The following is a 72089-nucleotide window of genomic DNA, read 5'->3' as shown; positions in this document are numbered from 1 at the left end:
GGGTATAGCCGATGAGGGGGAGCATATCCCTAGCATAATTGAAGAGATGGAGTTGGAGGATCAAGAGTTGGAGGAAGGCCTTGCCGATGGGGATTCATCTGACAATGAGGGTAATGCTCCAGTGCCTACAGAGTGGAGAGATCATGAATTTTCAAAGCTGGTGGTTAGCGAGGCTGATCGGACACCGTGGCAGTACCATGAGAACGAGGTGTCTCAGGGTGCTATGTACCCTACAAAGGAGGCAATTATTGATGCATTTAAATTCTGGTCGCTGTCTCTTCGGAGGCAGTTTAAGGTTGTTAAATCCAGTAAAAGGGAGTATGATGTGAAGTGTTTGGTGCCTCAATGTCCTTGGTGGGTGCACGCATTCAGAGGGAAATGGGTAGACTACTGACAGTGCTCAATAGTCAAGGAACATAATTGTCATATTGAGGAAATAGAGTTCTCCCACCGGAACCTGTAATCTGCCTTTATTGCTAATGTTATGTACAGGGAGATTGTGGATAACCTAAGGTATGAGCCACGATCAATAATCCGTGATATTGAGCAAAGGTTCCAATACACAATAAACTATGCGAAGGTATGGAGGGCGAAACAGAAGGCTACTGAGATGAGGTTCGGAACATATGAAGATTCATATCACAATCTACCTCGTCAATTAGCCACAATTTGTGGAAGGAACCTAGGCAGCTACTATGATATCAAGCATTATCCCTCGACTGATGCGGAGTACAGCGGGAAACGAGTATTGCAGCGTGCTTTCTTTGCATTCGCTGCAACCATGAAAGCATTTCGGTACTGTCGACCCATCATTTGTCTGGATGGAAACATTCCTGACTGGGAAGTACAAAAGACAGATATTGTCTACAATTGGGGTCGACGGTAACAATCAAGTCCTGCCACTAGGGTTTGCTTTCGTGGAGAGTGAGAACGGGGACAGCTGGTATTGGTTCCTTGAGCGGGTGAAACATGTTATTGTTCTTGACCGGCCAGATGTGTGTCTGATTCATGATAGACATACAGGGTTGTTCAAGGCTTTGCTGGATATGCAACATGGTAGTGTTCGATGGGGTGTAGCAGCACAGTGGCTTGACCTGAAGAGCATGTAGTGCATGCGCCATATGGGTGCGAACTTCTACAGACAATTCAAAAGCAAAGGGTTGATGAAGCTTTTCAAAAAGTTGTGCAGTCAAAACCAGCAACGGAAGTTCAATGCCCTATGGGCAAGACTAGACGAACTAACTCTAAAACAGACAGCGGGGGCTGCACCCACTGGTGATGAACCAATAGCTCTTGGACCTCTCCCAACAGATACTCCGCAGATAGTAAGGAGGTCAGGGTCAGCTATTAGGAGCTTTTCACAGTGGATACGTAATGAGCCAAATGAAAAATGGGCTTTGCTGTACGATAGTGGTGGGGCAAGGTATGGAGTAATGACAACAAATCTTGCTGAGGTTTATAACTGGGTCATACGAGGAATGAGGTCTCTCCCACTTGTTGGAATTGTAGAAGGCATATTGCATGGGACTTGTAAGTACTTTATTGATCGGTATGCAGCTGCTAAAAATGTAATGGAGGATAATCGTATGCTCTATGGACGGATGCTATGTGAGTATATGGAGAAGGCCACAAAGAAGGCCCACATGCATCGCGCAAATCAAGAGGGGACTGTGGAGCACAGGTTCAGTGTCCTGTGCTAGGATAAGGGTCGGAGGGGTGAAAGACGTGAGCGGCATGTGCAAGAGTGCGTGCTAAGGAGTGGGACATGCATTTGTACTTACCAGAAGCCACAATTACTCCACAAACCTTGTACACACATCATAGCTACGTGTGCGGAGCACAATATGATTCCCAGGCAATAGGTTTCAAAGTATTTCATGAAGGATCAAATACTGAACACTTGGAATCATGAGCTGTATAGTTACGACATTGTTGATACTTTTACAAGTAATCCAGGACCTTCATGAATTTATGTGCCTGATTTTGAAAAAGATGAAGAATGCACCTAGCCGCCGACAAACTTGCCGGATTCGCAACGATATGGATGAATCCGAGGCGGGTCCTAGGGTCAAGCGATGCAGTCAGTGCAATGAAATAGGTCACACGTACAAGTATTGTCCTAAAAATGCACCTATTGTCTGACCCTGCAGTGGACAAGAGGCACCGCAGCTTCTTGTCCGCCGAGCACCAGACGGAGTTAGTAGTGTTCCGATCACGTGGCCCTGGAGAGCTACTTACGATTGATGATCGGTGGAAGCAAAGGTACTTCGATACTTTCATACGAATTTGCCATATCATTGATGTATTGCATGCCCCTGTTTATTTATATTCCTAATTATTCAGGTTGGCAGCGGTGAGACTCCTATCGCTTTGCCGTTTGGTTGAAGCCTGATTGACAAAGAACCCCGAGGTAGTGGCGCGTTGTTTCTATTTTGATCGCTCACTGATAGCAGCATTGGTTGACCGATGGAGGCCGGAGACACATACGTTCCACCTCCTCTGCGGCGAAATGACCCCGACCTTGCAGGACGTAGCCTACCTCTTAGGCTTACCTTGCGCAGGAGCTGCAGTTGGGGTCATCGACATGGATGCTGACTGGATTAACGTCATGCATCAACGCTTTGGCCCGGTTGAGCAGAAGGCCGACGCACCCCCTACGTGCCTGAGTTCTTGTCCGATGCACGAGGGCCAACGAAGAAGTGGATCCTACAGTTATAGGTACCGTACAATACATTTACTATTCGAGTATCTAGTTATGATCCTTATTGGCACCTGTCATACTTGCAGCCGGCGTACATGCACCCGCAGGCCAACGCAAACTCAGTTTCCAGGCATTTGGAGGCCTATCTGCTTTGGCTGTTTGGGTGGGTTATGTTCACTAGCACCCAAGGCCACCTGGTTGCAAGGACCCTTGTGATGTACGCCAGGTTGGTATCGGATGCTGATGGTGAGGAGGTACCGCAGTTCAGTTGGGCATCTGCTGTCCTTGCTATGACGTATCGGGCGTTGTGCGACGCGTGGACGAAAAAGGAACCACTTGCCACTTTTACTGGGTGCCCACTTCTTCTGTAGTTGTGTTCCTACGAGTGGTTTGCCATAGGCCGGCCGGTGGTGGACCACTCCCCGTACTCTGAGGAATGGTACGGTGAGCCTGAGGAGGACACGCCTACCATGGCCTCGCTTTGGTGTCGTCGTCGGGTACGCACTTTTTGTTAACACTTTAATTGGCACATGTTATTTCTAATGAATTCTAACGATGTTTGTCACACAGCCACACTGGGCGCATGAGCAGCCTCGCAATGCTTATGAGCATTTTCGGTCGCAGTTCGACATGCTGCGTCCGGACGACGTGGTCTGGCAACCATACAGCTTCTTGGCCATCCAAGGCCGTGCGGGTTTGGGTCTGTCACTGTTGTGTACCTGAGACGAGGACTACTGGCTTACGAAGGCATTGCTTGTCTTCGACATCTATGTCAAGGAGTACTCACCGCACCGCGTCATGCGGCAGTTTGGCCGCCACCAGGCATTCCCTCTCGTCCACATTCGTACTGTTCTCGTGCATGTCCACAGGTACATATGCAGAATTAAAATTTTCGTAACATTCGTCTTACTGTGAATTATATTTAATATGGTTCACTTGCAGGTGCACACGCAAAGGCCAGCCAGCTAGCAACCTCTGGGCAGATCGCTTGGCCTCATACGTCTCAGCATGGGCCCAAGCACTTCAGGATGTCGTGGAGGAGGCGCATCCCTTCGACAAGCGAAGCTTCGATGACTACCTACGGTGGTACATTCCACGTACATGCACATGGGTCACCTACACCCCAGAGTGTGTTCGGTCCCACGTCGCGTCGACTACGGAGGCGTACTCGGTCCATTGGGACGGGGACGCTTTATTGGCGGTATGTGTAACTTACAAGTCAGTACTCCATACTCGAGGAACAAAGATTGTAGATTTAATTTTTTTTTCTTGTTTGTATCCACAGGCCGATATCATTTACGATGTCTATAGGGACGCAGCTGGTACCATGGACCGCCTTAGGCAAGGGGTGCACCTCAGTGCGTCGGATGTCGCGGGCTTCGTCAAGCGGGTTTTCGACAAGACCGCGCGGGCCTTGAAGCTTACCTCATGCCGGTCCACCACAGACGTAGCTGGAGCGCCTCCCAGGTCTAGTGGGGTCCACATCGAGTCGTCCCGAGGTCAGATGTGCACCGCCGTTCATCGGTGTCGACACCCACACGACCCTTTTTACCACGTCATGCAGGCTCGGAGCAAATAGGTACGAATTTTTAATTCGTACGGCGTTGAAATATATTCGTCTCTTACTGGTGCAATGATTTTTAAACAAATATTAGGTGCACCTACACACGCCTCGAAGCAAACCTCGTAGACCGAGCCCTGTGCCTCCACCCTCAGGTACTGGGCACCACTACATCCCCGTATTCAATATATTTAGCAATACATCTAATATTGTCCATAGGTTATTTCGGTGATGAGGCCAGCCCGTCTTCAACTACTCCGCCCTCGATCCCACCAGCACCGTTCGAGCCCTACTATGGCACGCCCGCCTGGCCATCTTCTGCTACACCGGCATACAACGCAGGTACAATTGTGCATTTTGTACTACTACTTTCATTTCCACATTGTCCATATCTAATATAATTATTTGTTCGTAGGCCCCTCCAGCCAGTACACATGGATGCCAACAGATCCTTCACAGTCCTCATACCCTAGTCAAGAGGATGAGGCTGGCTCGGACCCCGCTTACGACCTCGCTCGGGACTTCTTCAGGGGCACACCAGACTACGACGTCATCCAGCGGTCCCAGGTACCCAGTGCTCCACTTCGGACACAATCCATCTAGGACGAGGCCTCGACACCGGTGCTCCCTACTAGGCCTACCAGGTAGGTCGGTCCACCTGACCCCCTCACCTACTCCAGGGGCCACGTTAGGGTCAACCAGCGGCAGCGGCAGTGGGACCACGATGGGGGGAACGGCCGACGGTAGCAGGAGAGACAGTAGTAGGATTTTACATTTGTTTTTGTAACTTACATATGCATATTCAATTCGCGATGTACTCTTACGTATTCGGACGCGTGTAATCTTTATGGTCTCACTTAGCATGTCGTAACTGCATTTCTTATTCCAATGTGATGACATGCTAGTTGCATTTCTTAATCCAACATGACCACATGCTACATTCTATCGTCCTCACCCATGTATGAACCATTCACGACAGACCTAGAAAAGTATATCTTACAAAGCTACTTATACACGAAGTGACCGCTCGATAACTCTGTCAGGAGTCTAACTTTAATCACGAAGTGACTACACTACTGAACTTTAACCATGAAATGACAACACATGTCTCCTTGCGCAGGCTTTAGACAAGAAGTGACAACATCGGACAGCTTTTACCACAAAATAAATAACAACACAGGTACCAATACACATGGAATCTCTGTCCATCATCAATACCACAACTTTCCTATTCTTCAAGATGGAATCCAATGCTCCTGTCACCCTTTGAGCAATTCCATTCACTCCTTTCTTCAAGAAGGAATCCAATGCTCCTGCCTTCCCCCACCATAAATAGCCGAACCTCCATACGTTGATGCACCACTCATTTCTCAGATCTCTCAAGTGCAATGTCTTCCTCAGCTCCACCAAGCCCACCAAAGAAACATTGGGGGATTTTCATCCCTCAAGGTATCGAACCACCGATGTGCTTCTGTGGTGACCGTTGCAGGCTCCGCGAGTCGCAGGACATCTCATACACCTATGGGTTGCGCTTCTTCATGTGTGCCACCTACGAATATGATAAGCCTCAACATGGAACATATGAGTATCCACCGGTATAGCAACAAATATCAGCCACATCTTTGCCGATTTCGCACCCTGTTTTACTAATCGCTTATCTTGTTCTATTTGTTCAGTCCCCTCCACCGCTCTGTGATTTTATTCAATGGTTCGACAATGAGCAAAATAAGGAACATAAGCAGTGGGTCAATATGACCATGAGGTGGAGAAGGGAAGCTTACGCACGTCGGGAGTATGAGCAACAGCAAGAGGAACTTCGCCTAAAGCGGCAGGAAGAAGAGCGCATGAGAAAGGAGGCACACGACCATACTGTAGCTCAAGCTCGGGAGGCTGAGAGGGCAAGGAAGCGGGAGAGAGCCCGCCGTGCTAAGGCGGCACGTCCCGATGTCCTTCGAAAGGGAAAATATCCTAGATGCACTCAGTAGAGAGTATCTAATGTAACCCGACATATTTCCACTCCCTAAGGCATTTTATGACTAGGAGCGGCGCACTAAAAAGTAGGTCTTTGTGCGAACTGTACATGCCACCTTCTTTTTCTCGTCGTGTCATCGTGGTTACAGTCTCATGTAATGTTTTCCACCATATATTTAATCTTATGTTTGTCGCTGTTCGCAACCTCATACCCGCGTAATATGCTGCAAAAAGTGCTTTACATATACAATTTGTTCACAAATACTGATTTTTTATCTTCCAAAAATTACGTAACCTACTCCAAATTCTCGTTTCTTCAGTATACCGTTTTCACTACTCTTCAACCTTTTTAATTCGAAATTTTGTAAATTCCCTATTTTAAATTTTGACCAAAAACACAAAATTTTGCAACTTTCAGAAAAAAAAATGCCATTACCGCCCCCTTAGAGAGCGGCTAGGCTGCTAACTGCTCTCCCAGGCCCTACCCGCCCCCTGAGAGGGCAGTTAGCAGCCGTAGCCGTCCTCTGAGGGCTACAGCCCTCTCAGGGGTTGCAAGCGCCTAGTTTTACAATTTTTTTCACGAGGAATCTATTTATTTAAATTTTTAATCAAAAAATATAAAAATAAAAAAGTAGAAAACAAACTAGGTCCAGTCTGAGTCCGGCCCGAAATAATATTTTACTTATTTTTACATGTAAAAATAAATGAGTGGCCTGGCCCGGTCCTGACTTTTGCTGTCCGACAAACTTAATGGGCAGGCTTGGACACAATTCTTAGGCCCTAAATAAACTAGTCTTTTTGTCAGTCTAGCCCGTAAAATGCTCGGGTCTACTATTTACACACAAAATTTAGCGTAAAAATATGATCAACAACTACACAAATTATTTGTCTTTTTTGTATAACTCACGTATGATCCCATTTTTGACACATTTTTTGTGTTACATTTGTGTATTTTTTTTCAAGATTTTTATGAAGTGCACAAAGATTCAAATTCTAAAGGTGGTGCCGGGTCTGAAAAATACATACTCGAAAGGATGTGGTGCATAAAAAACAATGAAACTATTACTTGGCACTATATTGCCTTGAAACCAAAACAGACGTGTTAAATTTTGACTTAGGAACGCCTCTTGTTAGGTGCACATCTGCTTGTCAATCACGTAGTCTAAACAAAGTGCAAGAAGTGCAGGCCCATTGTTAGCTTTCACGAGACAAAGCGAGAGCAAAATGTCAAGGGAAACCAACACAGCTAGGCAGGCTCGTGAGTGTACATTGTCGTTCGATATGCACATAGTTGATCCAGGGCCAATTTCAATTGATTATCTCGTATTACCACTGACTCGTCGTTTCTGATCGGGATTGCGCTCTGCTTCTTTGTATGGAAAACAGGCAAAGAAAACTCGTGCAGTCACAATTTTCATTCCGTCTTAATTAGATCTGCCAATTATAGCCGGGAAAGATAACTGCAAGCACCGGTGGCTGATCGAGCATCTATCGATGTTGTGATGATCAACCCTGGAAAAAAGGTAAAAAAGGATTTTCCATATATATGATCACTGACGAAACAAAGGAACACATGGAAGGCTTAAAACTATCTAGGACGGATCGATCGACAAGCTTGTCAGGTTCCTACATAAGGATTTTTATAGTACACCTAAATGAGTGCATACCGTCCATTTTCTTCATCCGGTGGCTTAGATTGGTCCAATGATACTCTATCGCCTATCAGTATCATAGGTATCATTAAAAAGTATCATGGGTATCATAAGGGTAGAATTGGAAAAAAAAACTATTATAACCTTGTAAATTATATGTTTAATTAGGGAAGATCAAAATGTTAGTTTATTCTTCGGATAAGCTTTCACTTATTCTGTTCATTTCATTTATTAGGGTTTCCACCCACCGTCGGTCGGTCGATGATGGGTGACGAAAGTCCGAAGTCCGGTCAGTCAATGACATAATTACTCCTAAGGGTATCAAGATAATTACAATAATACTACTAAAATGGACGGTTAGATCACAACAATAATACTCTATATCATCTAGTATCATGGTGTACTGTAAAGGTTCTCTACTACATAGGTATATCTTATGATACGACCTTGACCAGCTGTAGGCTCTCCAGTTGCATCCTCCTCCTCGTGTTGGCGATGAACTCCTCGAACCTCCTGTCATCTGCTAATTCCACTTCCGCTGTCTCCTCCCGCGCTGTGTTCCTCACGTCGTCGTCGGCAACGAGAACACGACCAATGTCCAAACGGGAGCTCTCACTGCCGTCCACCGCAGTAGCCTGTTCATGTTCAACAACAGCTGCGCCGTGATGGTCGAGGAGGTAATTATTCCTCCGTTCCTCCACGATGATGATCTCTCTGGTGGCCACGTGCTTTTCCCCGTGTTCTGGTTCCGTCAATGTAGGTGCGGTGCATCGGGTTGCCGCAGTCTCGTCCAGCATGAGACGAGCGCTGCCGGTGACGGCCGCGTTCTTGGAGCCAGACGACGCGGCTGGGGCGGCCCTGTTCCGCGGCCGCCACACGACGATGCTCCTGGCGTGGGGGCGTTCCCGAGCGGCTGCTGCGTCGGCGATGTTGGTGGTTGCCGCGCCCGCGCGGCGCCGAGCAGGGGTGCTGAGGATGCCGGTGTCCTTGAGGATGACGAGGACGATGACGTGGCAGAGGAGGATCATGTTCCTCCGGGTGGCGAGGTCGAGGAGGCTGCGGCCGTGGAAGCGATCGAGCGCGGAGAGCAGGAGGCCGGCGAGCGTGGCGCCCGGGCTGCGGAGGCGCGACGGTTGGTGGAGTTGCAGCGCGTGGGCGAGGAGGAGAAGGGCAGTGACGAGTGAGATGAGAGCCGCGACGCTGAACTCAGACAGCGCCATGAATGCCGGCCGCCGTAGGCTTGAGGTATGGGCGGTCGCGGGCAGTGAGTGAAGCTCGCTGAGGCAGTGGAAATAAAGGTGGCACGGCAGGGTGGTGCTCAGCTAGGTCCCTTATATATTTGCACTGCACTAGTCCGTCCGGAGTAAACCGTGGGCCCGGGGAGGAGAAGAGAAGACTGACCGCGACTTTGACGCTTTCGCTGGATGGCTCCTGGCAATCGTTATCTGGGGAGACCTGGTCGAGTCCACGGCCCGGCGCAGGCTTCTCGTTCACACCGTCGTACCGGCCGGGCTACCTGTGCGTAGAAGACTCTGTACTGACATGGGGCGGGCGTGGAAGACGGGAGATGGGAGATGGGAAATGGGCCTTCACCTCTCCCCTTCCAAGTCAGCCTGCTTTCAGTGAGCCAGAAATGACCATGTCATGTGCGTACTTGGCGACTGGGCCGGACGATCGACGCAGATCCGAAAAAAATTAAAATGGCATCTCGTTGGAAACTTTCCGACGAGATTCTCAGCCTGAGCAAGGTGGGAACGCATGCACCCGAGTGAGAGTGACCCACTACTTCACTTGCTCACCTAGGTAGCCAAGTCATCTTTTTCGTAGTATCTCACTCTTGGACTTGACCTGGCTTCCAGGTTATAGCCAATTTCCTAATCTTTCTTTTTTGTCAGGACTCGAGATTTTTCGGGGACTCAACTTCCTAAATCAAATCAAAGATTTCGGTCCACGGCTCAAGCTCAAGCTAGCCAATATATTAATTACTTACTATTGGGGGATAGGCATCGGCCCAGGTAACACATCAGCTCATGTAAAGATTCAAGAGTCTCTTATAATATATGTACTCCACCAAAAATTAGAGAGTAAGATTTACCTCTCCTCCATCACCTATATAAAGTATCCAAAAGGTCAAACGTAGGAATGAACCCAATCGGCTACTGTAGATGAAAATTGTTTCAACGTAGATCCAGAGAAAATGAAAATGGTGGCTCGTTGGGAACTTTTCACTACTACAAAAGTTATTCTTTTAAGACAAATAATGTTCATTTCTACATATAGTTCATATGACAACCGACTGAGTAGTAAGCTGGGATCCTGTATGGTTGTGGACCGTATATGAAAACTAATTTTCATAGATGATTCATTATGTGTAAATAACTCTATTATCATAGATGATTCACATAAGAAATCGTCTGTGGAATATTTTATTTCCACAGACGGTTAGCATAAGGAACCACCTATGAAAATAGACTCTATTATCACAGACGGTTCACATAAGGAATTGCCTGTGGAATGCTTCATTTTCGCAGGCGGCTCCTTATATAAACCGCCTGTGAAATTAGAGTCTGTTTCTATAGACGGTTCCTTATGTTAACCGTCAGTGAAAATTAGTTTTCACAGACGGTTAGTTATATGAACCGCCTGTGATAATAGCTTCATAAATAGTGCTTGTCTGAGGGGAGTTCGATTCAGATCAAGCTCACTGTTGTTCGAACAGTACAGCTCAAAAGGCGGCCACGAAATTTGAAAATAAAAGAGAAGGTTTTGTTTTTGAATTCCTTGGAGGCGACATGTAAGGTAAAAGTATCTCATCTCTAGCTAGCATCTTTTTAAGTTTAGATTTAGATTTATGGCTTATTTAGGGTTTGAATAGGTTCTAGAGATGCTTATGATTCTAGCCATTTAGATCATCAAATTAGCTAAAATTTATGTTAATATTGATTCAATTGTGTAGATTCATATGATTTTAACATTATATTTTAAAAATGTCGCTTCAATTTGATGTTTTTTAGCCTCTATGATGTTTTATCATGCATGAGGATTTTTTTATCTAGATCTATGTAGAGGAAGAGAGAGTAATGAATCCACATTATTTTGAGCCATAAATTTGCTCCAATGTAGATTCAATTGCGTAGACATATTATAATCATAATATGCCCAATTTTTAATATTTTTTAAAAGTTTAATTCTAATTTTATTATTAATTTATTTATTTATTTATTTATCTAATTTTATAGTAGAAGTTAAAGGTGGATAAATCATGGATGTACGATGCACCAAGACATGGAGAAATACACATCAAAGGACTCTGTGTTTTTATTGAAGCCACCGAGAAGGACGTTTTGACTAAGAAGACAAAGGAAATATATTGTCCATGTTATCACTGCAAGAATTAGAAATTGTGGGACAAATCAAGCATAATCAAATCACACTTGATCTTGAGAGGTTTTATCGAGGATTACACATGTTGGTCCAATCACGGCGAACAACGTACATGCGAACAAAACGACGACATTGCTGCTGATCAAGTGGATGGTGATGATGAGGGAGTCGAAGGCGATACTGATGTTATGATGGATGATGATACCGATTTTGATTTGGAGGAAATGTTGCACTACGCAGAACCACATGTTTTAAGAGACACAAGAGGTTTAGATAATTTCGAGGTATTACAGAAGGCTTTGAAGGAACTTTTGTATGAGGAATCAAAGGGCTGTGATAAGGAGTTTACGGTGTTGCATTCGGTGCTTGAACTTCTAAGGTTGAAGGCCAGCAATGGATGGTCCGATAAGAGTTTCTCATATCTGTTGAGCCTCTTGGAAAACATGTTTCTGAAGCCTAACTCCTTGCCCACCACCACTTATCAGGCGAAGAAGCTTATCTGTCTGTTGTCATTGGATGTGCATAAAATACATGCGTGTCCAAACCACAGTATCATCTACCGTAAAGAGTACAAAGCCTTGGACTACCTTCAAAATCAAGCAATCTCAAACGATAATGCGTCAGCAAAAAATGTCACGCGGTAAGCCCGTAGGTACTCCCTAGTAGAGGGACGTCTTTACCGTTGTGGGAGCAAAGACCTTTTACTAAAATGCATCACTCAGGAAGAGAGGAGCACAATGCTCTTTGATATCCACGGAGGCATATGTATTAGCCATGCTTCGTACCATGCTTTGGTCGAAAAAGAATTCTAGCAAAAAATTTATTGGCCCACTGCCCTCTAGGATGCTTGCGAGTTGGTGAAATGGTGCAAGTCATGTTAGTATCATGGCCAATATACCAACCTACCAGCCTCAGTACTGCAAACTATACCACTCTCTTGGCCTTTCACTATTTATGGGCTCAATATTGTGGGAGCATCCCCTAAAGCCCCGGGCGGTTTTGAATTCCTGTTTGTGGCAATCGACAAATTCACCAAGTTGATAGAGGCCGAGCCCGTCAGAAAGATCACCACCGCAATAGCGACTAAGTTCATAAGGGGGTTGGTAGTGCGGTTTGAAAGTCCAAATCGTATAATTATAGACAACGAGACTTAGTTCACCAGTAGTGCTTTCCGGGACTATTGCAAAGACATCAAGACCAAAGTTTGCTATGCATAAGTTGCACACCCACAGAGCAACGGACAGGTCAAAAACCCGAGTCTTTGATCGGCTTGAAAGCTATTCAAGATGCTAGGTGGACGAAATACCAACAATACTCTAGTCTATACGAATGACTTCTAGTATGGCTACGACCAAAACCCCTTTCTTCCTTGTTTTTGGCGCAGAGGCAATGCTTCCCTCCAAGATCACCTTTTAATTGCCTCGAGTGGCCAACTACTCGAACAACGACCAGGTGACGCGACGAGAGGATGATATAAACCTGATCAAAGAGTTTCACAAGTGTGCCCTAATTCGAGATGCCCGATATCAGCAAAGCCTCAGACACTATCACAACCGCAAGGTGCAGGAGCGAAGACTAGTTGTAGGCAACCTCATCCTTAGGCAAATTTAGAATAATGCCAGTCAGAATGAACTCTTCCCCAAGTAGGAAGGGCCCTACAGAGTGGTCGATGTCACTCGACCTTGTACGGTCAAGCTAGCTATGGAGGACGGCTGTGAATTACACAACTCATGGAATATCGCCCTGCTACGTAAGTTCTATATATAGGGTTGCTCGGAGACAGGCCCATTTCTCTATCGCAAAACCTTCCGGACGAGTGTGGAATATAACTTGTAAGTTTTCAAAGTTCAAAAGACCAGACTCTCTGTTTTGTTTCCACCTAACTCTTGCATATCGTAAAGATCTACCACCTCCAAGAATTCAGAAGTGTTCGGACCCCTACTTGCCCTTTAACAGGTCAAGGAACCACTTATACTCTTCCTTGGGGTGGTAGATGGTCTCCCCGTGAATCGGACGATGGCCTGCGTAGGGGCCAGGGAGGGTGGCCGGTGCGAAGACCCTGCTGGAGCTACTGACTGGCACCGGTGAACCCAGCTAACCCTCCTTCTGCTCCTCCTCCACCTTCTCCTCTTCATCAGGCTCCTCTAGAAGGTCCCAATCGATCTCCTCCATATCGTCAGAGATGTCGATGATTTTGACCTGAGCAACCGCTCAGGCTGGAGATCAAGTGGGAGCAGTGGGAGGAAACCCTCTCAGTAACGAGGGAGGCATGACGGCGGACGGCTCCAATCCCGCAAGAAGGACTTTCAGATTGTTTGCCCCCGGGGGCACTACAGCAAGCGGAGCAGGCATCAGAGGCGACTTGGCCCTTGCCAAATGATCCAAAATCATCGACATTCCTGGTAAATATTGGGAGGAGGATGCCATGATCCACAAGAAGAGTTGTCTTTTTGCCTTGCAAAAAACATCGATGGCTGGCCAACTGGGTAAACTCTTGATTTTATAGCCTGGCCAGCTATTGATTCATGCCTAGGGTGAAAGGTGGAACTACCATAAGAAATGTCCCCGATCCTATTAGTTACTACCCCGGGGGCTCATGGCTGCTTCCCGGTCAACACCGTGCATGCGTGGCTGTATTTGGACATCAACACCTTAGTTTTTTTTTATACATATCTCATCTTAACACCTCACTCTCAAAAGTATTGAGGAACCTCAACCGGCACAGCATCCGAACAGCTTGAAATCCAAGGGGCGCGCATGGGAAACAGAAGTCCATCGAGCCCAGCGGCAATCAATGTTTCTCTCTCTTTCTTTTTCAGGACACTTAACCTCCCCACACCAAACTCTGAAATCTAATGGCGTTGACAACCACTCTCTAGGTGGACTATGTTCCCACAGGGCCCAAGTGATGCGACCAGACCTGACCACGACCACGGGGAAGCTTGGGGGCTACTGTTGGAGTATTGAGTAAGGGGGCATCCTAGATAATAGGCCTCACAAGGGATGTGGCGACCTGTGGAGAATATTTCCTGAACCCTGGCCCATCGCACGACCATCCCTTGGCTTGCACGACCAGCGTGAGGCTTACACAACCAGCCTCCTCACGATATAATATGGTCCCATGACCAGCCCTAAGGGCTGGTCACAGGACGCCCATACCTAACTTATCTAATCGAATTTATTGATGTCTACTCAAGTTTTTTCCTTGCCGAAGTACCTCCACCAGCGAATAAAGTTGTAGCCGACGCAGATGGGCAGTGCCCCATCCCACAGCATTGATTGCTACAGAGTGGAGTGTTGCGGACCGATTTAAGCCACGTGATGGATGGGACATGACCTATAGAATGACCATGCAAGTGGATGATTTTGCAAGTAGACTCGCGGAGCACAGGGACGGGATGGCTTGACAGATGAACTTACGGAGCACGGCGATGGGACGGGCCAGCTAACTGGGGGAGCCAAGTGCAGCAGCATTCCACAGATGGGACAAGCAAGCAAAGCTCTTAGGACAAGTTGGGTTCACCCGATTCTCCATGATGATGATCCAAGAATAGAATACCTAGCCATGCATGGGTCTGCTAAATAGGGTCCGCTTGTAAATTCTCCTTCTCTCTAGTATATAAAGAGAGGATGATCCAGTTTGTAAGGGGGCAGAGAAGGAGGGGTCAAGAAAACTCATCTCTAACCAGTTCATAAACTCTGATAACAAAATACACATGATATAAGGTTGTTATCCTTCGGGTGACCTAAACCTGGATAACCCCTGTGTTCTTTAGTTCATCAAAAGCACATGCACACCATCAAGCGTTGTTCACGCGTCCACCGACTTGTACACCCCCCATATCATTGTCAGGGACTAACCCTCGATAGTTATATATGCCACTAATGGAAGTAAGAACAAATTATAGTTCACTTTAATTGGCAATGGTGATTTCTTGACACTTAAGATATATATGCTATCAAATGTCAACCTATTACGACTTATGAGGCCTACAAATAACTAATATATATGATTCTCTTATTGGTATGCTCGTGTTATATAAATTTATACTTTCGAAATTGTCATTAAAGTTGTAGGATATTCGCATACAACTGAATTGAGTAGATATCCGGATGCGGATTTGTATTCAAACAATCCGATTCATATTCACATTCGAGGATATTCGAATCTGTATTCATATTCGTATTAAAATATGGATAGAAATGTGCAAAGTGTAATATTCAACTCGTATCCAATGCTGTTGGCAAGACTCATTCTATGGATCATGACACAACAGCCAGCCCCACAACCTCCACCTCCTATTGTTGTGCACCTAATTATCCTAGGCACATCCTCGACCCATTAGGACTCTGTTAGAGCATCATCAGGAGGTTGTTTAGAGTTGTTAGCTTGTGTAAATTTTTATATAAACTCAACACCACATGTCATACAGTTGAGTTGCAAATCTATCATCTTACATGGTGTCTGAACGGGTACAATCTGCAATCAATAGCCTGCTCTCACCACATTCTTCCACTACCATGACTTCTTCCTCTTATTCCTCTACCCATTCTTCCCAACAGAACCTCTCCAATTCACTATCCCACCGACACCCAACAAGCTTTTACTTCAACCATTCAGATGGTTTACATCTGCTCACACGTCCCTATTACCATTGACCTCACAAAGTCCAATTATACCCAATGGCGTCTCTACTTTGACACTGTTTTTGGGAGGTTCGCCCTTGGTGCCCACATAAACACCAAACACCTAAGCCCCCTCCGATCACAACTAGCTAATGATCAATTCCGCCATCATCAATTGGCTTTATACCACTAGCTCGAAAGAGATCCTCGACTTAGTGATGAAGCCCAACAACAACTCCTACGATGTCTAGCACTCCATCGAGACCCTATTTCGTGACAATAGGCTAACGTGTGCGGTGTATATCGAACCTGAGTTCTAGAGCTTTTACCAAGGAGACAGGACAATCATGCAATACTACTCCAAGCTCAAGACACTTGTCAATGTTCTAAGGCAGTTCGCAAAGAAAAACCATGTGTTAAATCTCTTCACGCCTTGAATCCTAAATTTCGCCATGTCATACATGTAATCACGGTGAAAGATCCCCTGCCATCTCTCCTATCAGTATGTTCTTCTCTGCTTCTTGAAGAGCTCCAGAAAGAACAACCTGAAAAGCAGATCTAGCTTAAGACCTCTTTGACGGCCGTTCGCCCTCCCCATCACTGTTCTGGATCTAACAACAGCATTCGGCGGCCAACGCTATCAGTAGAAGAAGAAGAAATTTGGGCACTCCAACATTGGTGGATCCCCTTCTATCGACAACAATACTCGGACCTCCCCCACTAATCCTGTGCCATGGTCCACCAGTTTCAACCCTTGGACTGACATGGTGTAGGCCTAGTCCATGCCTTGGCGCCCACCGAGCACCGGCATACTCGGCCCTAGGCTTAGCGTTCCTTCAAACCAGCAGGCCCTGACTACATCCACTATGACATCAGCCTTGATGCCCCCTGCACCGCTATCTTAGGATTAGGCTAGTATTCTTCACGTGCTCCACAACACTGATATCTTCACCACCCTAGCTGAAGGATCCACCGATTGGTTCCTCGACACAGGAGCCTCATTGCACTTCACCTCCAACTCTGGTATTCTCCACACCCTCCACCCCTCCTCCATAAATTCCACCATTGTCTTTGGAAATGGCACCACTCTCACTGTCTCTTTCATCGGTGACTCCCTAATATCCACTTTTTCCTCTCCTCTTCACCTTCGCAATGTCCTATTTTCCCCAAAATTGGTTTAAAAATCTTTTATCAGTTCATGCTTTAACTCGAGATAATCTTGTTACCGTTAAATTTGACTTTCATGGTTTTTCTATCAAGGATCTCTCCACTCAGAAGGCAATCCTCCAATGTAAAACTGATGACGATCTCTATCCTCTATGCATGGCTACACATTCCTGCTTCTCCTCCACCAAGGCTTCCAGCGATATTTGGCATCAACGCCTGGGCCACCCAGACTGTGGATATTCACCCAAAGTCCTCAATTCTTTTCCTTTTTCCTATAATAAGTCCTCCTCGCGTGTATGTCGAGCTTGTCACCTAGGCAAACATACGAGATTGCCAATTTCAGATTCCACTACAGTTAGCTATTTTCCATTCCAACTCATTCACGCCGAAGTTTGGACTTCTCCTATTGTAAGTTGTTCAGGCTTTCAATACACTCACCACACTTGGACTTTCCCTTTTCACAGAAAGTTTGATATTCTGCATACATTCCTAGCATTCCAAGCTTACGCACTCAAGCAATTCCAGCGTCCCATACTTTCACTCCAAACTAACAATGGCAAAGAATTTTATAACATTGCCCTCCGCACCTTTCTCTCCCAGCATGGCATCACCCTTTGGTTGTCTTGCCCATATAATTCTCAGTAGAATGGCAAGGTCAAACGAGTTTTGCGAACCCTCAATGACTGTGTCTGCACACTCATATTCCACTCATACATGTCATTGTCTTTTTGGGCTAAATCGCTTGCCATAGCTACATAACTCATGTGCTGCTCTTTGGTCGTGCTCCATCCTGGACTCACCTCAGAGTCTTCGGGTGCCTATGCTACCCCAACACATCCTCCCAATCCTCTCACAAACTGTAACCATGTTCAATCCCATGTGTTTTCTTGATCTACCCCACAGAACACAAGGGGTATAGGTGCTACAATCCTCTAACCCTGCGTGTTATAACACCTAGCCATGTTTGGTTTGTTGAACATTGTTTCCCCTTTCAAAAGTCTGAGAATAGGTCTGCAAGTTCTTCTTCTGATTGATTCACACAACCCAATGAGCCTATGTTATCATTCCAATAGCCACCATCCGCTGTTGCATCCCCCATGCCCCCACACCATCATCGTTATGCCCGTGCTTCTTCACCAACAGATAGGACTTCAATGCTACCTCAGGCTACAACACCAGCTTCACCATCAGTGCCCGTCACTCCTTAACATTGTTGTCGATCCTACAACAGCAACAGATGGGCATCGACAACCTCAGTGAATCCCTCCTACGTGGGCCCTTTTTCTCCTGTGTCCATTATAGATATCTCCACGGACCCTCCAACAATTATGACAACTACGACCGAGCCTGTTCTGGTTCATCCCATGGTCACACATGGCCGTGCCAGGATCAAGAAACCCAACCCCAAATTTGCCAACACCATGATCACCGTGACAACAATTGTGTAACAACCATCTTCAGTTCCTTCCTCTGTTCGCGCCACATTGTAGGATCCCAATTGGTGCGCTGCAATGAATGAGGAATTCAAGGCATTGTAGGCTAATGGAACTTGGTGTCTCGTTCCCCAACCCCGCAATGCCAATGGTCTCCAGTAAGTGGGTGTTTAGGCACAAAACTAAGCCCGATGGCTTCCTTGATCATTACAAGGCTCGATGGGTCATTCGAGGATTTTCTTAGCGTGCGAGAGTCGACTTCGGTGACACCTTCAATCCGGTCATAAAACCGGTGACAATTCGGATGGTCCTAATGATCATAGCTTTGCGTAAGTGGCTGACCATCCATCTTGATGTCTCCAATGCCTTCCTACACGACCACCTCACCGAGCAAGTCCTCTGTCCGTAGCCCACTAGTTTCGCCGATCCAACTTGGCCTGATGACGTTTGCCTGCTCTCAAAGTCTCTGTACGGCTTTAAATAGGAACTCTTTTATGATGATACATACTACCTAGAGGTAGTAGGTAGTATAAATCTAATCTGACGATCCACGTAATTAGATATTTTAGTAATTGTGGCAATTTTGTTAAAATTACCCACCATGCTTTTGCTAATAGAAAGATCGACATCGCAAATCCTAGCCGATGGGTAGCAAATGAACTCTCATACCGAATGCAGATTAAAATGTTAAAACAACAATAAAATATTACTCTATTTAGAGACATATAACTGCAGTTACTTACTTTCATGCCACATATTTTCTCCTCAAAACAACCCTAATACTACCATACTACTCACATATACTACATATACTACTAGTGGGAAATGAGTAGTATCCTGATTAATCTGGATCGTTGGACTCTAAAAATAGATGGCTCATATTAATTTTGGACTACCGTAAAATTTCTCTTAAATAGACACCAAGGTCCTGGTACAGCAGGTTCACCATATTCCGTTCGTCAATTGGCTTCAAATCAGTGCGCTCAGACTCATCCTTATTCATCCTACAGCACGATGAGAAGACTGCGTACCTATTGCTCTACATCAAAGATATGATTCTCTCAGCGTCTTTTGCTAAGTTTCTTCAGGGCCTCATCAACACTCTGCAGACAGAGATCACTATTAAGAACATGGGTGATTTACACTTTTTCCTCATCATCCAAGTCAACAGCTCTGACAAGGGCTTCTTCCTCTTGCAGTCAAGATGTGCTAAAGACCTTCTTGCTCGTGCCAAAATGAGCAATTGCAAACCGGTTTTGACTACACTCGACATAAAGCTGAATATTTCTAGCACCGACAGCTCCAAGCTTGTTGATCCTTCAAACTACAGAAGCCTCACCGGTGCTTTGCAGCAATTAACCATGACACACCCTGATCTGTGTCATGTAGTGCAGCAAGTCTATCTTCTCACATGACCCTCGCAACTATCATCTGGATCTCGTCAGGAGGATTTTGCGCTACTTCCGCGGCACAACCTCCCTCGAGCTTGACATCTTCGGCACCACGTCCATGGATATCACCCCGTACTCCAACGTGAATTGGGCCAGTTGCCTGAATACTCGTCGTTCCACCTCAGGTCCTTTGCATCTTCCTTGCGGGTCCCTAATCTCTTGGTCATCAAAACAGCAACCCGACCACAATCTCCCGATCAAGCACCAAGGCCGAGTATCAGGCTGTGGCTAACGCAATCGCCGAGTGCATTTGGCTTTAGCAACTGCTCGACGAGCTCCGCTGCAAGATCGAAACATTGAGAAATTGTGCATATATAAAACTACAAACAAAGAAAAAAAGAAGACCCATGCCATAATTTTCAACTTTTCTACTTAGTAGTATAAGTTTCTCCACGAGGATAATTAGTCCAGTTGTTGTGGTCAGACTTTATTATGGATTTCTGACCATATTCTCCATATGTTCATATATTTTCTTTCTCTAATCTTGTTTTTTGAATATATTCTATCAATCTCCTAGACATCGTAGAGAATTGAGAATTTTCATGTCTTTCAGTTCTCATACTCGTAATTGGAAAGTTATTGATTGAGATCCATCATTTTTCTATGATAACAACATAAAAAAACTCTGGAAAATTTTGAAATGGACCAAGCGTCGTGATATATATGCAAAAAAATCATTATTGATTTGATACGAATAATGTCAATCATCTCAGTATGTTAATGTTACAGATGAAACCACAATTCATTTAGAGTTACTTAATATCCTATTTCTTATGTTATATCTCTATCCCATGAAATTCTCTATCCCAAAGTTGGATGCATATGATGTGTTTCATTTCGGTAAATGGTATCAATTCTATAAATTGGATATAGCATTAAATAAATTAACAAAATTATTTTATTTTAGATAGACAAAACATTTCTTCTATCTAAAATATAATAATGTATCCTTCTATCCAAATTCAATCCGTATCGATAAAATAAATCCAAATTCCATATTCTAACCATAGATGAATTATTGCAATTTTTGTGTGTACTAGATTCGAATAACTTCAAAATAACTGATATATTTTTTATTTTTTCTGATAAAAAATACATGAAAAGAAAGGAGCTAGAATGATTTTTATTTATGGTTAAAGAAGAACAACAAGAAAATAGGGTTATGTTGAATTTCAAGTATTCGGTTTCACCAATAAGATACAGAGACTTGATTCACATATGGAATTACCCCAAAAACAAAATTTCGACAGAAAGAGGTCTACAAAGACTTGCTTTTATGGCAAATAAAAATAGAGTAAGTTAACTCAGTAAATTAATTTAGCACCACATTCGGTGACTGATAAAAAATAAGCATGAATTCTTTCCTAATGCGGCAGGTTTCGTTAACGGGCTCTTTTCCATACTCACCGCTTAGGCTCAGCACTCAATTCAGTGAAACCACAATGAAGACTGAACTGAACTGACTGGCCTGACCTGACCTGAACATCCCTTGGTCTCTTCGGTGACATCGCCCTCGCTTGCTGACCTGAACTTCTCTGGCAGCGCGATGGACTGCCAGGACAGTGGGGGCGCCAGCGAGGATCGATCCAAGGTTAGCAAAGGAGCACATTCCTATCTCTTGAAACCTTGAAACAATCATGTTAGTCATTGAGTTGCACAAATACTACTCTAGCAATCAATTCATTCCATTCTATTACATTATTCCCTACAAGAGCTCTCCGAAAGGACACATTTAGAGAATGGGATTTGAGCACGTTCGCCATTGTGGCTTGCTTCTTTCACACTATGAAAAAAAAAGACAGATACTGTTCTGCAAGTGTAGGTGTACCAAGTCACTTGCCCTCAAAATCTAATATGGGTTTCACTATTCAAATGAAACATCCCTAGACTTATGAATTTGTTTTTCACCTTCCTAAGGTATGGCCAAAAATATGAATCGTCTGGTTTACCAAGTCACTTACCCTTTTTTTTTTAACTCCGGACCCACCCCGGCATCTTCATTGGAGGCGTAAATAGGTGTATCTCACGCCGCCCTCCCTGGGAATCGAACGTGGGTGGCTCAGGGGCTTGAGCTCCTTGCTCTCCCCATCATAGCCAACCGAGTCCCAGCTCGGATGCAGTCACTTACCTTCTCAAAATCTAATCTGGGTTCCACTGTTCAAATGAAATATCCCCAGACTCATGAATTTGCTCTTCACCTTTGTAAGGCTAGGTCAAAAGTGTGAATCATCTGGTCATTATACATCAACATTGTTTTGTTTTTAAATACTATGAAAGATATAAAATCACCATTCATGCTGAATTTTGGCCTTTTACTTTGAAGACACAATTAACTTTGGTATCAAAATTTGCAGGCTAAAGAGCATCTCGTCCAACCACTTTCACCAACTTATTGTTTGATAACAACGGAAACCACCTATACACCCCATGCAGAGATGGAGACAGAGGGGGACTGCCATGGGCCAGGTCCCACTATGGTTCATGCAGACCCCCCTCCCCCGCCCCCCATGTTTGTGATATTCTAAGAGCTCAGGTTAGTTTGAAAATTGGATCAGCTCCGGTTGGTAGATTAGCACTTATTTCTAGCTGATTTCTTGCAAAACGAATAACAACTAGCCAGATTAGCTATATGAAACATGCGAACATCTTTTGTTCGAAATTTGAAAGTCATAGGTTACACTTACATGTGGGATACTGTGTAATCTCAGTTGGTTACAACTGACTAACGGTTTTGACTTTTTTTTAATTCAAATATAGCTTATTTAAGCCGTATGGTTTTGAAGAAGTTGGCCGAGAGCCGTTTGAACCTTTTGCTACCGTGGTCGTGAGCAATTTCTATGGTAGATCCATATCGAACTAGCAAAGATAATATCATGAAGTTAAATGAATAAATATCATCATCTATTATATAAATAAAAATTGATGTTTTAAGTTGATCATGAAATATAGATTTATCGTAACACCTGTATCTTGTTCTTCTAAAATAGATTAGCCAATATTAATAAAAAAATATGCTTTTTTATAAGGATCGATTCAATAGCTTCCAGAACCGATTCAATTTTTCTCTTTTGACCCAATCATTCAATCCTGACTTCATCCTTGCCCACGTGGCGAGAAGAAAAAAGAATCTGATGGACTTAGCCTATCTCCAGGAGAGTCGGCATCCATATCGTAAACAACTGTGCCAACGCGTTTTGTTTGTTTTGCCGATCGCGAGCACCTGGCGGAGCTCTCCAGCGGAGTCTTTTTGCAGATGAACAGTGTTATGGAGAGAGGAAGTGAGCCGGCAAATTTGAGGAGCAAAAAAGATCCCGTATCACTGTGCATAGCGTATGCACGTGGGTCTGATGGGAGGAGGAGAGTAATGGAAGAGAGGAAATAGGGTAGCTGTTGGAGATGAAAAAATAGAGTATACTGTAATAGTGTTAGAGGATGCTATAATAGTATTATAAAGGATGAATTTTTAAGTATCTACTGGAAATAGAAGTAACACTATTTGTTTTCCCTTCCGTGTACAGATAAAAGCACGGCAAGACGGAAAACTGATCTGACATGGTTGTAGGTGTTGGTATCCTGTCCAACTCCTGAATGAATCTAAGTCAATTATGCCACTGATCATGACATTTAAACCATGGTTGACCAAGGAAAATCCATCAAGGTCATTCGTTAAATGGATAAATATCATCATCTATTATATAAAAGATATATACATTTACTGCTGTGACCGAATTTGTGTATCAATAAAAATTGATGTTTTAAGTTTGACCATTAAATATAGATTCATCGCAACACTTTGATCTGAACAGTGGCATAACCTTCAAGTGTTATAGCTAAACTCTTTTGCCCACCCAGCCAAAAAAAATTTATGTTTGGTTTCCCTATGCTGAAATTTGTTGCTTAAGCAGTGCTGAAACCTTGCAGCATTTCTTGGTTCATGCACATTTGATGAGTCGTTAAGCGCTTTTTGCTACGGCACATATGCTCCATCTCCTCCTTTGGTTTGGGCTGTTGTAGGTCGCGCTGTTCATTGTTGTTTAAATCCAACCAACCGGTCCAATCCAGTTGCAGACCACTAATCCTGTTTCGTCGGTGTCCACACGCGTCCAAGTCACAAACGATGGGCTGTCGGGGCACGAGGACAGCCAGGCAGAGGCAGGAAGGGCGGGAGGCCTAGATGGGGAGCGGTCCACGGACTCGGTCGGGCCTCACGCTGATTGGGTCGCGGGCAGTTAAATTTTTTATGCTGAAATTTTTTTAAAAAAGTTTGCGCTGAAAATTTTGTTAAGAAAATTCGTCCTGGAATTTTATTTCAAATTTTTATTGTGCAAAACTTTTCTCAAAACTTTTAAACTAAATTTTTTCGTTAATTTTTTCTCAAAACTTTTTAACCAAACTTTTCTTTGTAACTTTTTCCTATACTAACTTTTTCTCAAAACTTTTAAGTCAAACTTTGTAACTTTTTTTCTCAAAACTTTTAAAACTATTTTTTTCGATAACTTTTCTAACTTTTTCTTAAAACTTTTTCTCGATAATTTTTCTCGGTAACTTTTCTCTCAAAATTTATTTGGAAAAGTTTTATTTTAAAAAGTTTCCAAAAGAAGGGAAGTTGCCGGGAATTTTTTTCAAAAATGGATGTTTTTTTCTATCAGAAAGTCGCTCGTTCCTCTGCTCATGCACGAGCGGGGATTAGTTCTGTTACAAATTAACAATTAGCATATGATCAATTAGCACATTAACTGTTTTTCAGTTATTGAACCAAAGGGCAACCATTCACTGTTGAATGGACATGTTCATGTCCTTTGAACATGTATGTATATGTGTGTAAAGCAGCAATCAATCAATAGACTACTCACTCTCTCAAATCACTTAAACACGTTATCAGCATGACTCCTCTTCATCAACTGCTGGCTCCACAGTGGCTACACCCACTGCGCCGCTCGGCCGCATCCTTCATCGCTTCGCCACTGCAGCGGCCAACCGCCGTTCGGGCCTCCGCCTGGGGTCATTGGCCCTTGCGGCCTCCGACCTCCCCTCCAGGGGATTCTAAACGTGCCCAGGCGCATGTGCGTGCAAGGGGGAAGGGGTGGAGCACCCCTCAGCCAGCGACCCCTCTCTGCACAATGGAATGGCCGGCGAACCGACATTCCAGCCCCTCTGCATGGCGACACCCCACCAAGCCGACTGCTCGGCCGACTGCCCGACTCTGGCGGCTCGGCCGACCAGCACCTCGGCCGACGGCCCAAACCCCGGCGGCTCGGCCGACATGCTCCTCGGCCGGCGGCCCGACTTCGGCGGTCTCGGCCGACCCTCCCAACGACTCGGCCGACTGGCCCCTCAGCCGACGGCCCGAACTCCAGTGGCTCGGCCGACATGCTCCCCGACTAGTGGCCCAACTCCCGGTGACTCGGCCGACGGCCCGAACTCTTGCGGCTCGGCCGACATGCTCCCCGGCTGGCGGCCCGAACCCGGCGGCTCGGCCGACAAGCTCCTCGGCCGGCGGTCTGACTCCGGCGGTCTCGGCCGACCGTCTCGGTGACTTGGTCCGACCAGCTCCAAACCCCGGCTGCTCGGCCACCCGTTCCGCCCGGCGGCACGGCTGCCCACTCCTCCCGGCTATTTGGCCGGGGCGCCCCATCGCTGAGCCGGCGACCCGACTCCTCCGCCGGTAGACTGCGTGGCCCCTCTGGACGGCGGCTCGGATCGGCGAGCTTCCAGATCCGACGACTCCACCGCTGGCGTCCGCCACCTCTTCCCCGGCTGGCGGCCCCCACGTGATGGCCGACCCGGCTCCCAAGGACCCATGGCGGCGGCGGCTCCCAAGGCCGGTTACTTTAAATACTGCATCAAGGGCTGGTGGGTGGGGTGCCTACGGGCTGGGCCAAAAGGCTAAAAAGGCCACAGCCCAAGTTTTCTCAGCCCATCAGTCAAAAATATTGAAAAAATGGCTTTTTCACAAAAAACCCCTCAGGTTTTCAGCATTTTGTAGCTAATTTCAGTATTTAAATTTACAGTTCTGTAAAATCACGTTATAGCCCTTGTCTTTTACTATAATTGTATTTCGTTTTGTTTATGTTGTAAATATATATGTTCCAGTCATGTTTTCTATGGAAATCTTATATGTTACATGCATTTTGCCCTTATGCATTCAAATTATATATATATATATATATATATATATATATATATATATATATATATATATATATATATATATATATTTACAACTTAGTTTTTGCAATAGCAATTATTTTTCTTGCAAAATACATATTATTGCAAACTATGTGATTACCTCTTCACTTGATATAACACTATACACCTTTTAAGGTGATTACCTTAATTCATACCTCATATTGGGCATACACAAGGTAGTATCGGTATACTACTGAGGGATCTACACTATATTTACATATAGTGACTATCCTCAACGTGCGTACCCAATGTGTATATGAATTAAAGAAGGTCTACACCAATTTTGGTGATTACCTATATAGTGTTAACACAAGATTTGAATAACACAAGTTAGTGGAATTCATGGCATCTACTCAATAATTACAGATTATGCCCCCCCCCCCTACTCAAAGATTTTCATCATCTTGGTGACTACCTTCAAAGTGTTACCAATATAATTTGAGATCTACACTATCTAACTCAAGTATTACCTTAACTTTACAATTTTACATTATTACAACATTACCATGATTCTTTAATTTACCTAAAATGTAAATTCATTCAATCATTGGTCAACTTGTAGGACAAAATGTCCAATATTGAGTTCGAAAGACTCGAGTTAGAAGGCAAAAATATCTAACATAGGCAATGGACATGAAGATAAGTCTATCATTCCGCGAACTTATGACGGCAATTAATCCTCCTCAAGGAGACCCTCCACTTTAAGATCAAATCAAGTATGGGGCTTTATACTACATAAGGCATACTTGATGGATGGAAATCCACATGATCTATGGAATTCACTCAAAGAGCGATATGAACAGCAAAAGGCAGTAATACTACCGGATGCACAACACGAATGGACCAACATTCGCCTCCAGGACTTTAAGTCCATTAGAGAATACAATCATGATGTTCACAAAATCTGCTCAAGATTGCTTTTTTTTTACAAAGCTCCCACCGATGCGGAGAAAATAGAAAAAACTTTGTCTACAATGCTTGCTGCCCATAGGGTATTGCAACAACAATACCGTGCAAGAAACTATCAGCACTATTCTGAATTAATTCATACTTTACTTCAAGCTGAAAAGCATAATGAACTTCTTTTAAAAAACATCACCAGCGCCCTACTAACACTGCACCTTTACCTGAAGTAAATTCAAATATTAAGAATACAAAGAGGTTCGACAGCAACAAACGCCATCCAAAGAACTTCAAAGGCAGGCACAACCACATAAAGAAGCATAAATTCCATAGAAATAACAAGGGGAAGAGCATTTTCAACAACAAAGACAAATCTGATATTTGTCGTAAATGTGGTTGCTACAACCACACAACTAAGAAATGCCACACCCCAAAACACTTGGTTGATCTTTACCTAAAGTCCGTTGGACAGAGCCGACCAACTCGAGGCAAAAGATTTGAAGCTCATTTCAATTTTCAACCTGACACCACCAGGACGACAAGTTGTTCCCAAAATGTTCATCCAGAACTGAACAACGACATCACTCTTCAAGAGCAAGAGGACCTTGAGAGCATGGACAATATGCTAGTGGAATTTGCTTCCAATGACTTATTTGGAGACTTCAATTAGGCTCTTAAATTAATTAAATATTATTAATATCTATGTCCTACATAGTGTTGTAATAGGTTTTTGTCATCTTATACTATTGTATCAATACATTGATACTCAATAAAGTTGTATGTATTCTATATATATCTATGAAGAATTTCACATTCTCTATTTTATATATAAAGATGATTACAGGAGACAATTCAGTGGAAGAGGAGATGTGCTTAGTGGATAGTTGTACCACTAACTCTATACTAAGGGAGACTAAATATTTTCAAACTCTAAAAAAGAGTCAAGGAAATGTTTTGACGATCGCAGGACACAATGCTATGATTGTTAGCTCTGGTCGTGCCATAATTACTCTCCCTATGGGTACTCAAATTATAATCGACGATGCACTCTTGTATCCCGATTCAACACGTACCCTACTAAGTTATAGAGATATCCGTCAAAATGGTTTCCATATCGAAACTCATGATGACAACAAAGAGGAATATCTCCTCATTACCAAAAATAACGGATATACAAAATAAATACTAGAGAAAATTTCATCTTTATCCTCAGGATTGTACTATACATACATCAAGCCCGTACCACATGTTGCGTATAGGGTAATTTTTTCAGAATGTTGACACATTCCAAATATGGCATGATCGCCTAGGTCATCCCGGTGTTGGAATGATGCGAAAAATTATCTGCAATTCAATTGGTCATGGCATAAATACTGCCAAATTCCCACAATCATCGGATTTTGTGTGCACCGCATGTGCCACAAGGAAATTAATTTTAAGACCCTCTTATCTTAAAATTAGAGCTGAACCACTCATATTCCTTGAACGCATTCAAGGTGATATATGTGGTCCTATCCAACCATTAACTGGACCATTCAGGTACTTCATGGTTCTCATTGACACATCTACACTATGGTCACATGTGTGTCTATTGTCCACACGAAACCATACCTTTTCCAAAATTATTGCTCAAATTATTAAATTACGAGCACATTATCCTGAACATAGGATACAATCCATTCGAATGGACAATGCGGTTGAATTTACCTCACGTGCCTTCAATGATTATTGTATGGCACTAGGAATTCAAGTCCAGCATTCAGTACCTTACGTCCATACTCAAAATGGTTTGGCCAAATCTCTTATCAAGAGAATCAAGCTCATTGCAAGACCACTATTACATAATTGCAACCTTCCAACTTCATGTTGGGGTCACGCAGTCTTACTAAAAGTGCATCTAGCCCCTATGTAATTAATGACAATACCTGTGGACTAATAATGGTGTTGAGTTTGTTAGTAGGTTGTTCTATAGGTGATGCATGGATGAGAGATATGTATGAGCTCTAGGTGAATGGGGAGAATGAAAATGCATCAAGATGAATGAGCTCTAGGTGATGCTCGGGTAAGTTATGACAATGCCTATAAACTAACAATCATTTTAAAGAATTGCATCAAAAGTCATTAAGATTTTAGTGATGCTCATAAGAAGAAGAAGAAGCTCAATAAGATTAGCAATAAGCTTGAAGGCTAAGTTACTTGTGGAGATCAAGTAACTAAAGGTATGACTTGTTAATAGAGTTTTATAGACTAACCCGTGTGCTATGTGTTTAAGAATGAGTAGGATTAGGTTCTATATGAAGATTGAAAATATGCATAAAGGCTAATAAGATACTTGTGGAGATCAAGTAACTTAAGGTATAAATATTATCATTTAGGTTTTATGGACTAACCCATGTGCTTTGTGCTTGAGAGTGAGTTGGGGTTATGATCTATAAGAAGGCATAAGTTGAATTGAAATCACATCTGCCAAGAGTGAAGAACAAAAGTGAACTCCATATATGAAAAGTGAATTCTCTGAAGATGTCAAATACAAAATGCTTTTCTATGGTAAGACGGTGAAGGGCAAGCAAGACTCGGCTGCGATGGACCATCCGATGGTGAAGGGCAAGCAAATGGCTTGGCGCCGAAGGACCAAGGCGATGGTGAAGAACTAGTGAAGCTTTGCGCCAATGGACTGTGCAAGGCCATGAGAAGTTATGAGTGATTCGCATTAATCACATGAGGAATCAAGAATAGATAGAGTGAAGATTTTATGGAAGTTGGCAACCCTCAAAGGTTTGAAAGTAAGAAGCGGTACTTGAAAGTATTCAAAAGGCTCAAATTGGTTCAAATGTGTTTTATCTTTGAAATTGAGTCTAGGTATGCCACACTATTTAGAGGGATGCAATATGAGCTAATTGTCGCATCTCAGTGCTCAAGAGTTCCAAACTAAACCCAAAGTGAGAGTTTCTTGTTAAGAGTCCAGAGCGAAAAGTATGGAAGTGTCTAAAATGGGTTTTGAAGTGTTCCTAGTTTGATCCTTTGTGTTTTAGGTCATGATTTCAGTTGGGATGTGTAGCCCTCTGAATAAGCTTTTCATAGAGTCCAAAATCGTCGAAATCGGACTCCGGGATCAAAAGTTATCGCCGTTTTGCGGAGGTCAGCTGTGCTGTTCTCGGAGACTCCGGTGAAGTTTGGATACTCTGATATCTGGAGTGGCCGAAGACTCCGGTGAAGTCCGGAAACTCTAGTACCTGGAGTGGCTAGAGTCTCCGGGGCTGTTTTCTGTGTTAAGTGCCGACCGGAGACTCCGGTGTAGGCCGAATACTCTGTTAAAGTTCAGAAAAGAGCATAACGGCTAGTTCTAACACAGTTCTGTGATCGTTCTAACGCTGCTTTGGATTTTAGGCCGGAGACTCCGGTGTTCACCGGATACTCTGGGGTAGGTGTGTCAAAACAGTAACGTCTAGTTGTTTGAAGTGAGCTATTTATACCCCACTCACCCCATCCTTTGGGGCAGCGGCAAGGGGCACGAAAGAACACATTTCTAGAGCCAAAAGAACCTCTCCCACTCCATTCTAGTGTGTGATTTGAGAAGAAAAGTGAGTTGGGTTGAGAGATTGGAAGATTGAGTGCAAGTGAGTTAAAATCCAATCTTGAGCACTTGAGTTCTTGGCAAGAAGTTCGTCGTCGTGTTTGTTACTCTTGGAGGTGAAGCCTCCTAGGCAGCTAGGCGTCGCCAACGAGCACCCAAGGTTGTGGGTTTCCGCGGAAGTTTGTGAAGGGCTTGATTTCGCCTCCGCAAGGGAACAAATCAAGAGTGGACCGAGGAAAGCGGTTGAAAGAGACCCAGCTTGTTGGAGCTTCCTCAACGGAGACATAGGATTCACGGTGGTGAATCCGAACTTCGGGAAACAAATCTTTGTGTCTCCTCTCTTGTTTCCTTACTTTTAAGTTCTTGCTCAAATCTTTGTGTATATTGCTCGATCTACTTGTTTGTGTGTATTTGAGTGTAGGTTCTCTGTGAATCTACTTAGAATCATCTCCGGGAACACACGACATCACTTGGTTTGAGCTAGAACTCTCTACCCATCTTTATTATTCAGCTTCAGGCTCTGCTCTGTACAAAAACCGTAGAATCCCGACTTCACCGGAGTTTCCGGACCTGTACAACTCGGAGACTCCGGTCTTCACCGGAGTATCCGGATAAACAGTAATTTCAAGTATATGAACAGTATTTTTAGCCTTTTTTTCAATTTGAGTCTTATTGCATATCTTTCGCTAGGTTTGAGTAATTCTTGTCACCCTAGGATTGTAAACTTTCACACTTATTTAGGGTGATTATGCACTAGTTGAGCCTAGCATATTTAGGTTTTTCACTTGTGAAAAATTCGTTAATTATATTCCGCTGCAAGTTTAGGCCAACGATAAAAGAGGACGAATTTTTGTACAACACCTATTCACCCCCCTCTAGGCGATATCATTGTCCTTTCACTTACACGCTGTTGAATTAATTCAATTACGACCAACTGTATATCACACTACTTCCCCACTGCAGTTAGTACGTGGAAATCCTCCAAGCATTTCCCATCTGCGAAAATTTGGTTGCGTTGTATACGTACCGATCTCAACACCGTAGCGTACATCAATGGGCCCACACAAGAAATTGGGGATCTATATAGGGTATAATTCTCCGTCGATCATAAAATACCTAGAGCCCCTAACAGGGGACCTTCTTACAACCCGTTACACTGACTGTATATTTGATGAGGAACATTTCCCGGCATTAGGGGGAGATTTCAAGTACTAGAAAGAATGCCAGGAAATCAATTAGAATACCACAGACATTTCCTCCTCAGATCCACGTACTCAAGAATCTGAACTCCAAGTTTAGAGAATTATAAATTTGCAAAATATTGCAAATGACCTGCCAGATGCATTTACTGATAATAAACGTGTCACTAAATCCTATATTCCTGCTAAAAATGTGCCGGAAAGAGTGGAGGTACCAAATAAAACCACTCAACTCCCAAATCAAAATAAGAGAGGGAGAAGTACGGACACAAAAGATAAAGCTTCATGCAAGCTACTGCGGAAACAGAGGAATCCTTCCTCCAAATCAGTAAATGCAAATCAACGTCAAGTTGAAAGACACCCAAAACTCAAGGATACTAAACATCCAGTGGATGCTCAACATCCACATCCCAGCTCAACGGTGCACACAAATACTGATGCTGGAAAATCGGAACACCCAGACTCAATCACAGTGGGAAATCACGATGAGTCGGAAAGGGTAGATGAAATTTCCATCAACTATATTGATTCTGAAGAATCATTTGACAGAAAGACTACAATTGTCGACACACACTTCTCCTCAAAAGATTGCAAACGATCTTATCAATGATCCAGATCCAAAGACCATGGCAGAGTGCCGCAAGCGCTCGGACTGGACACAATGGAAGAATGCAATCCAAGCAGAATTACACTCGCTCTCCAAAAGAGAGGTATTCACATCAGTGATACCTACTCCTCGTAACATTTTTCCTGTGGGATACAAGTGGGTTTTCGTCCGCAAACGGAATGAAAACAACGAGGTGGTGAGATATAAAGCGAGGCTTGTAGCACAAGGGTTCACGCAGAGACCCAGCATTGATTTCAATGAGACTTATTCTCCAGTAATGAATGGAATCACGTTCCGATATTTAATTTCATTGGCAGTTCAAAATAATCTATCTATACAATTGATAGATGTAGTGACCGCATACCTTTATGGGTCACTTGATTCGGATACATACATGAAAGTCCCAGAAGGACTTAACATTCTGAATCCAAACGCAAACCGCAACATGTACTATGTAAAACTTAAAAAATCATTATATGGTTTAAAACAGCCGAGAAGAATGTGGTACAACCGACTAAAAGAATTCTTTTTACAAAAAAGGTATTCCAACAATGATGATTGCCCATGTGTCTTCATAAAGAAATCCTCAACAGGATTTTGTATTATCTCTGTATATGTGGATGATCTAAATATCATTGGAAATACAGAAGATATAGATGAAGTACGCAATCATCTAAAGACGGAATTTGAAATGAAGGATTTGGGTAAAACCAAATTTTGCTTGGGAATACAACTCGAGCATTATCCTTCATGTATTTTACTACACCAAGCCGCATATACCCAGAAAATATTGGAGAAATTCAATATGGAAAAATCATATCCTTCAAAGACTCCCATGGTTGTTCGATCTCTTGATATGGAAAAAGATCCATTTAGACTAAGGGAGGAAGGAGAAGAGATACTGGGACCCGAAGTTCCTTATCTCAGTGCCATTGGAGCGCTTATATATCTTGCAAATTGCATCAGGTCTGATGTCGCATTTGCAGTAAACATACTAGCTAGGTATAGTGCTACTCCAACTAAACGTCATTGGACAGGAGTCAAGAATATCTTACGATATCTCCAAGGCACTATAGATCTTGGTCTTCTCTTTAAAAGAAATCAAGATATGGATATGATTGGATACACTGACGCTGGTTACTTATCAGATCCCCATATGTCAAGTCACAAACCGGCTTTGTGTTCTTAAATGGTGGAACAACCATTTCATGGAAGTCTTCAAAACAGACTCTATTGGCTACATCTATTAATCATTCTGAAATAATCGTATTATATGAAGCATCACGTGAATGCGTATGGCTTCGCAGAATGGTTAATCACATACAACAATCATGTGGTATTGGATCTATTCAATCTCCAACAATTATCTATGAAGATAATTCTATATGTATTGCTCAAATGCAAACATGTTACATAAAGAGTAATATAATTAAACATATTGTTCCTAAAATATTCTATCATCATGAATTACAAAATAATGGGGAAATAGAAATCTTGCAAGTCAAATTATGTGATAACCTCGGTGATTTGTTCACCAAGTCTTTACCGACTTCTATATTTCAAAAATATGTTAATGGAATTGGTATGTCGTCCATTGGTATGCGACGACTATGGGATTTGCAAGGTTCAGGGGGAGATTGATCCCTGAATAGATAATATATTCTATTGCATTCTTTTTCTTTATGAGTTTTTCCTTTACGATTTCTCATATAAGATTTTTAATGAGGCAATATCTACTTTGTTCCTCTTATTTTTCTAAATGGTTTTCGAAGGTTTTAAATATGATCTAAAGATCATAATCATTGCTCTCTAAACTCATCAATGAGTTTTCTCATTTAAACTTACAATGAGTCAATAACTGATATCTACCATATCATTTTCTCCTTATATTTTCCCATTGAGTTTAAATGAGTTTTAATGGTATATCAACATATAACATATTATTTGTCCTTATATTTTTCCCACGGGATTTTTAGAGGAGTTTTCAATAAGAAATTTACACACAAGATAATTGATCAAGCGAGAGTGTTACAAATTGACAATTAGCATGTGATCAATTAGCACATTAACTGTTTTTCAGTTATTGAACTAAAGGACAACCATTCACTGTTAAATGGACATGTTTATGTCCTTTGAATATGTATATATATATATATATATATATATATATATATGTAAAATAACAATCAATCAATAGAGACTACTCGCTCTCTCAAATCACTTGAACAAGTTCTGCCCAAAGGCAACAATGCTGCAATTAGTTGCAGCAAATCCAACTACTTGTATCAGCTATCTAATGTCTGAACTTTTGTGGCCAGCTCATGTGTCACTTCTGATCAGCTCAGCTCATACTTTACATCTACATTCTACAATTCTTCTGGTGAGCAAAATTTGGATGAGGGGGTTATTGCTCCAAATATTTTGTGATCCATCATTGGGAAGGATAATAATATTCATGTGTTCATCTGAATCTTCTTTCTACTATCACGATTTATGTTTCTGAGTACAGGATTTAAATGGAGATGAAGACTAGTACCAAACATAGGGAAGGACGAGGCACTAAATCGCATTAACTTGTCCGAGCAAGTAACTTGACAAAAAGACCCTAAACCCTAAACAAAAATGAGTCAGCGGCAAATGCAGTTCAGAAAGCCAGCTGCACATCGCTCCTCTCTGGTCGTCGAGTCACAAGCAATGTTAGAAATAGTGAAACTAAAGGCCCCATTTGCCAGGGAACAGCTCCAAAAATTCTTAAAGACGACTACCAAACAGGCTCTAAAAACTGACACAAGTGCTTCTTGGGTCGCTAATGAATGCAGTATTTCAGCATATGCATAAACACAACTGACTCAAAAAACCAGCGGTACAAACAACTGCTTTGGCCATAGCCCTGACGCACCCAATTGTATCAGATGTCTACGCATTCAAATCTTAATAGCAATTTCGTGACTAGAGTATATATGGTGTATGGTAATGCAAAACAGCAGCTACCTTCAAAGACACGCACAATGTGAGGTCAACCTACATACTGTTTCCAGTTACCTCTTGGATAACTTCGACTTGACACGCACAAAGTGAAAGTATAAGCAACCACGGCAGAATGTTACAAGGCATTTATTAGCGAAATGCACTTGCAGCAATGCTATCCATGAAAGGTGGAAATAAAAGAGTTAAAACTGGCAGTGCAAAGCTATGTCAACCTCCAATACTGATTCGCATTTAACATTACACAATAGGGCTACTTAAAACAGATCTACCAACGGACATGTAGTAACTCGGCTTTCCTCCTGTTGTTGATGAACCATCATCCATGCACAAACCCCTACTGCCAGCCGGTTGGGGCTGGGGCACTGCCTTCTTCCCAACCAGTGGGAGCAGGAGCAGCAGCCGGAGGAGGGACAGCAGCTGGATCCCACCCTTCAGCAGCCACAGGAGCTGCAATTCAAATGAACAAACATAAGTCCTTGTTACAACATCTGATGAGCTTTTATGTGTTTCAGGCCAACTATACAGCCACCAAGCTTTTGCTCGCAATGAATTATGATCAGAAGCGACTAAAGGCACTACGAAAAAGCTAACTACAGGCCAAATTGCTCTTTTAATGGCATAGTTCGTACACAATTGACAACTATATTAACTATAATGGATTAACAAAATATTAACTATAATGGATTAACAAAATAGTAAACTCCCGAAAAAAACAACAAAAACTGTCAAGTAACACATTTGCAACTGTGGTTTCTATTCGTTCATCACAACATTCTACCATGATTCAACTCAAATAAAACAACTATTCTCCTATAATTGAACAACGTACATCATATTTTTACCTGGCAAAATATGCATGTCAATGCGAAAAATAATTTAATAAGAGAAAGCATCATTTAGTAACAATTGAATTAACATAAGATATAGCAAGACAAGCTGACCTGGAGCAGTACCCCCCCACTCAGTGCCAACAGGCGCAGCAGGGACGGCAGCAGGTGGAACCTCTGCAGCACCCCATTGGTCATTTCCCCAGGTATCAGTTGTGGGAGCACCATAATCAGCCACTGCAGCATACTCTGGAGCTACAGGAGCCTCCTCTTCTTCCAGCTCCTTTGCTTCCTCTGGATCCCTATAGAAGAAAAGGTCAACCTAAAAAAGGAGAAACACTCCAGGGGATTAGACCATGCAGGAACAAGTCATACGAAATCAGACATAAGCAATCAAGAAGTAGCTTTATATCAATGGTTACCATAACATCCCACTTATGTCCTGGGAGAATTGTGCCACGCATCTGTAGAACCATTCTTGCAAGCAGCCAGAAGAGGCAACCAATGCTCTGCTTCCCCTTGTTGTTGGCAGGAATGCCAATATCAACGTAGCGCATAGGAGAATCCGTGTCACAGAAAGCAATGGTGGGGATGTTCCCAAGAGCAGACTCCTTGATGGGCTGCACACGGTTATACAATCATTTACAAGTTGGCTCATTTCTCAATGTCCAATTCACAAAAACTTGCAATTCAAAAGAAAAGTACCTGATGATCGGTCCTGGGATCGGTCAGGATGAGAAGACGTGGCTCGCTGAATGAGGTTTGGAGCTGGTTGGTGAATGTACCAGGAGTGTGCCTGCCAGCGATGGCATGAGCACCAGTGTACTGTGCAAACTTGAGGACAGCCCTCTGACCATAAGGCCTAGCAGACTGGACGATGATGTCCTGTGGGTTCTCAATCGCAACAATCACTCTGGCAGCCAGCTGAAGCTTCTCCCAGGTCTTGCCAAGGTTAATAATGAAAATGCCTGGAAGAAAATATATAAACATAGCCATTTAAGCCATTGGTCACCGTAATCAATTGAGAAAGGAGGATTTGATCACTTGCATTATCTAAATGAGGCAAATCAAAGATTGCAGAGATCTATACAATCTCCTTTCTCACTATCAAGCAATCATGTAAGCACATCCAGTATTTCCTGATGCACAAGATATGTCGTGTTTCAACCAAAAACATTGAACAATGCTCTACACCTCTGACCTCTACTCTGAAGAACTGTAACAGCAGCTAGCATATGTTGAAGTCACAATCCACCAGTCAAAATCAAGAGAACTATGATAACGTAGATGCTTCAACCATTCATATAAGCTACATCTGAGAGAACAGCAGTTAAGTGCAAAACAATACACTCATTTCCCTGTGTTGGCTCTAAGTTATCAAAGATCTAAGCCTCATGCGCCCGATGGACCTGACCTAAGCGCAGGACTGTAAACCAACACTCGTAACAGAAATGAATGACTCCGTTTACATCCAGCGTATGAGCATTTTTTTTCTGAACCAGATAAAAGAATCGCCTTCCACCGTAACATGTTCTTACTGTCTCATGCATAAGTGCATTCAAACGCAGCAGGAGAAATTCTACGAGTACCAATTGCCGAATCTACCAGATCTCGGACCATAACAAAACGATTACAATTAAACATGAACGGGGAAACATTACGCATACCAGCAAAGTCGGATCTACCCTAAACACGCACGCCAGCCAAAACCACGCTTCGGTTCGCACCCGGTGAAGCCAAGAACACGCAGATAAAAGGGACAAGTGATCTGTGGATATACCGTCGGATCGGCGCTTGAAGACGTAGCGTTCCATCTGGAAGTCGCAGTTCTTGGTGCCCAGCTGCACGTCGGCCGCCAGCATCATCTGAATGTCCTGCTCCCGCTGGGAGAGCGCCCGTTGGGCGCCGCCTGCCGTCGCTGCCGCCATCGTCGCGGTCGCGCCGGGAGGGGGGGGGGTGCGGAAGGTAGGGTTTCGGGCGCGGGATGGGATGGGAGAGAGGACGAGAAGAGGGGAGGTGGCGGCGCGATGGGTAGGGGAGGGGTTGGAGCTGGGAGGTTTATATCCGTGGGCCTTTTGGGCTGCTAAAACCCTAGGTCTCGTGCTATGTTACGCTAATTTTTCTGCCTCAGAATATTGTGTTGTTGGTTAAACAAAGACTAAATTTCGCCAAAACTACATATATTTTGATAAAATTATGGTAAAATTATAAATTTAAGTAATAGTTTTATAAAATTATAGATTTAGTGTTAATTTTATCACAAAACTATAGATTTTTGTAAAATTATCGTAAAACTACATATTTAAACAACAATTTCACAAAACTACAAATTTAATGTCGATTTTATTACAAAACTACAGATTCTACAGGAGTTGTTCTCAGGCCTATTAACATAACGACTGGAACCCGCTTGCAGTCTCACAACAACTGCCAGCTTATGAAACGGATTGTCCGGGAGCTCATGAAACAACAGATAATTTGAAAAAATTATCACAAATTGTAAAATTATATATTTAAGCAATAAATTTCACAAATCTACAAAATTAGCACCGATTTTATTGTAAAATTATAGATTCCATTGCAGAATTGTTAACCTAATGAATGAGCTCCACTTGCAGTCACATAAACTCTTCGACGGTTCATTTAATGAGCTAGCAACTGCTGTGAAACTAAAAGCGGAGCCTAGTCGCCATAATAACGGGGCTTGGAACAACTCTTCTCGAATATGTAGTTTGCGATAAAATCGGCCCTAAATTTATAGTTTTGTGAAATTATGCTTAAATCTGTAGTTTTGCGATAATTTTACTAAAGTACATGTAGTTTTGCGATAAAATCGGCACTAAATCTATAGTTTTATAACAACTATTGCTTAAATTTGTAGTTTTACGATAATTTTATCAAAGCATTTGTAATTTTACAAAATTTACTCTTAAACAAAATATATGTGGTTAACAGGTTCTTCATCACTCTTGAAAGTGAAAAAAGAAAGGGAAAAACTCGCTGCTCCTCCATCTTCAAGAATGTACTCAACTAGCAATCTTGATTATGAATTTTCAAAGAAATATACTTAGTAAAAAGTAGAAGTATTAGTAGCATATTTCAAAATGTTTCTCGTAACAATCTAATGGTACCATTCCCATGTCATGAATTTCAATAGTTTTGTACACTCAAATTCTAAAATGTCATATATTTTTTAATGAAACAAGAAAGTAAGTACTTTACAAGAAAAAGAAACAACATTATGTTTGCAGGTTGATTGATTTTATCATCCTTTGTTTAACAAAATTTTCAGAATATGTCATGATTATTTAGTACATTTTTTTACAATGAGTAGCACCTGAAAGTTTAATTTGGTAGCACAGGATGTATAGAGGGTCTGGTAATGAGAAATTGAAAACGTTTTCTCTGTCAATATTACGCTATAACCTTTGACTTGTATATTTTGTCCATATATCTAAACCTCGAGTATTCTGTCTACAAAGTGTATGTTTTTTTGATAGTTTGCAGTTGATAACTCGTCAAATCTCATGCTACTACAAAGTGTGTTAAACATGTACGTATTTCTACTTAACCATACAATAAACACCATTCAAACTCGTTTCTCTGTTGGGGGTTCAAATTCACTGGAAAAAGCAGGAAAAGTTTGGCTGAGAGGACCTGAATGACGGAAATTCCACTCAAATATAAATGTGGACGCCTTGTGTCCTTTTTTGGCGCTTGTGCAGCACAGACAAGAAAAAAGAGAAGATTATTTCAGAGAGTCGGGGTAAGATGAGGGCGGTACCTCCGAGCCGCATGACAAGATACTCGTGGGCTAAAAATCTTCTTCGGCCTGGCGCAACCGTTGTAATGTGGGTCAAGCAGTTACCCACCTTGGCTAGCCCATTCTTGTTCTCAAACATTGGCTCCGGGCCTCCGTTGTGGGCTGTCCAAAGCCCAAACTGATCTGGAAGCTGAAATGATGAATCAATCACACGCAGCTTTTGTATTTGAACCAAGACCCTTGTCGCCTAAACCTCGGTGCTGTTACTTGTCCGTTAGAGAGCACCATGCCACCAAGGTGCTACTTCTTATGGTTTTCAGGAACATTGCTGTCACGGCGCAATTAACCCGTGCAGGTAATACACAACTAGGAGATCCTCCACAATCTGCCCCGCATTATATTGCTTTCATTAACTCGAGGAAGTACGTTGTTATCTTATGACGCGTTTGGTTCAAGAGGTGGGACCATGATATATGTATCATCTGATTCTAGCATCTATCCTAACCAATTTGTTTGATTTGAGAAATAGAATGGGATTGATCCGTTAGTGAAGTTACAACTCAGACTTTAGGAATTTGAAACCATAAGCAACAACAAGCTAGCTAGCTGTAAAACTTTCAAGATTTTAAACTTGGTGCCCCAGAGCGGTTTACCTAGGGTGTATTTTGTTTCTCGTATCTCTCTCATCCTGGTCTAGCAGATGCGAAGAATTCTAAAAAAAAAAATCATGTTTAGTTGACTGCATCCACTGTTACATCCTGACTCGGCTGGTGTAAATATACGATCTCATCCTGACTCGAGGGTGTCGGTGTAATAGGTAAGGGGTGCCCCACTGGGCTGTCCTCACTCTGCCAAATGTGAGCCAGCGGTTGATATCCTCAAGACCATGACTTCACCCCATAACCAGGGCAGGGCTCAGTCGACTAGCCCCCTGGTTGAAGAAGAAGACCCTACGGCTAGGTAGGTACTCACCTAACCAGTCAAATCGTATTAAATGCCATCCACTTAGTTTTTTCTTCCTCAGACATCTCTTTTTGGCAAGCATGGTTGTTGGCAGACGTAAAGTTAGAGTGACTAGTCCCGTAGGATTTATTGCTACAGAACAGCCTCACAAAGAGAACATGATAGCGCTCGGCAGACGTGACAGGGCCTGCAGTGCGACCAGAGTAAGATGAGCGTGCATACTCCCCGTAATGATGATCTAGGAGTAGTTTGCTTCGTTAGGAATAGGTCTGTTGCATGACTTGGCACGGTCCATTTATATGTACTCATTTTCCCCTGATATATAGAGGGGAAAGGACCCGGCTTGTAAAGGGGGGGGACATTCTATAACATGTTCATCCAATTCATAAGAAAATACACATAACGTAGGACTATTATCTCATAGGAGGCCTAAACTTAGATAAATCCCCGCATTCTTGTGCCCGTCATCCGGTACACCTTGGATCCATTGTCAGGGATCATCGCTCGACAATTGACGTGCTAGGTAGGGGTTCATTTTTTTGTGTTTCTTCAGGTATTGAGACCATGGTTGGGCTACCCATGTCCAGATCTTTGACGAACGCAAAGTCCCATTTCAAAGACCCCGGTCGTCGCTAGGTTTTCGTCATGGAGTACGACCCAGACGAGTCTGATGTGCTCCGAGCATGGGACACCGAGACGGAGTCCGAGGATTTGAAGATCGAATGTAAAGTCTGCATGGCAGACCATCCGACAAGGGGCAACAGAGACGCTCATGCCTTGGGAACCGGAGGTGAGCCCCAGGCCATTGGCCAAGAGGGAAACTAGCCCGATGCCAGGCAAATGAGGCGGTCCTACATTGCCCCAGTGACTACCACTCCACCCGAAGGAGCGCCCATTGGGACCTGAGCCCTTAGTGACGGCGTCTTCAAGGCTGTCATGCAGCGGACCCCATGGCATAAGAGAGCACGTGCTCCCTCAGTAACATGGAGTACACAGATCCCACCGTTTCGGGATAGTCCACTGTGTCTGTGACATAATCCGAGGCCAGAGGGCCACCCAAAAGCAAGAGGACCGCACTCGGCGAGAGCAGGAAAAAGACAAGTGGCCCTATCATTTACCTTCCCCTCGCAAGGAGACATCAAACTCCACCGTCCCATCTCCAGGGCCACGAGACCGTCTTGCTCTATGTTGTAGCCACCCTGTAGGTCACGAGTGCGGTCCTGGTCATCAAGCATGAAGGTCTTTAGTGACCAGTCTACTATGTCAGTGAAGGCTTACACGACACGAAGGCTTGGTACCTGCAGGCATAGAAGCTATTGTATACCGCGTTAATGACCTCTCGTAAGCTCAGACACTACTTCTAGCCCCACAAAATTAAGGTAGTCTCCTCTCTCACGATTAAGGAGATCCTTCGCAATAGGGATGCAGCAAGGAGAACAACAAAGTGAGCAGTGGAGCTCGAGAAGTTCGATATTCAATTCATACCCTGGACGGCTATCAAGTCCCAAGCGCTTGTCGATTTTGTGACCAAGTGGTTGTCCTTAGAGCTCGAGTAGGAGCAATAGCCAGAGGTGAAAGTGCACTAGACCATGCACTTCGACGAGTCGTTCACGCTGAGGGGAGCAAGGACTGGAGTGGTCTTGACCTCACTGACTGGTGACACCCTCAGGTATATAGTTCAATTATGTTTTTCTGTCACTAACAATATTGCAGAATATGAGGGTCTCTTGTCTAGAATGAGAGTAGCGTCTGCACTCAGTATAAAATGCCTGCTAGTGAAAGGGGACTCGCTACTAGTCATACACTAAGTGCAAAAGGAGTTTCAGTGCTCGGACCGGACAATGGTGGCGTACCTCACTGAAGTGAGAAAGTTGGAGTGACATTTTATTGATTTCGAGGTTAAGCATGTCCTGTGCAGGGAGAACTTCCTCATCGATGAGCTGGCTCGTCTAGCTTCTTCTCGCGTACCTCTCCCGATCGGAGTCTTTGAAGAAAGACTCACATGACCATCCACTATGGTGTCGGCCCAAGGTGAAGGGGATGCTGCACTTGAAAATAGAGCACCCGAGGTAACACTTTTGGAGGCAACATCTCCTTTGGTTCAGTCCTCGGGTGGCCATAATATGGTCATCTAGCTTGATTCAGGTACGACCTAGGTGGATCAGATCTTGGCATACCTTCATAATCGAGTGATCCCTGATGATGATATGTTAGTAGAAAAGGTCACGCGGCAAATCCACGGATACTCCCTGGTAGAGGGACGTCTCTACTGTAGTGGGAGCAACAACCTTTTACTGAAATGCTTCACTTAGGAAGAGGGGAGTATCCTGCTCTCTGATATCCACGGAGGCATATGTGGTAGCCATACTTCATGCTACACTATGGTCGAAAAAGTGTTCCAGCAAAGATTCTATTGGCTTGTGAGTTGGTGACACGGTGCAAGCCATGTTAGTACCAGAGTCAATAGACCAACCTACCTGTCCAAGCACTGTAAACTATACCACTCTCTTGGCCTTTCACTGTTTGGGGGCTCGATATTATGAGACCATTCCCTAAGGCCCCTGGAGTTTTCAAATTCCTATTCGTGATAGTCGATAAATTCACTAAGTGGATTGAGGCCAAGCTGGTGAGGAAGATCACTGTTGCAGTAGCGATTAAGTTCATATGGGGGCTGGTAGTGCAGTTTGGCATTCCAAATCACATAATTATGGACAACGAGACTCATTTCGTTAGTAGCGCTTTTAAAGACTACTGTGAAGAGATCGGGACCAAAGTATGCTACACATCGGTGGCACACCCTCAAAGCAATGGTTAGGTCAAAAGGGCAAATAGGATGATATTGCAAAGGGTCAAAACCCGAGTCTTCGATCGGCTTCAAAGCTATTCGAGACAATACTTTGATCGTGGCGAATGACCCCCACAATACTCTGATCGTTGCGAACGACCCCCAGCAAGCCACGTCCAAAACTCCATTCTTCTTGATTTTTGGTGCTAAAGCAATGCTCCCCTCTGAGATCGTTCTCCAGTCTTCTAGAGTAACCAGCTACTCGGATGAAGACTAGGTGGCTCGATGGGAGGATGACATAAACCTGATCGAAGAGTTCCGCGATCACACTCTATTTGGATCAGCTCAATACTAGCAAAAATGCAGGCGTTACCACAACCGCGGGGTGCGGGAGCAAACCCTGGTTATAGGTGACCTTGTCCTAAGAAAAATCCAGAATAAGGTAGGCTAGAACAAGTTCTCCCCCAAGTGGAAAGGACCCTACATAGTGGTCGAGGTTACTTGACCTGGTGCGGTCAAACTAGCCATGGAGGACGGCTAGAATTACACAATTCATGGAATGTAAACCAGTTGCGTAAGTACTATGTGTAAGGCTGCTTGAGTGTGAGCTCTTTTTTTCTATTTTGTAGGATCTCTCGGACAAGAACAGACTGCCCTTGGCTTGTAAGTTTTTTCCGATTCAAAGGTTAGACCGCCTGGTCAGCAGTCCTCTTGTTGACTAGATGCTATGTTTGGCAGGATCTCATGGACAAGAGTAGACTGCCCTCAACTTGTAGGTCTTTTCGATTCAAAGGTTTGGAGAAGGAAGCCCAAGAAAGGAGGAAAAAGAGACACGTTTATGGGAACAATTGAGCTTAGATTTCTTCCTATGAGAAACCAAGGTCCATTGACTATCCTCCTCTCTAGACCAGTGCCTACATTCCCAGATCCAATCTGTGCCCCCATCTCTCCATAGATGGAAGAACACATTAAAGTACTTGGTAGTAAAATGTCGGAGGCCATAGATAAGAAGCCCAACATCCTTAGAAGCAACGAGAAACGAAAATACCTATCCGACTCAAGATGAACATGAAAACCATCCGGCATTCCACCTAAGACAGAGTGGAGCGACCAACTCAGAGAGGAGACCATGAGCCTGAAGGTGTATCTCCTAAAGACCGCAAGCATAGAGAAATTGCCATTGGCGGAGGAGGAAGGGTTATGTACCCTGAGCTAAAGCGAGCTAGGACCTCCGCATGAAATTTTCTCCTATGCGAGAAGTCCCAGTCCTCCATGGAGGCAGACGGCCAGTATCCCATGGCGGTGGCACGCTAGCATGTTAGGCGGAGAGAGGACCAAGGGCGACATTGGTGAAGGGTTGGTGGGTGGAGGCGAAGCTGCGATGAGTGGCAGCGCGTTCGAGGACAGGAGTGGGAGTGGGGAGCCATAGTATGATTCATGTCTGCTATTTTGTTGTAGCTTCTTTGATATTGTTCGTGGTATTGACCTAGTATCACGAAAAATCAAGGACAGAGCTACTGGGGAATCTCTACACATGTAAAGAGAACCTTTACAGTACACTATAATACTATATGGTGGAGAGTATCATTGTTGTGATCCAACCGTCCATTTTAGTAGGTATTATTGTAATTATCTTGATACCCTTAGGGGTAATTACGTCATTGACTGACCGGACTTCGGACCTTCACCACCCATCATCGACCTATCGACTGAGGGTGGAAACCCTAATAAATGAAATGAACAGAATAAGTGAAAGCTTATCTGAAGAATAAACTAATATTTTGACCTTTCCTAATTAAACATATAATTTACAAGTTTATCATGGTTTTTTGTTTCCAATCCTACCCTTATGATACCTATGATACTCTTTAATGATACCTATAATACTGATGGGCGATAGAGTATCATTGGGCCAATCTAAACCACCGGATCAGAAAAATGGACGGCATGCACTCATTTAGGTGTACTGTAAAAGTCCTCCCAGAATTTCATCAAAAAATGACACCAGTTCCTCCTAAAAATGAAGAAGAGATCTTCCTCAATGTGCATCTTCTTGCAGATGATAACAGAAATTTCAAATATTTAACTGAACCAACCTTCCTATTAGCTCTTGAGCCAATGATATCAAATGAACGACACAGTTCGATTAGCGTATCCCTTTTACATGGAGGACTTTTACAGTACACCTAAATGAGTGCATGCCGTCCATTTTTCTGATCCGGTGGTTTAGATTGGCCCAATGATACTCTATCGCCCATCAGTATTATAGGTATCATTAAAGAGTATCATAGGTATCATAAGGGTAGGATTGGAAATAAAAAACCATGATAAACTTGTAAATTATATGTTTAATTAGGAAAGGTCAAAATATTAGTTTATTCTTCAGATAAGCTTTCACTTATTCTGTTCATTTCATTTATTAGGGTTTTCACCCTCCATCGATCGGTCGATGATGGGTGGTGAAGGTCCGAAGTCCGGTCAGTCAATGACGTAATTACCCCTAAGGGTATCAAGATAATTACAATAATACCTACTAAAATGGACGGTTGGATCACAACAATAATACTCTCCACCATATAGTATTATAGTGTACTGTAAAGGTTCTCAATTCTGGAAGGACCACTATTCTGGTATTGATGGCACAAACCCTGATAAGGTCCTAAACTGCTAGTTAATTTGGTCAGATCAACTTGTTAAAACACTTCACCTATAAAGGATATCCGGGGTGAAGAGGAAGCAGATGGGAGGAAGGGTGTGGAGGATAGAACAAACTATTCTGAGTACGACTTGAAGCATAACAGACGTGTGTGCTGATGATAAGAAAGGAAAATTCCCAAATGAAGAAGCGAACCTTGAGCCTTCTGACAGGATAAATGGCTCCATGTCAGAGAATTTAGATGCAGTAACTCTCAATGAAGCACCAATTCCTACCAATAAGTAAGCACTAATTACGACACCATCTGCAAAGTTGTTTACAAGTGCTAAGGTTGATATTACCAACGTTAAGGCTTCAAAAAAGAAAAAAAAATTCATCTATTACCAAGAAAAAAGCGACTCCGAAGGAAGATCGCAAAGTCAAATCTTGCGGTATGCTTCTGGACGACTTGCTTTGACTTATGCACTGTGCCTGACGGCCTGAATATCTGCTGCATCTTTGCATATCTCCATGTGGATAAAGCACTTAAAATAAAAGAAACTATGTTAGATATTCAGGATTGGACCTTGAGTATTATTTCTTGAAGCCTTGAACTAGATTTTATTAATTTCTTATTATTTTGGATGGAAAATATGCCTTTTAGTTGGATAGCTTTGCAATGTGGTGGTGCAACTGATTGCCTATACTTTTATTGAGCTATTAAGGGAGCTGTAACAAATTAACTTTTTTTAGAACATGTAATAAAAAAACTAAAACATGTTCCACATGTTGTAGGAGCAAAATCGGAAAGCAGTTTTTAGAACTTAGAAGAATCCACATAAACTCTTTAACACTATAGATGCAAAAATAATATATGGTATATACTTTCCAGAAATTGAAGATACTGAAATATGAATCATGTCAAGTGGAGTTGAAGTGATTGGTTTAATATAGGGGTTCTAAATCATCATATGCTAAATTGATCTGAATTAGCAGGTATATAGTAAAAGAGATAGTGTAGATCAGCAGCAGAGATTCACATGTCTCAATTGATCAGGTTATGGTCTGTTATGTACAAAAACACGTGCAAATATTGATTACCTAGAAAGTACTTGCTAAGAAACATACGAGCAACGTAAATACAGTAATGTACTTCGCTACTCCATTGGCTGAAGTGCTTATGTTTCCAAGGGATTAAAATAGTTGACAGTAGTTTTTTCTTTTTGATTACGGAACTTCAGCAGCAATTGGTTAGAATTATCAGCTCACTTGGAATAATGCATATTGAAATCTAACTGTAGATTAGCTTTAAGTAATCTCTAGTTTTTTATGGTAGAAGAACAAACAAGAATAGGCATGAAGAACTGTGTATGATTTAAAGGAAAAGAACGAGACTTGAAACCTTTACTTCAACATCACCACAGCCTTGTATTCTACTGCTAGGTTCCATGGGTGTTCCTACAATCTCTTGTTTCTGATGTTATTATGTAAGCTTACTGCTTTTGTAACAGATTGGATGACTACTATTTCCTCATTTTCAAAACCTTGTTTTCTTTTTTGTTAAAGGTAAACAAGGGTCTAGAGGAGACGCGAAACCTCGAAAACAAGCAATGAAACCGAGAAGGGATGATTTGAGGAAAGCTGTCTTCCTTATCTTGGATACCGCGGACTTTGCCACGGTGAGATTTGTCTTTAACCATTCCTCAACCATTTCTCTGTTAAATTTTGGTTATAAGATACAATAGTTGTTTTGTGACATTCCTCGTATAGTTAACATTTATCTGTTTCTTTTCTTTGCACTCATTTACCTTTGGAGATGTGGTAAAACAAGTCGGTATGCCTTTTCTTGATTCCTTTTCAGAGTCCTTTCATATCTGATGCTTGCAGATAGATGTGAATGCATATATGAATCCTGAACATTGCTTTTTATCGGGTGAAGCTTTCTGATTTGATTTCATATCCTCTGACAAATACTTTGGAAAGGATCTGTTTGAGAGAACGCCACTAATAAGGTTCCTGATAGAAGAGGAGCTCCTTAGGCTATCCGAGGAGGCAGAGAAGAAAGAAATGGAAGAGGAGGAAGCAACAGAAGCAAAAGCTAGAGCTGAACAAGCTGCCAAGGAGATGGCACAAGTTCAGACAGTTGAATATGGAATTGACAAGCGAAATGAATTTCAAGCTGGTCAAGATGGCAAAACTAAAGACAGTGCAAAGAAGACAAATGGCAATACTAATGAAAAAGGCGGGGCTTCTGTGGAGCTTGTTGACAATGGAAACTACGGTGATGCTGGTATACAAGGTTCCAGAAATGGTATAGGTGATGCTTATACAAAGAATGGAGAGAGTGTTGATTCTACCGAGGATGGCAAGGGTGAAAAGGCTGCACCCAATGTAAACGGTGATGATACTGCACAAGGTTCCAGAAATGGCAAAGCTGAAATCGTGAAGAACAACGATGCTGACACATTAGAAGGTTCTGAATATGGCAAAATGAAAGAAGCTAGCAATGAGGAAAATGATGGCACTGAAGATGGCAGAAATGGAAATGGTAGCAAGAATGCAGAGGATGTCAATGGTTGTGAAGCTGAAGAGTAACAGTCGTGGAAATGATGAGCGTGTAGAGCACGCAGAAGAGGGGAAAGCTCAGGAAGCTAACTACAATGAGAACATTGTAAATATAGAAATCCTTGGTGATAAAGATGGCAAAGCAAAAGAAAGCAATCTAAATACCCAAAAAAATCCAACAGAGTTGATGTAGATTCTAGCAATAATGGTACTGCTGAGACGGGAAAGACCGATGGTGATGTGAAAGGAAGCCAAATGTGATGTGATGGGTGTAGATTATAAGAGAGGAAGTATAGAGATCCAGCTTATGCAGGGTTCTTATACGAGCAGAGAGTACCACTGGTCTCCTAACTCTTGTAGGATTTATAGCTTATGCAGAGTCATGGATAGTATGAGGTCTAGCGCTAAAGAATGATTAGGTTAGTCTGTTAGAAATGGCCAGATTGTTATGTAAATTATGCCGTATCTTAGCTTGATGTGTATAGCACTGGAGCAGGGAATCCAGTTCAGTTGGGCTGTTGTATTTCATGCACTGGAGCAAGAAATTAAGAGTAGCAGGTGTCTCCAAACATACCTTGTGGGTATGATAGATTTAACTGAAAATTTCTCTTTGCCTGCATCTACCTGCTGCTGCTCGCTCCTCTGACTTTTTTGTTTAATTGTGCTTACGTCGTCCTGTGTACTCATCTGGTCCGAGAGCACGCTCCTACATGGCAAACCGGGCCACTTGCGGATCCCACGGACGGGGCACCGTCCCACGTGTTCCCGGGCCCACGGCCACGGCCCCGGTGGATCCTACGTGGCATCCATCCACGGCAGCTGCGATCGCCAGGTGGCACATACTTATCAGCAAACGAATGGCGGGAGGCGCACCACGTTCACACCTGGATGCGTTCTTATCCGCGCGATCCAACGGACCCGCCCGTTCCCCACCACCCTGCCTCCATGCTCCCTTCATTGCTCTTCTACTCCAGCTCTCGAGAACACAAACTCCTCGACAAAATTTCCCTCCTTTTCTTTTTCTCCATAGATTCTGTTCTTGCATCATATAGAGGTATCCTTCCATCCAGTTCTTGCCTCCGTTGATGCTTTGATTCATTGGAGTGGTTTGATGGCATCAGCTGCCTGCCCTGCCTCCGCAGACTTCTTGCTCTGTTTATTGATTTAATTGAAGCAGAGGAGGGAGGGAGACGGACTCAGGAGGCGATGCCGGATTCGGACAATGACTCCGGCGGGCCCAGCAACGCCGGCGGGGAGCTGTCGTTGCTGCGGGAGCAGGACCGGTTCCTGCCGATCGCCAACGTTAGCCGGATCATGAAGAAGGCGCTGCCTGCGAACTCCAAGATCAGCAAGGACGCCAAGGAGACGGTGCAGGAGTGCGTCTCCGAGTTCATCTCCTTCATCACCGGAGAGGCCTCCGACAAGTGTCAGCGCGAGAAGCGCAAGACCATCAACGGCGACGACCTGCTCTGGGCCATGACCACGCTCGGCTTCGAGGACTACGTCGAGCCGCTCAAACACTACCTGCACAAGTTCCGCGAGATCGAGGGAGAGAGGGCCGCCGCATCCTCCGGCGCCTCCGGCTCCACCACCGCGCAGCAGTAGCAGCAGAATGAGATGCCAAGAAACGCCGATGCCGGCGGGTACGCCGGGTACGGCGGCCCTGGCGCCGGCGGCATGGTGATGATGATGGGGCAGCCCATGTACGGCTCGCCGCAGCAGCAGCAGCACATGGCAATGGGAGGGAGAGGGGGTTTCAGCCATCATGGTGGTGGCGGTGGCGGTGACGGCGGGGGTTCCTCGCCGTCGTCGGGGCTTGGCCGGCAAGATAGAGCGTGAGTTGTAACATGCGTTTGATACGCTGATACAAGTCCAGGAAAGCTCAAATGAGTCCATATTACCTAATTGAAACCTTGTTCATGTATGTTTACTAATTAATCTGAGGCTTCGTTCCGAAACGAGATTTCGTCCCGTTTCGTACGAGAATCGAAATGTTTTCTTCGAAATTTTGTGTCCGAAATAGTCCACACGTGTTTTCAGCTTTTGGTAAACTGTGGCAAATATTCAAACTGGTCAGACCACAACAAGAAACTTGAGTCTGCATACTGCATTATGCAAGCTACTTCGTTGTCATGGATATCTTAGAAACACCAAAAGGAACGAGCAGTGTGCTGTTGTGTCAGACGAGATGACTCATGACTGCTGGGATTTAGGGCTTTAGGCCCCCTCACTCATACAATTTTATGTACTGTCAAAAGGGGGCGTTAGCGTTATAGCTCCTATAATCTCGACAGTTTAAACGGAATACATAAAAAGAAATATAGATCGCTTAACTCCCTGAAATGGTATATATAATTTTACGTTAGTTTTTGTTGAGATTAATAGTTTGAGTGTTTTTCGATCTACTAAAGAAATACCTGGCAACCCGAGTCCTTAGAGCCAAGCTCGTCGGTTGCGGTAGATCCAGCCATGGATAACCTAAACACACTACAGAAGTTTACCAAGATGTAAAAAATGTGCCATCTACCTGGCACGCCAAATGTCAAGGGTTTTCCCTAACAATGATACCAGAGTATACCTGACGATGGACGCGTGATCCGCGACCTGGGGCCGTATGTCCTAGCTGCGTGCGTGTGATGAACTTAAGAACACCAAGGATTATCTAGTTTCGAGCTTCTTTGAGGATAATAGCCCTACATCCTGTGTATTTTTTGATATGGATCTAAATGAACTGGATACACTTACACTCTTCTCCGTGCCTCCCTCCCTTTATATATCCGAAGGAGAGAGGACTTACATAAGGATCTAAGCTAGACCCAGGCCTAGCTAATCCTTCTAACCTATGCCCATCATTATGGTGAGTGGTCATATTCCACTTGCCATGTCGATCTGCAGAGTATGTGCCATCGCTCCCATGCTCATGTCATCCTTATCGCTTGGTCTACCAGGTCCCATACCCATGCGCCATCTACAATCCTGCAAAACTTACTGCCACGCCTTGTCAGATCAAACTATAGCGTTTAATGCTATGGGACGGGACACGGCAAGCCTGTGCCGGCCACACCTAGGTCCGCTCGAAAGGATAACATGGGTAAGAGAAAACACTTGAGTGGAAAAGTATGTAATGAAATTAGACTGATTAGGCACATACCTGCCCCGCGACTAGAGAAAATTGGTCACGGGTTTTCCCTCTAAGACCTAGGGACTGATCGAAGAAACTGATCATGTGGTCGCTAGTTGGACACGACGGGGACCATGCTCTTACATAATCATAATGTATAGAAAAGGCTAATATTCGATCGCTGTGGGTCCCCTTACTAGGGGACCCTATTATTCTTTACACCGGCACCTGCTTACCAAGGCCATAGGGAACAAGAAATACCCAGGTCGCACTCAAGGCATCGGATTAAAAGTGGGTTAGAATCATGGGTTCCCAGACGCCACAAGCCAGTACAAGACCCGTAATAGATATAAAAAGACCCTAGCGGAAGAGATAAAAAATAGGTTAAGGTCCAATTCATGAAGATATGGAATGAAAAGAAGAAGGAAATGGATGCATTAATGACGATAGAGCAACCAACCGGCCCAGTCTTTCGAAGTAGCTTCGGATCCACGCAAGTCGATAACCAGAGATATCCTGTGGATGATATCATAGAGGCTACCCCTTGCATGCTACATGTTCCGATCGATAAGGGAGACTTCACTATCAAAGCTGCCACAAGCCAGGCTATTTCAGGCTGTGTGTTTCACAATCAAGACATTCCGGCCGGTTGCGCCAAGGTACAAGTGGACTCAGTACAACCACCTTTCATGAAGTACAAGCTAGACACCAGCATAGATGAGGATATCGAGATTCTAGATGAGGTTGTTGGCAACTTCATTCTGTGGTTCAGACGCATCTTTAGCCATCACCAGTCACAATCGCTAGCGTCACGGCCACCCCTGCGCCCAACATCTCTACCTCAGGCACCTTCACCCCCACGTCAAACCTCTCCTCCTCAGGCACCTTTGCCACCGTGCCCAGTCTCTTCGCCTCGGGCACCTTCACCTAAGCATCGAAGAGTCCCTATTGTGGTTACCCCATATGAAAAGAATCTAACATCTCCAGTGAAGAGGTGACTTTTGTCCTCCAAAGAAAAGACATCATCTGTTCTAGAATCTCCAGCGAAGGGCGATCTCGCGAAAGAGACTGGCAAAACATTAAGTGCACATCAGTTTGATTTCTTGCCTACACTGAATGTTCCTGAGAAATATGAGAATGGTAAACCATTTCTGCCATTGTTTCAACTCCAAGAAGGTCCATAGGAGATGAGGAGATTCCATAAATAGTATATGAGAGCATGTAGCGTGAGGTTATCTATAATCACTGGTTCTGTTCCTATAACATTTTTCTAAATGGAGACTCCTATCTCATGGTGAATTTTAAGGACATACATGATTTGTTTCGCCGCAACAAACTCGACATCAATCTCATAAGCGTGTGGTGCCTATAAGTGTCTATAATCTACCCTTACGTTCATTTATCTACCAATGCATGCTATAGAAGCTAATAATTGGTGATTTGTTATGTAGGATGCAATTTAACAATGCGAAAAAGTTGAACGAATTTCCCAACTTAGTTATGAAATTGAGAACTGATGACCTCCAGATTAAGGGGAAGAGTAACAAGAATAAAACAAGGGTTATAAGAGAAAAGATCAAATCACATAGGCTTGAAATATCAACCTACATAGGAATGACTATGCTAGAAATGCAAGACAAGAACTACATCATGGCTCCCTACAACTTTAAATAAATATGATATGTTAAGAACCTAATATAAGTATTCAACCTAATTGGTCGATTAAGAACCTAACATAAGATTTATGTAAAGATCACTTTATTTATATAATGCTGATGCCAAAGTTGAGTAGACTCATGGTTCTTGACTTAGTTGATCTTCCCCAAAAATCCTACCAAGATCTTATCAACGTTATATAGAGATAAAAAAAATCCCCATACATAAAATTCTTATAAATTATTTATAAATTGATAATTACTTATTAGCATTTGAATATGCCCTATAAAGGGTACGTAACGAAAGCTGGGATACACGATGCACCCAGGCCGAATTCGATGGCCGTTCTTACATACTTTTCGGTAATAATAACACACTTATAATGCTTGTATCTCACTACTTATGACGAAGAGTCTTATTGAACTAACAGATATGTTATGTTTTTTTAAGTGCCACAAGCAAGGTTTTGACACCGTTCTTTGTGGATACTATGTTTGCCAGTTTTTTATGGTAAACGGGAGGTACACAATGAACCCCGAGGATGTAAGTCATCATTGTGCTTGCACATTCTTATTTGGTTCTCTTTTCGTTGTCAATAGTGTTTTAGCTTTTTAAGTTGTGTTTTTATTTTAGGCACGGATGATCGAATATACCCACACCTCGCTCAAAGACTAAGATATTTAAAATGTCCAACGTGACATGTGCCACTTCATCATACACGAAATCATTCACAAGAGAGGCATGTTCTTTGACCTCGGATGTGAATTGGCTAGCCGTCCGATGCTTTGTGAGTGGAAGATGAAAGAATACTTGCATTGAATATTTGGCTTGTGATGTAAATTGACTTGTGATGTAAAAGTATTATACTTGTGAATATTATTGTATTTATGTTAAATATTGGACTTTGTGTTAATTCAAATATTGTTGAAATCTGTTAGGTTGAAATCTAGAAAGAATAAAATATATATTCTTTATTATTTTTTAAATAAAATACATACCACATGCGGGTCCTTATGTCGTCTGTCTATAAAAAGCTATTTTCATAGATGGTTCACGTAAGAAACCGCCTATTAAAAATAGGTTTTCATAAACGGTTACTTAAGATAATCGTCTGTGAAAAACTATTTTCATAGATAGTCCCTTAAGAGAACCGTATATAAAAAGCTATTTTTCAGACAATTCACTAAAGAAATGGAATGTGGAACTAGATTTTTACAGACGATTTATTTTATACCTGTGAAAATCGTTCATTTCTACCAATCTTCGATCACAAACAGTTACTCTAAACGTTTATAAAAACCGGTTACAAACTCTCTTTAAAAATAGTTTCTATAGCAATGCAAAGTTGCGGTTAAATGAAACACGGATCCGTCTTACCCATGTTACTGCTTGTCCATAGAATATTGGAAGAAAATAGGAAAGCACATGTTATCTTCATGGGCCGATTGCGCCACTCGTCTCGACCTGAAAGATTTTCTCTACTCAAACAAAAAAAAAAGACTTGAAGGATTTTCTGGTTTGCCTGGGCCGAAAGGGCTGTCAGCTTTGGGTCTCTCCGCTTTCCTCATGTGCTCTTCGCTCGCTGTCTCCGCTGGGCCTCGTGCCCGCATGGCATGACGATGCCTATCCTCTCCGGTGACGATCGGCGGTAGGCGCCTGCTTCCGTCGGATACGCCTCCCCTTGCCGATGCTTGGTGACGAGTGTGACCTTTACACTTGTGCATGCACAATAGCTCAAGTGTGTCGATTGATCCTTACATTCTTCGACTATGAAAAAGATCTCAGCTCTAGGCTTGTATACAACCACTTTTTTCTTACCGTACCAAATTGCATCGAATATCATACCGTAATATAATATAGTTATCGGAATAGCCAGCTATTGGCTCAGGCGAGTGAGAAGATCAAGACACACCCTATATACGGATTATTAGCCTATTCCATAGAAATTTTAAATGAATCTTGTGTGGCGATCTTCTGTTTAGGCCCTCCAAAATTTCGAATACAAACTGAATCCTCTCAAAAACTGAACCATGTATGGGCGTATGGCTAATAACTAGTTTTAAGAAATGGGTTATCATATATCAGAGATTGATATGCAATTTTCTTTTAACGTTTTTGTACACTGATATACATTGATCGCCTCGCTCCACGCCTGCGTGTGCTTCCACACCTCTCTCTCTTATTCATTGGAAAGTAAACGGACGACTCTTTTGTGCTTTAGTGAAAACACAGGTAGGGGTCTCCCTCTCCGCTTCCTAAAATTAAAAGAATAGAAATTGAATCCTTCAAAATTCCTCCATTCCAATGGTAATAAAAAAAATAGATGCGAACTAAATTTCGTTACCCACGGAATAAATCTTGCAAGAGGTTACAACATAAACAAAGTTTGGCACTTGATTCGGCCACAGCATGAGATATGTTGTTTAACATGAACTACACCCATTTGGCCAAGACTGCTAGTGCCACACTAATTGAACTACCTGGGGTTAGGAGATGAATCCAATCTAACCTTCATTCAACTAGGGAAAAAAATTAAAATGTGACGTGTGTTATTATTCTAAAAATCTCGCCGTTATGAAAGCCCATCCTTACTTCCTCCGTCAACAAATACAATGCTACATCAAAATGACTAGACTCCCCCTAATTGCTTTTTCTAAAGGATAATATTCAATTCATGCATGTAAACATGCAAAATAAGATATTTTTTTACAACCGGGACAGCCCCTTCCCGCAGCCTTTTTGGAGGCTATTAACGGTGAGTGCGATGCCTGGGGTTCAAGCCCCGACAGGCTTAGCTCACACCGAGTGTCTTTGCCACTGAGTTCCATGCCCGTTCACAGCTAACACACCAGTTTTTGCAAAATAAGGTGTGGATATTTATTATGGGCATACGAGGAACAACTAACGCACCAGTTTTACATTGGAAGGTGAAATATGTCTCATATTTCTTATAAAAAATATGTCTTATATTTATGGGTAAGACTATTCAAAATATAAGCCTTATGTTCTTAAACGGATGGGATAATTAAGAGAGAGCATTATTTGAAGAGTACTACACTTAAAGATGACAACAAAGCTCCAGATGGGCTCCAACAAAACTATAATAATTGGTAGCAGCCTCCCGGGCGCATCTTTGAGGCACGTGCTCTTTTGATGCAGATCCACCAACCCGACTCGTACTACGACCAAGTTTACCAGCATTCAGATAGATCGCTGCGAAATTGGGCAACATCTTGCTAATATGTGCCCGTCAAAGATACTTGTCACTTTTCGCAGCGGTATATGACTTGTTTACAAACAAACAAGTAAAGTTTTTGGTCCGGATGATTCTGTCACCCAAACCACATGGATTCAAAGTAGCAGCGAAGAACTAATCATAAATTGTAGGAAAGTAAAGGCGAAACGAAAAGTAGACGCAATAGATATGATTAACTGATAGATATATAATCGGTCTTCACCCCTCAACTATTTATAAGCGGGTGTATGGTCTTGACCTAAAAAAATCAAAATAGGACTATATTCCAACCCTAAATATTTTTCTGTTCGGCCAAAATCGCGAAAGAAATTCAAACAAATCCACTTCGATTCGGTTTCAGACTGAACACCGGATAGTCTAGTGAGAACAAACTCCATAACACCGGACCATCCGGCAAGTTCACTCGACTGAAACTCTAAAACTCGGTCTTACACACACCGAATATTTTGACGTCACATTTATACTCACCGGAGTATGTCACCGGACCAATATTTGCAGAAAGTGACTTTTGACAAGAGAGCACACCTGCCCTCACCAGATGCTTCGGTGTACACCAGACACCCTCACCAGACTAATATTTGTAGAGAACAAATTTTTTGCAAAGTTTTCCTTTTGAACGCATCGGATGATCCGGCGATCATCAAAGACCTCACCGAACAATTTTCATCAAAGAATATTTTTTCGGCTAAAAATCTTCTTCTTCTCACCGGATAGTCCGGTGATACCCCGGAATCTCCATCGGACCATTTCTTCTAGAGAGCAAGTTTTCGACGCAAATTGACCTTCCACATACCGGATAGTCCGGCATTTTCACCGGATCATTCGTCGGACTATTTTATACAGAGAGCATGATTTGCTGCACTAACTTCTCATCCCACTCTCCGGATAGTCCGGTGTTCAATGAGCATCTCATCGGACTATTTTTTCCAGAAAATATGTCTTCTAGCCAAAATCGAACTATAAGCATTGGATAGTCTGGCGATGACATAGCATTGATCACTGAACTATCCGGTGTATAAAAAAAATCTGACCATACCATTTTTTTCCATCAACACATACCCCCTATTTTTTTTAAAGCTTGCACACTGAAAAATATTTTTACACAGAATAATCACGAATACTTCATATTTTACTCTAGTTAAGACTTAGGGCGATACAAACAACATATCGGCCATATGTGCATGTTATAAGGGCGATGATATTCACACTGGCCATGTACAATGATACATTTTAGGACGATAGTAAATTACATCGGTCGTGTATAGTTACCTTCTCAAGCATCTTGTTAAACACTCGGATAATATTTCTTCAAGTATTTTTCATTGATAGCGCGAGGCATCTTGTCTCCTTGTACATATTGCAGCATGTATGAATTCACAGGCACAATTCCTACAACTTTAAAAGGATATTCCCAACTAAGAGACCACTTTCCGAATTTATTATCCTTAGACCCAATAGGTAAAATCGTCTTCCAAACTAAATCCCATATTTGAAACGATTTTGCCTTTGCTTTCTTATTGTAGACTTTAACTACTCTTAACTTATCCTTTTCAATTTCTCTCAAGGCTTTAAGCCTTTCATTATTGAGGTTATCTACTCTATGTATCATTGCATTATAATAATCAACAGCTGACAAGTTATTTTGTCGTACCACTCTCATTGCGCCAAGATTTAACTCAACGGGCAAAATGACATCTTGTCCATACACTAACTCATAAGGAGTAACTTTAGTAGCACTATGCCTAGATATACGATGAGCCCACAATGCTTCACTCAAAACCTCATGCCACCTTTTTGGATGTTCTTCTATCTTCTTCTTTATAAGCTTAATCAAAATTTTATTGCTAGACTCGGCTTGCCCATTAGCCTGAGCATAATATGGTGAGGAATTGAGAATCTTAATTCTAAGTGATTCGGCAAACTCACGCACTTGATGAGAAATAAAATAAGAACTTTGATCTGTAGTTAAAGTTTATGGAATACCGAATCTATGAATAATATGTTCCTAAATAAACTTGATTACCTCTTTGTGTGTCATGTTCTTCAAGGGAACGGCCTCGGTCCACTTTGTGAAGTAATCCGTACCAACCAAAATAAAGCGATGACCTTGGAAGATGAATGATGAATTTGACCGATGAAATCAAAAAACTATCCTCGGAACGGCCGTGGTTTGATGATAGGATTCAACATAGAAGCAGGAGCTAACTGTATATCACCAAACTTTTAACATACTTCACATCCTTTGTAATATCTAGAGCAATCATCAAACATAGTCAGCCAATAAAATCTAGCTCTCCTTAACAACCACACCGTTTTGTAAGCCGACTGATGTGTTCCACCATTACATTCATGTACTTCACCTATAGTAATTTTACTTTGCTCTGAACCTAGACATTTTAGAAGCAACTCATCTATGATTTGGCGATATTATTCACCATCCAACATCACATATTTTAAAGCTTATCGCCTAGTCTTTCTATCTACCGATGAATTAGGATTTCTAAATATTCGATCATCGGCTTTCTCCAATCACTAGACATATGCAAATCTGATTTTTTGAGCAAAACCGAACCTTATTCCTGTTGTTTGGCCAAAAGAACACTAGCACAAGCTAATAATGGTTTTTCTAATACAAAGAATATCCCTCTATTCACTCGATAACCAGATGCTTGCTGCGCTAAATCATTTGCCCTCATATTCTCTTCTCTACATATGTGAACGATGTTGAAATCATCAAAACTTGCTATAATATCTAAGCATCTATCTAAATAGCTATTTAGTGACCCATCAAAGCATTGATAAACTCTAGAAATTTCTTGCACCACTAATAATGAATCACCAAACACTTCTACATGTGTCACGCCCATGGACTTTAAAATTTGCAAACATAACAAAAGAGTTTCGTACTCGATTTGTTTGTTGGTACAAAAGTATTCTAAGTGAACCGATGTTTCAAAAATAACACCTCTAGGGAAAGTTAAAATAATACCAACACCTTGACCTTCTCTATAAGCTAAGCCATCAAAGTATAATTTTCATAGACACACACTAATCAAACTAACCAATGCATCACTATCAATATGATAATCAACAATAAAATCAGCAACGATTTGGCTTTTCATAGATCTTAACGGTTCATAAGCCAAATCATACTCAATCAAAGAATAGGCCTATTTTTTGATTCTACCACTTAAAATCGGCTTTTGAAATATGTACTTAATAACATCAGTTTGGTATGCAACCACACAAGTACTAGAAAGCAGATAATGTCTCAACTTGGTGCATACATAGTATAAAGATAAACATATTTTTTCAATAAATGCATACCTTTTTTCCGCATCCAACAGACGCCAGCTCAAATAAGTGATCGCATATTATTTCCCTTCACTTTCTTATGTAAGAACAACACCTATTACCATCTCTTGTGCAGCAACATATAGCCGAAACGGAATCCCGGCCTTGGGCGCCATTAACACGGGAGGTGATGACAAATATTTTTTGATATCATCAAAAGCTCATTGATGTTCTACCCCTCAAGTAAAATCGGCTTATTTCTTTAACCAAAGTATCGGAGTAAAAGCACTAATCTTACCGGATAAGTTAGATATGAAACACCTCAAATAATTGACCTTTCCCAGCAATTTTTGGACATCTCTCTTTGATTGTGACGCTCCCAACTTATCTATGGCTGCCATTTTGTTAGGATCTATCTCTATGCCTATTTCATTTATTATGAAACCTAAGAATTTACCCGTCGATACACCAAAAGCACCCTTAAGTGGGTTCATCTTTAAACCATACCGATGCATTCTTTCAAAAGCTAAACTCAAATCGGCTAAATGACTATCCATAGCATCCGATTTGATAACAATATCATCGATATAAATCTCCAAGATGACACCAAACAAATTGTGAAAGATCAAATTTATAGCTCTTTGATAAGTAGCACCGGCATTCTTTAAACCAAATGTCATAACAACCTATTCAAATAAACCAACAAAACCCGGGCAACGAAAAGCCGTTTTAGACATATCTTCTTCGGCCATAAAAATTTGATTATAGCCCGCATTACCATAAAAAAACTAATAACTCTATGACCAGAAGCATCATTAATCAACATATCGGCAATGGGCATAGGATATTCATCTTTAGGAGTAGCTTTATTTAAATCTCTAAAATCAATGTATACTCTCAACTTATCACTATTTTTCTTCTCAATTGGGACAATATTAGATATCCAATCAGCATATCTACAAGGACGAATAAACTCCGCAGCAAGCAACCGGCTTATTTCTTCTTTGATTCACCCATACATGTTAGGATTAAACTTTCTAACTGGTCGTTTCTGAGGTCTAAAACTCGAATTTATGGGAAACCGATGCTCTGTAAGCTCACAGCTAAGTCCCGGCATCTCATGATACTCCTAAGCAAAACAATCGATATATTCTTTAAGTAATGCAATCATTTCACCTTTTTGAGCATCATGCATGCTTTTATTCACAAATGTTGGTACCATCTCCTAAATCTATCTCTTCTAATGGATCAGCCGATAAAAAACCTTGTCCTAGTTTTTCTATCTCATCAAAATCATCAATAGTCTCATAAATATCGTTCTTTTTAGACCGATATTGCTCCACATGCTGTTGCAACCATTCTAAATTACTTTGTACATTGCTAAGCTGAGATGAAGAAATCGGCTGTACAGACATGGGTACAAAACCATCTCTAGTAACACTAAGAAAATCATACCTCAAAAGATCTTGACCAGAGAGACACTGTATATTCCCATATTGCCAATCTACTGAAGCATCGGCCAAAGCAACAAAAGCCGATGTATCCGCATGTACAACCTCTATTTCATCGTCTACCCATTAAATCAAGAATTGGTGCAAACTAGAAGGCACACAACGATTTACATGAATCCAATCACGACCTAATAAAATATTGTAATTACCTTGCACATCGGCGACGAAGAAGGCCGTAGGGACCGTCTTGCTCCCAATGGTGAGCTCCATGGAAATTACGCCTGTTATCTCCGTAGGCTCACCGGTGTAGCCATTAAGCACCAAGTTTGTCTTTACGAGCTCTTTGTTTTCTTTTCCTAGCTTCTTGAAACTGAATATGGCATTAGATTCACAGTGGCTCCTCTATCCACTAGCATTCTCGAAATCGGCATTCCATCAATATGTCCCTTGACATACAATGGTCTCAAATGTTGGCTCGATTATTTGGGTTTTTTAAATATAGCTTCCTTCAGACCAAGATTTAGTTGAGCAATCTCTTCATCAACAGCCTGAAACTTCGAAGGTAAAACAAAAACCATATTGATATCCATTTTATCATGCGGCAGAATGCTATCTCTAAGAATTGGAGAGTCTTCTAGCATATCATCTTCATCATCACTAGATGTCACAATAGGCTCTATGATTTGCTTTACTCTCCATTTTTGCCGAATAAGCCCCATCGACTTGATTTCATTGAATACTTGATCTCTCACCTTTTCAGCTTGTGCTTCTCACAACTCTTATTTTCGTAACCTTTGTAGCCTCCTCTTTTGGGAATGTGAGAGACCCCTAGGACACCACGGTGGCTGCGGCTTAGTCCTGGGCAGCAAGGACTTCTCCTTTTCAACCTTCCGATCATCTGAACTAGCGATCGACTTTGAACTAGAAGTGGCTTCTTGAACATTTGGCGTCATGTGCTGTTGTACTGCTGTAGGTGGCGTCTCCTTAAGCTCAAGATCAATACCAACCACTCCTACAACTTCCCCTTTGTTATTTCCACTTGATCCGTCATTAGCCGATTGCTTTTGCACTTTGCTTTTATCAACAACTGGCTATTTTTCTTTTGGTTCCAGATCTGATTTCTCATTAGAAACACTCGTGTTCTTCACACGATAGACCTTCTTAACATGTCTCCTATCCCTCCTATCATTTGACTGATTTTTTAGATCAAATCGGTCTTGTCTAGGACGAGATAGTCTGTCGAACGCTGAAGGTTGTGGTGCGGTCCACCCGGGTGAAATAGTGCAAATGACATAGAAGGTGGTGCCCAAGGTGCACACCAGCCCCACGACAGACATGGAGGACAAACCATCGGAGGAGACCCCCACATCATAGGCATTGGTGGTCTGAAAGGAGGGAACGAAGCTGCTGCAATATTATCCTCCCATTACCTCCTCCTCCCTTCAAACTTACACTTCGGAGGTGATCTTGGATGTTTAAGAGCATCGGGAGCATCGGGCCGGCTACCCCTTTCTTGGTCGGCCTTGCCACTCTCATATTTAGCCAAAAGTGTATAAAATGTAAGTTTTTTCTTCTCATGCTTCTTAATAGCTTTGTTCTTATCTTCATTCACTTTCCAACGGCCAATTTCTGGACTTTTAGGTTTGATCATCTTTGGTCTTACATTATTATCACCAATGATCACACTCTTGCCTTTAGTCAATTCGGTTTGAGACGGCCGAACCAAGACCTTCTTCTCTTCAAAGTTCATCATGTTGACGGGGAATGGATCATTATCTAGCTTCATCTTAGAATTTTCAGCAAACTTCAATTGTCCTTCATTAATAGGTGATTGAATCTGTCGACGGAAAACATTGCAATCATTAGTAGCGTGAGAATATGAATTATGCCATTTACATATGCACGTTTCTTAATCTTCTCGATGAAATAATATGATTAGGAGACAAGCTAATTTACTTTTCTTGTAACAATAGATCAAATATCCTATCACATTTAGTGACACTGAATGTGAATTTCATCTCTTCTTACCAATTATTTTGTGGAGTAGGCTTCAATGCGGAGCACACGAATAGCTTAGATTTGGACTTTCATGTCCATTCGGCTACACACACGTCTACGCTATCATCATATAACGAATCGTCATTATATTCAACTATATTAACACCCAGACGATCTAGCTTGTGTTTTTCACTAAACCTTTGAACATTTCTATGTTCTTTGGCACGACTTTCTTGAGGTAGAGCCCACCGCAAAACTTGGTTCACATCTGAAAATTCTTATCCCTCTAACCTCTCTTGGATGTGTGCATGCAACCCAGCAAAAGCTAACTCAGCTAGATCTCTATTGGAGAGCGAAACACTGAAATATCGGTTTTTTTTATCTCTAAATATTCTAATATATTCATAAACAGACTCATTATACTTTTGTGTAACCGATGTCAAATGAATTAACCTCAACTCCGTGTCTCCGGTAAAAGTATTCATGAAACTTTTGCTCAAGTTGTGCCCATGTATAAATAGAATTAGGTGCAAGTGAAGTAAACCAAGTAAATACATTGCCGGAAAGTGATAAAGGAAATAAACGCAAACGACAAGCATTGCTACTACTGGCTTCACCACATTGTGCAAAAAATTATCCTATGTATTCTATTGTGGTTCTACTATCCTCCCCATTAAACTTGACAAAATCAAGAACCTTAAACCCACGGGGATATGGAATCGTATCATAATAATCAATATATGACTTTTGATAAACGCGTGCCCTCCTTTTAGGTTCTACCCCAACATGCTCCTTCAAAAGACTAGCCATGTCCTCTCTAATGCTCTCACGTCTCATAGGTTGTTCGGCCATGGGCTGAATAAGATTTGGACTACTTTGTGGAATGCTTTGTAGAGGCACTATGGGCTGTACATGTGTAGTATCTGGTGGAGACACATTGAAGTAAATTTCCGGTAATGGACCATAAGGTATGCCGGTACCTTGTGGAGGTATGGGAGATGTACTATACACCACAGTATTGTATCGAATCAGCGGCATACTTGCTGAAATTTCAGTAGCTCGGTTATTAGCTATGTGTGAAACCGAACTAGTTATGCTAGATGAAGTGCTTGGAACCGGAAAAATCAATGATGAAACCTCTGGTTTACTAGTATTCAATGTATTAAACAGAGGTGTTGCCGCATTAGCTGAACCCACATTGGTCCATCTTTGAATTTGTCTCATCGGGATGTTTTGTTGCATAGGTGTGGGTGTTATAGACTGTGCTGATGAACTAAACGGGGCATGCTGAAATTTGCTATAGTTATTAGGATTCAAAGCACTAGCATCAAATGACAAAGGTTGTTTCAATGTGTCCTTAATGCTTTGCATGTTGTCCTTAATGCTTTGCACGTCAAAAGCTATAGAATCACAACGTCTAGTAAGAGATTGATCTAAACCCTGAGCTAAAACATCAATTTTATTACTCACTGCAGCTCCTAAGGACTGATCAACCGCATGCACTTGTATTCTTGCAAAGCATGGGGAACATCACTTATATTGGGCTTTACCTAAACTTGGTCGACGGGCGGTGGAGAGTCTTCTTTCTTGAACACGCCTTGCCGATGTCGTTCCACATCGGCGTCGAGCGCCAAACGCGCCTCTTCCGGCAACTCATCGTAGGACACCATTATAATGTTGTCTTTGTCGATTTCCGAAGTAGACATGGCTAGGGTTTCAGAATTCGACTAAGAGATAGCAAAAGAAACTTTGTCCCCAGCAGAGTCGCCAATTTGTGTTGGCGTGGAATTGAGCAACACCTCGCCAACACGAGTTCGTCAAGGATACTTGTCGCTTTACAAGCAAAGGTTTCAACCGACAACGTTGGGGATCGCCGCCCGAACAATTTACGAGCAAACCGACAAAGAACTACCACCCGAACCACAGGGATTTGAAGTAGCAGCGAAGAACTAACCCTAAATTGCAGGAAAGTAAAGGCAAAATAAAAAGTAGATGCAATAGATGTGATTGACTGATGGATATGCAATCAGCCTTTACCCCTCAACTATTTATAAGGGGGGTATGGTCTTGACCCTAGGGAATTGAAGTAGGACTCTATTCCAACCCTAAACATGCCTTGTTCGGCCAAAATCGCAAAAAAGATCCGAACAAATCCACGAATCCACTTCAATTCTGTTTCGGACTGAACACCGGATGGTTCGGTGAGAACAAACTCCAGAACACCGAACCATCCGGCGAGTTCACTCAGCTGAAACCCTAAGACTCGATCTTACACACACCGTATATTCCAACGTCACATTTATACTCACCGAAGTATGTCATCAGACCAATATTTGCAGAGAGCAACTTTTGACAAGAGAGCACACCTACCCTCACCGGATGCTCCGGTGTACACAAGATATCCTCACCGGACTAATATTTGCAGAGAACAATTTTTTGCAAAGTTTTCCTTTTTGAACGCACTGGATGATCCGGCGATTATCAAAGATCTCATTGGACAATTTTCACCAGAGAACATTTTTTCGACTAAAAACCTTCTTCTTCTCATCGGATAGTCCAGTGATACTCCGGAATCTCCACCGAAGTATTTTTTCCAGAGAACAAGTTTTCGGCGCAAATTGACCTTCTACATACCGGATAGTTCGGCGTTTTCACCGGATCATTTGCCGGACTATTTTATACAGAGAGCATAATTTGCTGCACCAAATTCTCATCCTACACTTTAGATAGTCCGGTGTTCAATGAACCCCTCACCGAACTATTTTTTTCAGAAAATATGTCTTCTGATCGAAATCGAACTATAAGCACCGGATAGTCCGGCGATAACACGACATTGATTATCGGACTATCCAGTGTATAAAAAAAAATCTGACCATACCATTTTTTTATCAACAAATAACTAGTTTACGAACGTCTATTGGAACTTTTTTTTTTGCAACAGTCGACCTTCCTTGTTTGGCCCATCGCAAGCTCATTCGTCTTCTGCATCTGAGTTCAAAATTAAATACGAGGAAATGAAGGTGAATTTTTAAGTGTTGAGAATTTCAATTCATTTGACTTAGAAGTAAGGTTATCGGTAGTGCTAAGGCATACAACAGTATTTTTATGGACGAACCCACGCCAAAAAAAAGAGAAAACTTTTCTAATTGGCGAGAAAAAATAGAGGCATCGAAAAACAAAACCAGGTCCACCTCTGCATCCGGTGTGACGAGACCAATGGCCAACGGCAACGGAAGTCCTCCGATTTTTTACAAGAAGATGCGCACATCGAGTTAATTTGTTACTTGGGGGCTGTTTGATTAGGGGTTAATGGGAGTCGTCAAATTTTAGTCGTCTTTTGAAAATTTGGTATCTATTCGATTTGAGGCTAAAATTTAGTTGTCTCGAAAAAATTTGATGGGTCAAAATGTTTCTACAGTGTTTCTAGATAAATTTGACCGTCTGTTAAAACTTTTTGCAAACCAAATTTTTTGTTTGATCTCAAATGAACACTATTTTAACAACCAAAATTTAGTACTGATCTAATTTAGTCTCTAACCAAATTTTTACTTAATCTATTTAGAAAATAACCAAACAGACCCTTGGACTGTCACGTTGCCCTCCACACAACAATAAAATGGTCATTAAAGAAGTAACGGTGGACCTTGCTTCATACCACCCGTACATCCATACTTACAAAATACAACAAAACCTGTATCGCCTAAGTACTTGCTCCCATAAGTATTCTGGCCCTACTCAACCTTTATCCAACCTTTCTTTTCTCTTTTGAAAGAAAAGACCATATAAAAAGTCCTAAATTGAGTGCATGGACATGTTTAATTGATAGCCATACTTGCATTAGATAAAATTAGATAGGTTGAACTGTCGTGGCAGATGTTCAGATTACGAGTATTTTATGTTCTTCACACGCCCTATTCTATTTTTCATAGAATCACTTTCTTCTTTGCAAACATTTCTATAGATGTGACAAATAATTTATTCCTCATATCTCCTGCGTTTTGGTGAAAGATGTGTGACAATTACGGATGAAAAAGTGGATTATACCTGAGGATCTGATGCAACATTTGGCGAAGATTCACAAGAAAAATACTCCAAACATTTTGATGTATTACATAATCAACCTTTTTGTTGGAGAATTTTCGTCTGTGTGCGCACTATATGTCAGTTTATTCGTGAGCGATTGAAATTCGACTCGCACCCATATCCTAAACAATCCTATTTGTATTCATTTCTAAAGTATCTTCCTATGGATAAATATATGGATACCCGACCATATCTGACCACATGGTTTGCATTCAGTCACTGTCGATTCGATCACATGCTCACATGACTTGCATTCATCCACAGCGAGGGTCACGTGCTAGGCAGTACAAGTAAAGATCGTAGATGCTACTATCGTTTGGCCGTTCGATCTGGGCCGCTGGCGAGAAGATCAGCGGCGCCACAGCTGGCTCATCGGCTACTCGAGGTTCACTTTAGCCTCTTGCTCTGGTGCGGTACAGTACGGGGCAGGTGCTCCTCTCTGCGTCAGGACTGGAGACCAATCAGCGGCCGACGGGCGGCTCCACTGACAGGAGGGGCGCCGCAGCCACGCGACCCCTCGCCGTCGTCGCATTTATCTCATCGCCCGCTGTGAGCGTGAGTACAGCTGCAGCTTGGGCAGTGTTGATTGGGGTGCGTGTGCCGTTTCACCGTTCAAGAAAGGCAAGAGACCAGAGAGAGAGAGAGAGAGAGAGAGAGAGAGAGGGCGAGGCTTCTTCTGGGGTTCTTGGTTCTTTGCAAGATTGGCTGCAGTCATCGCCATAGCCATCAAGCATGGGTATGTGAAAACAAGAAGTGCTTCATCTCCCTTCGGCCCACTCCGTGCTCTCGCTCCTTCATTGCTGTGCTCAGGTCGGGTGGTGCGGGGATTGCTTTCGTTCTTGGCGCACGGAGTCCTTGGTTTCCCTTTTCCCCTTTCTGATTTTGTTTCTTTTGGGCGAAATTGTACTAAATTCGTTTCGCTCGCCGGATGGTGCTCTTTACTGCTGCCTCGAATTCTTCGGTTCCTTGCGGCGGTCCAGAATTTTGGTTCATCGGGTTCTTGGAAACATCGAAAAGCTCGATTACTTCCTTTTTCTTTACTAAGTGAATTTAGTTATTTGATTGTTCTCATGAGGCACCTGACATGGTACTAAATTCGATTATTGAAATCGATGCCCACTTTTGGTAATAAACTTCATTTTTAGCTTTTTTTTATAGCATAGTAGCACAATCATCATGTGGGATGCGACCATATTGTTTTTCTGGGTTGCACTTGCGGTTTCATTGAGAATTTTGAACGGGTGTTTGTTCATGGAACAGCATTAGCAGATGGAGAGGCGACTTCTTCGTGGGATAGTGACGATGAGTACCAGAAGTTTATCCAAAAGATGAACCCTCCAAGGTGCAAACGAATTCCTCACCAAATTTTTGTTCATAAAAAATTTGAAGTCTACCAATCTTATCACTGTACAAAGTTAATTGCTGATTATTACTAACAAAGTGATGAAAATTTCTGAGTTCAGGGTCACCATTGACAACACATCATGCGCAAATGCTACAGTTATTCATGTGAGTCCCTAAAAAAATTCATAGGATTTCTTGGCGTATATTTTCTTTTCTTTTTTTGTTGTTGAATAGGTTTTTGTTTGAATGGTACAGGTGGACAGCACCAACAAGTATGGGATACTGTTGGAGGTAGTGCAGGTCCTCACTGACCTCAAACTCATAGTCAAGAAAGCCTACATATCCTCGGATGGCGGATGGTTCATGGATGGTAGGACAATAATACCACAACGGTTTCTTTCAATTCCTTGCATCAAAATAATATAAGAATTTCTAAGTTGTTCAGTTTGTGCTATCAGTGTTCAATGTGACAAATCAAAGTGGGCAGAAGATAATGGACGAATCTGTGCTGGAACGGATAAAAGATTGCATTCACAAGGTAATGGTTGCCATCATTGTTTGGTTATCTTCTGTTCAGTTTGCTGAATCTGTCAACCTTTTGTTCAGTCTATCGGGCCTGGTTCTTGTTTTCTTCCTTCACGGAGGAGAGCAGTTGGAGTGGAGCCTTCCTCCTACTACACCTTGATAGAGCTAACTGGGACTGACAGGCCCGGTCTTCTCTCTGAAGTGAGCGCCGTTCTCACAAATCTGGAGTGTAATGTGGTGAATGCAGAGGTGTGGACACATAACAAACGAGCAGCAGCAGTCATGCAGGTCACTGATAGGAAGTCAGGGTTGGCAATCTCGGATGCAGAAAGGCTTAGCAGAATCAAGGAGCGGCTTTGCAACGTGTTCAAGGGGAGTAACAGGAGCCGTGATGCCAAGACAACAGTTGCAATGGGGATAACCCACACAGAGCGGAGGCTGCACCAAATGATGCTCGAGGACCGAGATTATGAAAGGTATGACAAGGATAGGGCAAATGTCAACCTCAAGTCAATGGTCTCTGTTGTTAATTGGCTTCAGAAAGATTATTCTGTGGTGACAATCCGGTGTAAGGATCGATCAAAGCTTCTCTTCGACACACTTTGTACTCTAACAGATATGCAATATGTGGTTTTCCATGGGAGTGTGGATACTGAGGGCCTGGAAGCTTACCATGTACGTCACAGCAACATTTCAGCATCTAATTCTTACTGCTAGGCCTAGACATGTAACCCTTTGTTTGTTATTGCACCATGATTGAACAGGAGTATTACATTAGGCACATTGATGGGTCACCTGCCAACTCAGAGGCTGAGAGGCAGCGAATTATCCATTGCCTTGAAGCAGCTATAGAACGGAGAGTATCCGAGGTAATTGGGCAATATCAGCACCGATATGATGCCTTTTCTTTTGTTTTACTTTCTTAAGGGCACCAATGCTTCTTCTGCATTTAGTTGTTCAAATAGGGACTTGAATGGTGTGATGAATCATTATAGGAGGTAAATTGTGGTTGGAGAGTTGGTGTTTTTTGTTGTCTGCCACACTATTGATGAGTCACTATCAATGTTTGGGTCCTTTTCTTGTTGATGTTAGCACATGTTTTTCTACTGTACGAATATGTTGTTCACAATTAACTCATCCATGCTTACAATTTTCTTCCTCTTGTTCTATGCTTTAAGTCAGTACAATAATAAATTAGAGTTATATCAGATCACACGATGAACTACTAATTCGAAGATAAACATCTAACATCTATGAGCTTATTTCTGTTAATAAAAAAACTTTTAGCAGACCTTTTTTTAGTGGACTTTTTTTCAGCGACTGTGTATAATCCCTTGCAGGGCCTGAAGTTAGAGTTGTCAACAGGCGATAGAGTGGGGCTGTTATCAGATGTAACACGCATCTTCCGTGAGAATGGCTTGACAGTCACAAGAGCAGAAGTTTCAACTAGAGGTGACAAGGCTGTCAACACTTTCTATGTTCGTGATGCAGCAGGGAGCTCGGTTGAGCTGAAGACGCTCGAAGCTATACGCCAGGAGATAGGCCAGACTGTGCTTCAAGTAAAAGGGCACCCTGATCACCCGAATGCACCACCACAAGAGTCACCTACTAGGTTTCTCTTCAGCAGTCTCTTCAGACCAAGATCACTCTGTAACCTAGGGCTAATCAGGTCCTGAGTTTCGATGCATTTGGTCAATCCACAACTCCACAAGCGTAGGCTAGAAAATTCATCACAGTGCTGGCAGTCGCGGGTTCATGAATTCAGATGAAGCAAGAAGCTGTTGTTCCAAGTTTTACAATGCAATAATTCATCAGACGAAGACCAGTCATATGATGAGGCATGTACAGAATCAACAGTTAGTGAATACAGTAGGTTCTGTAGCAGTATCCACCATTGTACATACATCCCCATTTCTAGCGTAGAGCTGTAAATATCTCCAACCCCATCAACATGGCTGCGTCGATTACCTAATATGATCTAAACTGTCGTAAATATTATTCTTTGTCATATTTTTTGATAATAAATGTTTTATTAACTCTTATCGTTATATCAATATGGTATAATATGTTTTTTTTATCCGGAGCAGGGGTCTAAATTTGTCTTCCAATCTTGTAACAGTACTATGCAGCTGCAGATGTCATTGTGGGATCACGCCATGCTGTCATCAGATGTACGGTGGCCGGGAGGTGCTGAGTGTAAGTGGCATTGCTCCTTGGGGATGTTCATATGGTTGTGGGTGTGGTGTGACGATGGCAGCATCGACAGCATACTTGTCCAAGGATTCAGGGCCGATGGCGACGACGCCGGTGACACAATTGTCATTTGTGCCGGGCACACATGTTGAAAATGGTCGCCAGCTCGGCAGGGACCAACCTTGGTTGCAAGTTGGTGCTTGGATTTTGGATGTGGAGTCCCC

General features: G+C 42.5%; 3 protein-coding genes and 2 pseudogenes across 3 annotated transcripts; 3 read left to right on the top strand and 2 right to left on the bottom strand.

Annotated features, from left to right (window-relative positions):
- Nucleotides 1-7758: 7758 nt before the first annotated feature.
- On the bottom strand, nucleotides 7759-9182 carry LOC133915945 (uncharacterized). The gene has a single exon (XM_062359354.1). It carries the CDS (start codon nucleotides 9103-9105, stop codon nucleotides 8320-8322), a length of 786 nt encoding a protein of 261 aa, XP_062215338.1. The 5' UTR covers nucleotides 9106-9182; the 3' UTR covers nucleotides 7759-8319.
- Nucleotides 9183-35429: 26247 nt separating this feature from the next.
- LOC133915944 (small ribosomal subunit protein uS2-like) lies at nucleotides 35430-38288 on the bottom strand. The gene is made up of 5 exons (XM_062359353.1): nucleotides 38014-38288; nucleotides 36939-37201; nucleotides 36656-36853; nucleotides 36348-36555; nucleotides 35430-35853 (listed from the first exon to the last, which is right to left on the bottom strand). Exons 1-5 carry the CDS (start codon nucleotides 38159-38161, stop codon nucleotides 35741-35743), a joined length of 930 nt encoding a protein of 309 aa, XP_062215337.1. The 5' UTR covers nucleotides 38162-38288; the 3' UTR covers nucleotides 35430-35740.
- A 3316-nt stretch (nucleotides 38289-41604) lies between these two features.
- On the top strand, nucleotides 41605-48974 carry LOC133914688 (uncharacterized; annotated as a pseudogene).
- A 696-nt stretch (nucleotides 48975-49670) lies between these two features.
- On the top strand, nucleotides 49671-50981 carry LOC133915943 (nuclear transcription factor Y subunit B-8-like; annotated as a pseudogene).
- Nucleotides 50982-68258: 17277 nt separating this feature from the next.
- On the top strand, nucleotides 68259-71714 carry LOC133915942 (ACT domain-containing protein ACR4-like). Its single transcript, XM_062359351.1, has 8 exons — nucleotides 68259-68539; nucleotides 69064-69145; nucleotides 69267-69312; nucleotides 69403-69517; nucleotides 69606-69685; nucleotides 69754-70347; nucleotides 70437-70541; nucleotides 71013-71714. Exons 1-8 carry the CDS (start codon nucleotides 68536-68538, stop codon nucleotides 71346-71348), a joined length of 1362 nt encoding a protein of 453 aa, XP_062215335.1. The 5' UTR covers nucleotides 68259-68535; the 3' UTR covers nucleotides 71349-71714.
- The last annotated feature ends 375 nt before the right edge of the window (nucleotides 71715-72089 follow it).

The sequence above is a fragment of the Phragmites australis genome, chromosome 4 (assembly GCF_958298935.1).
Source record: "Phragmites australis chromosome 4, lpPhrAust1.1, whole genome shotgun sequence".
In the NCBI taxonomy this organism is placed as follows: Eukaryota; Viridiplantae; Streptophyta; class Magnoliopsida; order Poales; family Poaceae; genus Phragmites; species Phragmites australis.
The sequence above is the reverse complement of the archived record's forward strand: the minus strand, read 5'-3'. Positions and strand labels throughout refer to the sequence as shown.

Excerpts from the sequence above, each read along its gene's own strand:
- LOC133915944 (XM_062359353.1), bottom strand. The coding sequence starts at position 38,161 with ATGGCGGCAGCGACGGCAGGCGGCGCCCAACGGGCGCTCTCCCAGCGG. Across the intron at positions 37,202-38,013 it reads CTTCAAGCGCCGATCCGACG|GCATTTTCATTATTAACCTT; the intron begins GTATATCCACAG and ends ATTTTCTTCCAG. Across the intron at positions 36,556-36,655 it reads GACATAAGTGGGATGTTATG|GTTGACCTTTTCTTCTATAG; the intron begins GTAACCATTGAT and ends CTCCTTTTTTAG.
- LOC133915945 (XM_062359354.1), bottom strand. The coding sequence starts at position 9,105 with ATGGCGCTGTCTGAGTTCAGCGTCGCGGCTCTCATCTCACTCGTCACT.
- LOC133915942 (XM_062359351.1), top strand. Across the intron at positions 70,348-70,436 it reads AGGGCCTGGAAGCTTACCAT|GAGTATTACATTAGGCACAT; the intron begins GTACGTCACAGC and ends ATGATTGAACAG. Across the intron at positions 70,542-71,012 it reads TAGAACGGAGAGTATCCGAG|GGCCTGAAGTTAGAGTTGTC; the intron begins GTAATTGGGCAA and ends AATCCCTTGCAG.